The sequence below is a fragment of the Lissotriton helveticus genome, chromosome 2_1 (genome assembly GCF_964261635.1).
Source record: "Lissotriton helveticus chromosome 2_1, aLisHel1.1, whole genome shotgun sequence".
Lineage (NCBI taxonomy): Eukaryota > Metazoa > Chordata > Amphibia > Caudata > Salamandridae > Lissotriton > Lissotriton helveticus.
The window spans coordinates 1,495,166,962-1,495,239,050 of NC_136059.1; positions in this window are offsets into that span (position 1 = coordinate 1,495,166,962).

Consider the following 72,089-nt stretch of genomic DNA (forward strand, 5'->3'; position numbering starts at 1 on the left):
TCAATATATGTGCTCCAGTGGATTTTGAGAAATTAACGTTTAAAAAAAGATATATATCTGTAGCAGCGGACCGGGCAGCGCTCCAGGACGCGTACTTTTCGCGCAACGGAGCTTTGTGAAGCGAAGCTGATTGGTTCTCTGGCGTCTGTCAACATTCCAAAAAGTCCGTAGCTGCCGCCATCTTGTCTCTCGGTAGGATCGAGAGACAAGAGGAGGCCAAAACAAAGGGGCAAATAACCATAAGGGGGCATAGTAGATCTTCCCTGACCCCCTAGGTTTAATGTGGAGGCTTTAAAACGGCCCCGCGGGGCAAAAAAAAATAATTTTTTTTTTGTTTTTTTGCGTGGGTAGCGCCCGGTCCGGGAACCGGGAAGCTTTCTGGGCAGCGTACTGCAATGAAAAATGAATGATAGACTTTTATTTTTTAAGGATTGTTTATTGTGTTTAATAATTTATTAAACTTTCTAACGCGGCGCGTCATATGACGCATTACGCGACAACGCAGGTCCAGAATATAGTGAAAATGTCTCCACCAACCAGCGGACGGCACACAACCCCTTTCAGCAGGCTAAATAGTTCTGTTAAATGACAACAGAAGGGACAGGCAACAAGAACCATCAGTCAAAGAGGGGAGGGCAAGTTCTTCTCTACCGGGTCACGTTGGAGCGCTACCGGAACTGATCGAATTGGTAGTCTACAGTGTTTCTGGATGTTTCAGACTGAAGCTGGCGTTAGCATGAGAGCACCACCATTTCGTAGCTCCGTCGTGGCCATTCCACGAGCAATCATGCTAGGCGCTCCCCACCAGAAGCCTGCGGGAGTCGGGGGCCCCCCAAGACTTTTGTAGAATCTTCAAGGATGAGGGGACGCTTTCGAGAATGGAGCCCAAGCTCTAGCAGACAAGCGTCCGAGTTCCAAGGTGTCGCAGGCCCATTTTAGTGGACCACGCCCAAATCTGAAGAGATGGCCGCCATTTTGAGAGTCCTGTGGCAGCCGCCTATCGCTGCACCGCAAGAGCGGGAGCAACTCAAGTACATGGTGAGCGAGACGCTGTAGTCGAAAGAGCGGGCGGTAAACAGCTGAATAGCGGAAGAGGCACAGTGTAGCAAAAGCGGGCTGAATGGCAAATGAAATGGAAAAGGGGTGCCCCACTACAGCGTGTCTTTAGGTGAAACGGATTGTGGGACAAGGTGAAGAATGGAAGAGTCACCAAAAGGAAAAAAGTTCCGCTTGACCCCGGGAGCCGGCCACCTATGTCGGGGGCGATCTCAGGCCACACCAGGGCAACACGACTTGGGGAGGGGGCCGGAGCCAAGCGCCCCCTCCGAGTCCGCGACATGACACCGTCCCTCGGGGGCCTCCGTCAAGCGGTTCAGGGTGGCACCGCATCACAACAGCCCCTACTTACTTTAAGAATAGTGAAGATGAAGCAATTGCAAATAGGCTTCAGACAATGTTACAAGCACTCCTCAAAACTTTGAACTTTCAGAGTGCATGAGTTGGGACAGCGAGGGGTGATTTGGTTTCTCGGACTGTTTTTCTGGTCTCTCACCACTGGCATACTTTAACGTTTTCTTGTTTCTAGGACATTAATAGGTTTTATCATTACGTTATGTTATCGTTTCTTTGTTTGTTGTTTAATAAAAGTTCATGTTCATCAGTGGCCTACTGATTTTCGTTTTCCTATTTTTTTCTTTCCAGGTTGTTTCATGGTAAAGTTTCTGTTAACAGGATACAGTGATCACTTCGTTATTATTGCATATGTCCTTTTCACTAGGGGTGCTCTCTGGTCGGGCCAGATGACGTATCTCTAGTAAATGGTCCGGGTGAAAAAGGTGCATCAATCAGTGGGGAGTAGATAGGCATGACAGATTACAACGGGGGAGAAAGGTCCGCATTACGTACCCTTTCACTACTTGCAAAGATTTTCCTACGTTTATATGCAAACAGGGAATACCTCCAAAAATAACTAATTCCCAAACAGTCAATGTTCGGACAATCAATCAATCAATGAGGAATGAAATAGGTACGACGTGTTAAAGGCTTGCGTTACCTACCCTTCACTATCTGCAAAGGGAGAGAGAATATTCCTATTCTTCCTCGTTTGCAGGTAGAGAAGATCCTTAAGAGAATTAACTTCGAACAATTCAATGCTCGATTGAAACAATCAACAAGGGGTACTGTGAACACAAATGAACGCCGCTTATGTACATACGCATTGCTATTTTCAACAGGTTGTTCCTAATGTTTCTATTTTAGCGAGGTCAAAAAGAGATCCCATTAGTGGCCTACTGATTTTGCTCGATTCCTTTTGTTTTTTTACACGATTTTTCGCTATCTGCAAAGACTAAACAGAGTATTGCGACTCTGTGCTTGTTTGTAAATAGAGAATGAACCAAAGAGAACAATCAATCAAATGGAGAGAGAAGCAGGCACGACGTATTACAAAGGGGGCAAAGGGCTGCGTTAACTACCCTTCACTATCTGCAAAGAGAGAGTACTCCTAATAGAAATGAGGGGTGGGGGGCAGTATTCAAAGCAGATCAGTGTGCATAAACACGAAAATGTTTTTACTTACCACGTACTTGACATTCGACAGCTTATGATATTTGCTATTAAAAAACCGTTGAAATTCACTGAAAAAACCATAGGTTATAGACTATATATAGTTAGGAATTAGCATTTACAAAACCTTGAAAATGCACTGAAAAAACCATAGGTTATAGACCATATATAGTTAGGAATTAGCATTTAAAAAACCTTATTTTACTCACACAAAACCATTGAAATTCCATATATAGTTAGTTGCACTAACTATATATCGCGCACCCGCAATCCACTGCTGATCATGTCACATATTACATCATTCATGACATGGTCAGTGACATCACTGATGACATCACTGATGACATCTCAAATGACATCACTGATGACATCACTGATGACATCTCATTTGACATCATTCTTGTGCTAATACGATAAACCTCTTCAGACTCTAATATAACCTTAGATACACTCAGTGTATACAGACACTCACACACTGCCACTCATCCATGGAGTTACTCACACACCCAGTCAGTCATGCAAAGAAACAATCTCACCTCCATTTCTTCAACTATACAGTTAAACACACCTTACTTATTGAAACATATACTAACACATATTTACTCTCTTATACAATCCCTGATACAAGTTCACAATGATCGATACAACCACTCACTCATTCAGTGGCTCTCATGCACAGTTATTTATATATGCCAACTCTCACATGTACTGTGTTTTACATATGTACTTACTATGACATGTAGCATTAAGATATCCATTCACTCATCAATACACTCATGCACACAGTCAACTGCCCATGTAGCTGTTTCCACATGCACTCTTGAACTCATACACCTAGTGAATAAACTGCTCACACATCTATGCATAGAGTCTCACACCTTCCAGCCACCCCCACACAAACTCAATCTCCCATAGAAATACTTGGGCAACCAATTAATAACACATATAGCCTCTCGTATAGCTAATGATCAACACATGCAGCAGTTTACAGAACAACAGACATAATGATGCACAAATTAAGACAGTTTAGTCACTAACCCATGCATTCAGTGAGACACATTTAATCACTCACTCATACAGTCAGTCATGCACCTACTAAATCCTTCATCCAGACACTTATACATCCACTCAAGACATATTTTAACTTTACAGAAAAATACAGTCACTGGATGTTGTCATCAGTGATGTCATCAGTGATGTCATTTGAGATGTCATCAGTGATGTCATCAGTGATGTCACTGACCATGTCATGAATGATGTAATATGTGACATGATCAGCAGTGGATTGCGGGTGCGCGATATATAGTTAGTGCAACTAACTATATATGGAATTTCAATGGTTTTGTGTGAGTAAAATAAGGTTTTTTAAATGCTAATTCCTAACTATATATGGTCTATAACCTATGGTTTTTTCAGTGAATTTTCAAGGTTTTGTAAATGCTAATTCCTAACTATATATAGTCTATAACCTATGGTTTTTTCAGTGAATATACATATATGTGTGTGTATTTGTATGTTTCTATTATGTGTTATGGCACTAGCAAAAGGTAGAGACGCATGTTTGCATGTTTTCTATAATATGGTGAGACGTATTTATTTATTTATTGAAGTTTTGTATAGCGCTAGCTGGACCCAGAGGTATCAGAGCGCTTCACAGCAAATATACATAAAACAACAACAAGCAGGAAATAGAGTCCGTGCAACAGTAACTTGAGCGGAGTAAGGGATGGTGATCTGGCGAGAATCAAATTGTTCAAGGTTCCGCTAGAAAGCTGACTACCATTGTCCCGTATGAGGGTCATCTTAGGCACCAGAGTGTTCAAGGAAGAAGGCTTTGAGTAGCGATTTGAATTGCGGGAAGGAGGCAGTCATTCTGATATGAGGGGGGATGGAGTTCCAGATTCTGGGGGCATTCCCCGCAAAGGATTTATTAGATGTTTTTCGCTTCTGTGATTTCAGAGGGATGAGTAAAAGTGTGCTGGAGCTTCTGAGGTTCCTGGACTGACCCGCCCTTTTGAGTTTAGAAGCCAGGTATTCCAGTTTGCCTGTATGTAGGGCTTTATGAGTGAGGCAGGCTGTGCGGAAGTTGGCTCTTTGGACAATCGGGAGCCATTTCAGTTCTTTGAGTGCTGGGGAGATGTGGTCAAATTTCTTTGTTCTTGTGACCATTCTTGCTGCTGCGTTGAGGGTGGAGGTGAGTGGTTCCAGGTGCGTCTTGGCCGTTCCCGTCAGCACTGCGATGCCATAGTCTATTCTGGAAAGCACAAGTGCCTGGGTGGCCTGTTTCAGGTCTTTGGGGGGGAGGAAGGGTTTGATCTTGTGTAGAAGTTTCAGGTTCAGGAATGCGCTTTTGGCGGTATTAGAGATGTGTTTGTTCATGTCCAGTTTGGAGTCGAGGGTGATTCCTAAGGATTTTGCGGAGTTTGTTGGTGTCAGAGAGACATTGAGACCATTTAAGGCTTTGAGCCATTCCACTATTTGTGGGTTTTCATCTTTGTTCGATATTAGGAGAACTTTTGTTTTTTCTTCATTCAGTTTGAGGTGGTTGGCTGTGAGCCACTGTTGGACCTTCATGAGTGTCGCATTTAATCTGTGAATGTCTGCTATCGAGGTGGTTTTCAAATATAGTTGGGTGTCATCTGCGTAGAGGTGGAATGGGATGTTGGAGTTCCTTAGGAGTGAAGTGAGGGGTTCCATGTAGATGTTGAAGAGTTGTGGAGAGAGTACTGACCCTTGGGGGACTCCTCTGCTGACGGGGAGGGGGTCAGATTCGAAGCCGTTGATCTTTATTTTTTGGGTGCGGTTGTTCAGAAAAGAGGAGAACCATTTTAAGACTGTCTTTTCAGTAACATTGCAAAGATTGCTGTTTTGCATTTCTGGAGTTCTCTTGGTTCTTTCTGGACTTCCCTTCACTGTTTTTGCACCTCTGTTGCTTCCTTTTTCATTTATTTTGTCTATTCCTGTACCCGTATTATCTCTTTGCATAGTTATGCTGATTTGTTCTGCACTTTTCTTCTTTCTTTTAGCACCTCTTTTGTTTCTTTGTGCAACCCTCTAATGTCGATCTGCACCAGGATTTCCTCTTTCTCTAACTTTCTTATCTGTTTGTGCAGCTTTCTTATCTCTTTTTGATGTCTCTTATGTCTTTCAGCATCTTTTACCTCTTTCGGTACCTCTCTGATCAATTTGAGCAGCTCTCTTGGTTCTTTCTCTATATATTTTATTTGTTTTTGCACTTCTGTTACATTTTTCGGTACTGCCTTGATCTTTTCTGCACCTCTGTTGCTTCTATAAGCACTCCTCTTGTCTCTTTCACTATTGTTCTTTCTTCTTTGTGCACCTCTGTTGCTTGTGTGTGCACCTTTCTAGCCTCTTTCTGCATTCGCCTTGCCCCTTTTGTGCACCTTTTTACTCATTTTTTGCAGTTCTCCTGTTTTTATTAACTGTTATTTTCTGTCTTTCTGCACTTGTGTAGTGTGTTTTTGTAATTTTCTTGCTTCTTTTTGTACTTTTCTTGCTTGTATGTCTTTTTCTTTTGTCTCTTCCTGTGCTCTCTTTTGGCCCGTTCTGCATTTCCCAAATTTTTCAGTAGCTGTGTTGTTGTTTGTGTATTTCTTATTACTGTTTCTAAACCTTTCTTTTTTCTGTCCCTTTCTATCTCTGTCAGCACATTTTCTTCTCTTTCAGCATTTGTCTTGCTTGTTTCTATACTTTTCTTTTTTTATGTGTCATACATACAATAGAAATGTAGTTGTAATTACTAGTTATAAATATCGAAAACAATTAATTTAAAATTGTTAATTGATGTAACAAACGATTCAAACTATTGATTTTAACAAAATTATTTTGTTTTGATTATAAATTGAAGATGGCAAGAACACATAAAAAGAAAGAGAATAAATAAAACAAGTACCTAAAGAAAAATAAAAAGAGTACACTTGAAAAAAACAAAATGTTACAAGTCTGTTCTGGTAAGAGTACTAAATCATTTATTAAAACACTTATAGGAGAGATTAATGAAAGACAATAGTAATAAAAGCAAAAAGGAAATTTTTAGAACAAAGCGCAAGCAAATAGAGATTTAATGGAAAAAACATTCAGTTTTGGAAAAAGAACCCTAGTTACAAAAAAACAAAAAGTTTAAACAGATATAATTCAAAATGTGTTAAAAGATTGTAAAAACTATAAAAGAAGATCAGCAGTGTATAAGAAGCAACACATTGAGATTGTAGTAGATACTGCTTTTGAATTGAAACGAAAATTATCTATAATAGTATTAAAGTGAATGAGAACATTGGATAAACCAATGCTGTTTATGAAGGACAAAAGAAAAAGACATATTAATAGAAGTAACTTTTGTAAAACTTTCACTGGTGAATAGAAGCACGCTTCTAGTACTGAGCCTTTCTTTAATAAAGAAAGCTATTTTCAACAGAACACATTAGATTATGCAGCTGATACTAGTGGTCAATGTTATGAGATGAAAGATGGTTGTCCCATTCCAAAAGAAAAGATGGCTCCAAGGAATGCAGAAGAAGTAATAGCTGAAGAAGTTCAAGGTAGGAGTACACAAGCTCCAGTATATAAGTGGGATTTTTATAGTATTTGCAGTATTCAACAGGAATCTATTGATATATTATGAAGAGTTATACAAGAATATGCCCAAAAAAGTTTTAAACAGAAGATTAAGATGTTACAAGGACCAGATCCACATAAAGTAAGAAAATATACTAACTTGCAGAGTCATTCTCAGGCTTGTATTTCAAGAAAAGTGTGTCAAAGAACTTTCCATCATTTAAGAATGTTAGCAGTACACCACTCAGAAATGCTGAAGTTAGAAAGGCGACTCTACTATGTAAACATTCCGGCATTATGTTTAAGTGAAATAAACACAGCATTTTTGCATGGTTCAGTATCAAATGTACAAAAGGTTTGTGATTATATACAGTTTTGTTTTTAATGGTTCACAAGACGAGTGTATAGAAAGTGAGAGCTTGATAAGTGAAGGTGTTAAAGAACAGGTGGAAGATATTAGTATTGATGGAATGCAGAGGAAATTACAAAGTTTAAGACAGTTTCATCTGAAAAAACTAACTATGTTTGTATTTGTTGTCAACGTACTCACTATAGCAATAGTGTTTGGATCTATTGACCTCTGCCAGTTTATATTCAAAGTCAAGAGGAATCATTTGGATAAGTCTAGGTCTTGCTGCTACACAAAATAGACTATTGAAAACATTACAAGAAATTGAATACTTAGCACTGACTGAACCAGAAAATACAGATAGTTTTAAAACTAATATGGTGAATACATACTATCCCAAAAGGAGTCCACATCTTGAAAACCTATGCCTGTATGAAATACTGCAACATTACAGCTTTGAAAGAAAAGTTACATAAGAAATAAAAGAAAAATATGCAGTAATTGGATGTGACGGATGTTTGGTAAAACATGCCAAATGAAATCTTTTTTTACCACAGAAAACTGAGTTGTGGAAGTCCAGATAGGAGGGAATTTTTCTATTTAGCACATCTTCAACTCTTCAAGCCTTGGAGTAGTGAAACGGAATTACTTGGAGATTTCGACTTCTATGAAGCTTCTATTAATGCAAGCAAAGATAGTATTCAGTGCACAATGTTTCCTATATATATATATATTACCTACTGGCGGTCGCCAGTAGGTAGTTATAGTTAGGATTGTTTTCCATAGGAAATCCGCAACATTCTATTGGGAATAACTTTGGCGCCGGTGGACGAATCTTCGCGAATTTCTCAAAGAAGATGGCCCGCTTTGCTCTGCTCCTTCCCTGAAAGTTTGGGGGGGATTTGTCAAGTAGGGTTCGAGATAAAAGGGGGGTCCCAAAACGTGTTTTTCCCATGTTAATTTCCATAGGGCGGTTGGACTCACTTTTAGCCCGAACGGCTAAATGGATTTCCACCAAACTTGGCAAAATTGTAGGGACTGGTAGCCCGATGTGCCTTTGCTATGTCTCAAGATATGTGCTCGAGTGGATTTTGAGTAATTTAGGTTAAAAAAAATATATATTTCTATAAGCGCGCCCCGGTACGCGCACCGGGGCGCGTACCAGCGCGCTACGCGAGTACGCGAGCGGAAAGCTGATTGGCTCTTGGGTGTCTGTCAACATTCCAAACAGTCCGGAGCGGCCACGATCTTGTGTCTCGGTAGGATCGAGACACAAGAGGTGGCAAAAACAAAGGGGGAAATGACCAAAAGGGACAGGGTAGACCCCCCCTGACCCCCTAGGTTTGATGTGGGGGCCATAAAAGGGCCCGCAGGGCAAAGAAAAAAATCCTTTTTTCCGATTTGCGCGGGGGGAGCGCCCGGTACGCGCACCAGGGAGCGTACCGGGGAGTGTACCATGGGGAAAAAAGAATGACAGATTTTTTAAAAAATGTAGCATTTTTTTTATAAATTGGAGGTAGTTCTAAAAAGAACTGTTTTTTATTCTTTTTGTTGTTTTATAATTTTTTTATAGTTTTTTGGAACATTTTTTACTTTTTTTGGCTTTTATGAACAATTTTATATTTTTTTTGTAATTTTTATAGGGACAAACAAAAAACAGGGAATTGTAATCGGCTCAACTGGAGCAAAAAAAAACAGGAAAAAATTAAGGTTTCTGTAGGCACTTGTGGTTGTCTCCAGAACAGTGGATGAGTTTAATACTTTGCTCTCCATAGGTAATTGTTTTTCCACAAAATACACAAACTATTTTGAATTCTCCAAACTTGGGTTGGATGTTTGGGACCATCTCCCTTGTCTCTGGACCAGATGGAGTGGGATGTTAACTTTAGGAGATGCTGGAAGAAGATTGGGGAGGGTTTCTGGTCATTTCTCTGACCTCTGCCGCAGCATAGTTGTTTGGATGCCGGCGTTGCATGTGGCGAATCATGGTGTTGTTGCCAAAATAGTATTTTTTGGCAGGGTTCCCCCTGGAAAGTACCGTGCCACAGATCAGACAAGTAACCTTTGGCACATTTACTTTCTTGAGGTCCTTTGGGATTTAAAAAAACTCCCAGACAATGTGATCCTTTGGATTATAGGGGGGTAGTATGTTCAGGCAGGAACTGCCTCTCCTCCTCATCCTCCTCCTCCTCCTCTTCTTCTTCACCACCAATGTGGTGTTGTGGTGGTCCTTGTGGTGGTGGTGGTGGTGGGGCAGATGCTCCTGCTGCTGCTACTACTGAAGCCTTTTCTCAATGAATAGAAACAGATCTTCCTCACTCAAAGAACAAAGTGAGAATGAGGAAAAAAGGAGGGGGCTTTCATCATTTGGAAAACAAAGCTGTTCTGAACCAATGAAAAGTGTTATTTTCAGGTCACATGACCCGGGCTTTCATCATTTGGAAACCAAAACTGTTCTGAACCAATGAAAAGTGTTATTTTCAGGTCACATCACCGGACGCGCTTACGGTACGCGCCCGGGGGCGCGCCCGGGGGCGCGTAGCGTAAGCGCGTCGGGGCGCTTACGTTGCGCGATCGTATGCGCTCGGGCGTTTCCGGGTGCGCTTACGCCGTGCGTCATAAGACGCATCTTGCGGCTACGCGATACGTGTCTTTTGACGCACGGCGTCGCGGCTACGCGATACGTCACAATGTTGTTTTCGTTCGCGGCAATAGGGCTAACGGGACACTCACCGGTACGCGCACCGGGGCGCTCTGCTACTGCACTTACAGGTGCGCTCACCGGTACGCGCACCGGGAGCGCTCCAGGGCAAAAAAAAAAAAAAAAAAAACAGGGAAAAATATACATAAAAAAATAGTATTACATAAATATACAATATAAAATTCATTATAAAAAATATTATATTTCATAGCTATAGAGATTTGCTATTAAAAAACCTTTGAAATTCACTGAAAAAAACATAGGTTTGAGGCCCTATATATAGTTAGGAATTAGCATTTAAAAAACCTATGAAATTCACTGAAAAAAGCATAGGTTTCACACCAGTTATAGTTAGGAATTAGTATTTAAAAAACCTATTAAATTCACTGAAAAAAGCATAGGTTTCACACCAGTTATAGTTAGCTGGAAATTTTACTCGCATAAAACCATTGAAATTCCCACGTTGTAGTTAGTTGGACTCACTATAACTTGCGCGTGCAATGCACTGCTGATGACGTCACATATTAAATCACTCATGACATGGTCAGTGACATCACTCATGACATCACTGATGACACCATCCTTGTGACAGAGTGACAGACCTCCTTTCACTGTAATGTAACCTTTGAAACACATATTCAAAAATAGAAAGTAACATTTTCAAAAAAATGGAGATACCCATACCAGTTACAACAACCAATTCAGTAATTCCACCATGTATATACACAGCCACTCATACACCAACAGTTTTATATAGTCACTCATACATATACTCACTCATCATATATAGTGATACACCTATATATCCTGTTACACAACAACAGTCTTCCAAAAGTTACTCATACACATACTCACACATGCAAATAAACTATTGAACATCCATTTATTTGCATATACAGCTATACACACACTACCACCTTACTTCTAAGGAAACTTACACATATTTACTCTCTTAAACAATCACTTATAGAAACACATACTTATTTAAACAGGAACTCTTACAATCTCTTACTCTCACATATACTCACTTATATACATCAATATTCACACATACTAGAATAAAACATATTTAGTTACTGATAAAGACACAAGTGAGACAGTCATTCACTCACTAACACACACATATACACACTCATTCACCCATACAGTCCTGCACATATGCTGTCTTCAAAACACATACAGAGAGTCAGTGATTCATGCATCTATGTGCTAAGTAATACCCCCACCAAACTATACACTCATACTGATACTAAAAAAACATCTAATAACCCATATACATACACATGTAGCTACTCACCAACCCATGCAACCACTTATACACAAAGTGAAACACCAATACATATATTTAAATATTTAAACATTACTCACTAATATATGTATTCACTAAGATACACTTAATAAGCCAGTTAACCAATCATTTTTTTTTAAAACATCCAAGTAAACACTTATTTTAACAATTATTCTTCCATCAACTTTTATATATACATATATAAAACATATTTATTTTTCAGAAAGACACACATTCACTGGATGGTGTCATCAGTGATGTCATGAGTGATGTCACTGACCATGTCATGAGTGATGTAATATGTGACGTCATCAGCAGTGCATTGCACGCGCAAGTTATAGTGAGTCCAACTAACTATAACGGGGGAATTTCAATGGTTTTATGCAAGTAAAATTTCCAGCTAACTATAACTGGTGTGAAACCTATGGTTTTTTCAGTGAATATATATATATATATATATATATATATATACACACATGTTAAATGATGAGATTGAACAAGAAAGTACTATTGCAGCGGAAATAGCCAAGAAAGTTCTAAAGATAGCCAAAGTTCTGGTCCACTAAGTCAAGATCCATGGGACAACCAATAATCGACAATAAAGATCAATAGCCATGAATGAATAGAAACTGCAATGCAACAAGCACAACAGGATATTATTCAGTTGGAAAAGTTAGAAAAACAACTAAATATTGAACAGAAAGAAATATATATACAAGTGAAAGAACAGATACAACTGAAACAAAGAATGCCAATGTTCATCATTTAAACCTATTCTAATGAACATCAGTTGTCACGCTAGAACAGGAAAATATTTCTTAATTAAAGTTTTGACAACTACAAAATCACATTTATCTTGCGTTGTAACAGCTACAACTGAATTAGCATGACACAACATTAAAGGAATTACTTTAAATCGATTACTTATGCTATGCAATAAATTGGAATATCAGAAGCTATCGGGAGAAGCTTGTCATGAAGTCAGAGGAGTACTGAAGAAAATTACAACTTTTAATCATTGATGGGGTGAGCATGGTCTCAAATGCAATGCTTGCCTTTGTATATTTAACAATGCAACATATTTTAAAAACAAATTACGATGTTCTGTTTGGAGGAAAACATTTAATTGTATTCAGAGATCTACTCCAACTTACTCCTGTTAAAGGACAACCTGTTTTCAAAACACTTGCCTATGAAGACACTCAGAAAGCTTTGGGAAGTATTGGAAATGTGAACATTTGGTAACATTTTGAATCTAAAGAATATGCGACAAGCAAGTGATGAAGATTATGGAAATTTTCTTCAAGACATAAGAATTGGTGTTTTGACGAAACATGGTAAACAATCTCTAGAAAGTCGGCTACTAAGGAACTTGTTTACAACTGGAAATAGAGCGGGTTGGAGTAATGTACAATATGCTTGTAGAAAAGAAGTCTATAGTTTGCCTAATGTCTACACTGTGCAAGAGTGTTCTACATTAAATCCAGAACTAAAACTGGCAAAACAAGAAATAGTCGAAATTGAAGCAATTAATTAAATTGAACACCAAGAAATGACTATCCTTCTTACAGAGAAACTATAGGCTAAATGACAATAATTGGAAAAGTCTGTATCTAAAACTGCAGGCTTAGAAAAGACTTTACATGTATTATTAAACTGGCTGGTAATTTTACGGCGTAATTTGAATGTAGAAGAAGTTGTTTAGTAAGTAATTTTTCATTATAAAATTTGATCAGATTAAGGAGGTAAGACAGATTGGGTGTTGTATTGTATATTTTTTGCTTGTAAAAGATTTGTATGTTTGCAGAAAAGTTTCCTCTGTCTTTAACTATTCAAAAATCTCAAGGATTAAGTATAGACACTGTTTTTGTAAATATCGGAAGTACAGTGTTCAAAGAGGGAATGCATATGTTGCATTGTCTCGAGTAAGAACGTTGTCTGGTTTGTATTTGATGGATTTTGATGAGAAAATGATTAGTGCTGATGCAAATTGTCTAAGAGTACATTGATTTAACCATTTTCCTGCGGGGGTAATTCCCCCAAAGTTTGGGGGCTTAGTGCGGCACCGCGGTGCTCATGACGAGATCAGCAGGTCATGAGTCACGGTGGAACTGTGCTGGAGCTGGTCTCATCACAACCCTGCGGACTGATTTATTTGCCCTCACAGGCGGGGAAGTAATCGCGCGTGGGTGGAGCGGCGCCATTATGACGAGACCAGCTCATCATGAGCACAGCTCCACCATGACTCATGTCGAGGTGGTCTCATCACGAACACCAAAGAGGTTAAGAAGACTTGATGCTCCTGATTTAGGTGAATATCCCATATATGATAAACTTGTGTGTCCAAAACTGAAATATGTTAAAGATGCAATTGAAAACAAATGAATAGAAATTTGAACGCATAAGGAAAAAGAAAATAGAAAGTTTTGATTAAATTGTAGGATACCAGTTAAAATAGTTCAGATATCATCTGTTATGCTAATGTGATTCTGAATGTTGTGTTTTATTTCTAAGATCTTCATCATGAAATCATGGAAAATCGGGGCACAATTCACAAAAGAAATCTGAGACAAATTCCTAACTTTATGACTTTTGGTATTCACAAAGGACATTTAGGTGTAGTAAAATAAGGAATCCTAACTTGACTACTCCTAAATGCCATTTGTGAATACAGAAAGTTAAGATTTTGTCTCAGTTAAACTTAAGTTTTGGTCTTAAGTTAACCATCACCATTGCGTCCCTTTCAATTAAGGGGCGACCCTCTGGGCGCAGTTGAGAACGATTGATCGCATACGTGTTCTTCTCAATATAATAAAGATGAACAAATTTTACTTTTCAATCACACAGTTACATCCGTGTTTGTTTGTAATTGCAGTCTTTATTCTATCCTTTTCAAGTGTTAGATTGTATTGTTGTACTTCACATACAATTTCAATTCATATATTTCAAATTTCGCAAAATTCCAACATCCCAATGCATTTCGTGCCTTGTGGCACTTCGTCAGGGGAATCTGTAAATAAATCACATTATGAGAACCCGCTTTCAGATTAATCAATGAAAAAACAAGTTTAAACGTTTATCTCACTCATGAAAAGAGGTTCTATCTTGATTAAACTCTTATATATCTACTGTTTACATTTCAACCTTAGAAAATTGATAGTGCAACTGTGCAATACATAAACAATCCATGGGTTGCCAAAAACTCTAATTGATAACGAAATAAAACATGACGCGGATACTTGTAAAAAGTGTACACTATTTAGAGCTCGCAAGTTAAAAGCAAGTGGTGACCATGAAGAACACTCCCCTCGTGTTCGAGCTAGTGAAAACTTTATCGCTTAACAGCGCACAGTTTAAAATCATAGCGCGGGTCGTAAACTATTATATTACCGCATGCCAGTCGTGCTGCCGAGTGTTTAATACACGAAGTAGCAGTGTATGTAAACTCTTAGAAGATCAAGAAGTATGGCTCTGCACCATTGACGTGAAAACACTATATACCTCCATTCCACATGACCTAGGCATCGAAGCAGTAGAATCCATGCTATTACAATCTACATTGGATCATGATTTTCAAGTGTTTTTGATACAACTACTGAACTTTTCTCTATATCAAAGTTATTTCAAATGGAAAGGAGAACATTACTTACAATTGAGTGGTACCTCAATGGGTAATTGTATGGCTCCTAGTTATGTTAATATTTTCATGAGTAATTTTGAAACAAATCACATTTTGAATAGAGAAGAATGGAAAGAATACGCACGTATTTATTTACGGTTCATTGATGATATTTTTGTGTTATGGCAGGGTCCACATGATGTTCTTATACAAGAACTGGAAGATCTCAATAACATTAACGATCACATACAATTCACATATCAGATTGACAAATCTACGTTAGCTTATCTGGATGTCTTATTGAAAATTGAACAGAATCAAATCATCACTACACTCAATAAGAAAACTACAGACCGGAATAACCTGCTACACTATCGCAGCTTTCATCAAACATCTTTGAAAAACAATCTTCCACTGTCGCAACTATATCGAACTAAAAGAATTGTATCAGATCCAGAAGAATCTGAAAGACAAGTGAAACAAATGCTGGAAAGATTCCAAGAACGATGTTATCCTGCAGAAATTCTACAGAAAGCAGAAGAGAAATGTTCCATGAAAACACGGAGGCATCTCCTTCAACCAGCTCACAAAGTAGATTCCAAAAGAATGGTAGTGGTTTCAAAATATTCTACAAAGAGTCATGTTTTTAAAAAAATTCTACTGAGACACTGGCAAATTCGAGCTTGTGAGCCAGACTTTAAAGGCATCTTTGAAGAAAACCCCAGATTTGCATTCACTAGAAGTCGTAACATTTTAGACATACTTAAAAGTCCGGATAAGATCAAACTGAACACTCAATTCAAAGGCACACAACCCTGCTTGAACTGCAATAATTGCAATGCAATCATCAAGGGTACTATAATTAACCACCCTCGAAGTGGAAAAGCTTTAGCACTAAAAGTGTCAGCTACTTCAAAAAATTCAAAAAATTTAGTTTATCTACTAAAGTGCCCCTGTGGCCTTGTATACGTTGGAAAAACAATCAGAAAGATCAAAACCAGACTCTTTGAACACAAGAGCAGTATCAGGAGAAAAGATGAGAAATCGATAGTAGCACCACACTTTAATGAAAATCGGCACAACGCTTCACAACTGAAATTTCTAGTCTTAGAAACACTTGATGCTGACGAACACGTTGATCTAAATCGGAAACTGCTACAAAAAGAAAATGAATGGATATTCAAATTGGACTCCTTGAAGCCCTATGGGCTGAACGACCGTATGGAATTCTCATGTTACCTGTGATTAAGAACAACATGAGGAATTGAGACTGATAATAGAAAATGATGATAGTGATTTATTTATTTTAATTGACGTTTTTTATATGTTGGTTCATATATTTGCATCAGAATGTTGCACATTTGTGCTCACTAGAGTCCATTTAATATGTCAACATTTATCAATAATCCACAGAATTAGTGCACATTTATTCTTTGCAACACACACTATGGTAAACATATCGATTCAATACTTCATTCAACTTCACCTTTCTAATATGGCCGCTATCGTTTAGTTTAGTTTCACAATGACTTATGCCCCATCATCTATTTCCACTATATTAGAATCACACGCATTTGAAATGGTGGTACACTAACATGGCGCCACGGCGTTTCAGACAGCTATTTGGACGTTAAGCGACTGCTTCGCGATTCAATCGGTAAGAGTTTACATACACTGCTACTTCATGTATTAAACACTCGGCAGCACGACTGGCATGCGGTAATATAATAGTTTACGACCCGCTCTATAATTTTAAACTATGCACTGTTAAGCGATAAAGTTTTCACTAGCTCGAACACGAGGGGAGTGTTCTTCATGGTCACCACTTGCTTTTAACTTGCGAGCTCTAATAAGTGTACACTTTTTACAAGTATCCGCGTCATGTTTTATTTCGTTATCAATTAGAGTTTTTGGCAACCCATGGATTGTTTATGTATTGCACAGTTGCACTATCAATTTTCTTTTCTTTTTTTTTTTTTTTTTTTTTTTATTATTGAGCAAAATTCAAACAAAAAGATTCAATAATACAAATTCATTGAGTATACAGGAGATATTACAATGAGAAAACAGCATTAAGAGAAAAATAAGCAGGAAGGAAGAAAAATAAAAAATTACATACAAATTCGTGATTATAACATCTAGAAGAACATACTATAAAATAGCTAAATAAATTATATGTAAGTTAAGTCATACAAAAAAAATACACCAATCAGGTCGGGGGATCTACAACCGGAGGCCTCACATTAGTATACCAGCTAGAAATTGGGGCCCAGATCTGTTCTCCAAGAAGTCTAGCTTTTTTGCCTCATGTTCCATAGATTGCGATCTCCTGTTTATAGGTGGCCAGAAATCGACTAAACCACATCTGAAACGTAGGAGGCTCAGGGTCCTTCCAACGGGCAGCGAGAATAATACGGAAGATTGCAGTGCATAGGAAGATGGTTCTTTGTTCATCAATGCTATGGCCAAGGGATTCGTCATGACCCATCAAATAGAGGGTTTCTGAATCTCGTACATCTCGCCCAAATATCTGGGTCCAGAATCCCATAATCATTGCCTTTAATAAATCCAGCTTGGGACATTTGGCGAACATGTGGATTAAATTCGCTTGAGGTTGTCTACATCTTGGGCAGTTGTCATCAGCCCGTAATCCCCAAGAGAAAAGTTTAGCAGGTGTATAGTACAGATTGTATATAACTCTGTAGTATTGAGCTTTGAGATTAGAGGCAATGAACAATTTTGATGAGAGGGCCAGGAAGAGGTCAATATCGATATTAGGATTAGCTAACCTTACAGCCCACGCTTGTTCAACCCGCTCTAAATCATCAGGGGATTTTTCCATCAGTATCTGATATAAATTACCTATACTAGTGGAGCGTTTCCCAATGATTGAGAAAAAATAGATACTATGTAGTTTGATTCTGGGGATGCAATTACGGATAGATGTAAACACCTGATAGTATTTGAGAAGGTCAGTAGCTGGAATAGAATACTTCTGTTGTAACCACTCAAATGAGGGAGAAGTTTCTTGACCAAAAAAGTCTGCAACTGTGTTAATACCTAAGATTTCCCACCTCCGAGAAATACCATCGTTTAGGGAGGCCGAAAGAATCGAACTACGCCATAAAGGAGTGTATTTTGTAAATTTTGGGATAGTTAATTGTTTAGATACCGATTTCCAAACATTTCATGCGTCCTTAACTACCTTTAACTTAATTTTTTTATAGTAAGATGGTTCAACCTGCCTTAGAAATAGTCCATGACACCTGGTCCCAAGGCTCAGCTCATAAATAGAAGGGATATAAGATGCAAAGGTTGTTGTGGTGGTGTCTTTATGATTTAATAAAGGACCCATCTGTTGTATAAGTGTTGCCCATAGATATAGAGTTAGGCTAGGGATAGCTATCCCCCCCTATCTTGGGGTAAAGTCAAAAGTGGTAAGGCTCTTCTGATCTTTCCAAAGTTCCAAATGAATTTAGACATGGAAGAGTCGAGGGTCTTAATAAAACTACCTCCAGCCAATAGCGGAATAGCCCGGAACAAATAAAGTATCTTTGGGAAGACAGTCATTTTTAGATAATTAGCTCTTCCAATTATAGAGAGATGTAGATTATCTACTCTCCTAAGATCATCATTTATTTTATTAATCAGGGGAGTATAATTTAAATGGTTGATTTCATTCACCTCGGAGGACATAGTAACCCCCAAATAGGTAGCCTGTTTCACTTTATAGGGGCTCTCAAATAAAGTGTTTGTTGTGCAAAGGACCATTGTTTTGTCCATATTAAGGGAATAACCTGAGAAGGAGCCAAAGATCTGGGTGACTGACTCAATTTCCTGAATTGCGTCAGCAGGATTGGTAGTTAAAACAGCCAGATCATCGGCATACGCCAATATTTTGGTTGAAAACAGACCCACCTTAACAGGTTGTATAAAGGGCGAAAAAAGCAGTTTTAAAATTAGGGGATTAATATAGAGGGAAAATAATATCGGGGAGCAGGGGCAGCCTTGCCTCGTGCCTCTTTGTATCTCAATAAACTCCGACTCAGAACCGCAGATGGAAAGTTTAGCCTTTGGGTCAACATATAAGGCTTTTATGGCTTTGATGAACTTGTGCCCAAAGTTATTAAGTTTCAAGATGTTCCACAAAAATTGCAATGACACACGGTCAAATGCCTTCTCGGCATCGAGGAGTATCAACGACATCTCTCCCCCCGTGGCGCCCATGATGTCAAATAGGGTAATAACTCTCCGGGTATGATCGGTGGTACCCTTCCCGGGAATAAAGCCATGCTGCCACAGGGAGACAAGATGCTCGACCACCCCACTCAGCCGGTTGGCTAGGACCTTGGCATATAGTTTTGAGTCGGAGTTTATAAGAGATATGGGCCGGTAAGAAGATGGAAACTGTGGCGGCTTGCCTTTTTTGGGAAAAATCACTATATTGATGTGTTTCCAGGATTCAGGGGGTGTTGCATGATATTGAACCCCAAGAAACAGATCCCGTAAATATGGAAGTATTTGTTTACCTAGAACTTTATAGAGGTCCAAAGGAATTTTGTCAGGACCTGCAGCCTTGCCATTTGCGAGATCAGATAGGGCAAGCTCCAATTCCGTGAGAGAGATTTCTCTTTCAAGATCTTCTTTGATTGATGCCTCAATCAAGGGATTGGGTTCTATAGCTGGGATCCAAGTATCAAGAACATTTTTTGTATCTCTACAAGAATATAAATCCTCACTTTGGTATAAATTCTGGTAATACTTCCGGAAAGCCCCTACAATATCTTGTGAGGTGGTGTATTGCTGACCCTCATACTCAATCATCTTTATCTTGATATGAGATTGTTTTCGGCGTGTTCGGAGGGCTAGTTGCCTACCTACATTTTCTCCTGATTCGTATATGTGGTTTTTATTAGCTTGAAATGTTTCAGCAGCTTTTCAAGTTAAAGAGCTATTAATTTCAGTCTTTAATACTAGTATTTTTTTAAGTGTATCAGAGGATGAGTCACCTTGCTGAATCTGGGTAACATGATGGGCCTCAAGACTAGATAATTCCAGTTTAAGCTTCAAATTGATACTATCCTCTATCTTTTTAGACTTAGCCACATATGATATAGTTTCGCCCCTTAGTGCTGCTTTAAAGCAGTCCCAGACAATCAATCTGGGTGCACTAAATTGATTACAATCGAAGAATGCCTGAGCCCAGGAGGTTATATGAGTTACAAATTCAGGGTTAACAAGAAGATTACTATCAAAGGACCTTAGAAAATTGCACTATCAATTTTCTAAGGTTGAAATGTAAACAGTAGATATATAAGAGTTTAATCAAGATAGAACCTCTTTTCATGAGTGAGATAAACGTTTAAGCTTGTTTTTTCATTTATTAATCTGAAAGCGGGTCCTCATAATGTGATTTATTTACAGATTCCCTTGACGAAGTGCCACAAGGCACGAAATGCATTGGGATGTTGGAATTTTGCGAAATTTTATTGTATGTGAAGTACAACAATACAATTTAACACTTGAAAAGGATGGAATAAAAACTTCAATTACAAACAAACACGGATGTAACTGTGTGATTGAGAAGTAAAATTTGTTCATCTTTATTATATTGAGAAGAACGCGTATGCGATCAATCGTTCTCAGCTGCGCCCAGAGGGTCGCCCCTTAATTGAAAGGGACGCAATGGTGATGATTTGATTTTGACACCTCAAAAATGACGAGGTGATACCTTTGTGGCACGCTACAACAGATTAAAATTTAACTAAACGCCTGTGCACAGTCAACCAATTTGTTCATTTGGTCTTAAGTTAACCAAAACTTAAGTTTTACTGAGACAGAATCTTAACTTTACGACTTTCCCAAAGGGCATTTAGGTGTAGTAAAATTAGGAATCCTAACTATACTACTCCTAAATGCCATTTGTGAATACCGAAAGTCGAAAATGTTTGGATTTTGTCTCAGATTACTTTTGTGAATCTGGACTTTTGTTCTTTACTGCATCGTGTATTTCAACTGTTGGTAACTGACAGAAGTAAAATTCATACTCCTTCTGGCATTCGGCATCTTTTGGATATTTGTACTGGTTCTTTGACATTTTCTTTCAATATACAACAAGATGCACAAGAATTCTAATCCTTATACTTGGAGTATTAGAACATGAAGGTATACTGATTGAAATCTTTTTTGTATTATTGTATCGATGGGATCATAAATGTGAAGAGTGTTCATTTACTTTTACCACTGAAATACAAACAGAACGATTCATATACTTGAGAGTACCAGACTGCTAATCAGTACCTTTTAACACATTGATAAAACCAGCTAATCAGGACATGAGATGTTAACATTGTAGATCAGAGGTGTTGCCTACATTACATATAGAAAGATTTGGAACATATATAATTTTAATGCTACAACTTTGTAGAGCAAATGTAAGAAAATTGAAAATTAAAATTAAAAATGTAATGCAAGTCAAATATCTATTTCAGGAAGAACTTTTACAGTAGTCGCTATTATTTTCCATGATGGACCTACTACATCGTTTGGACACTATACTACTTATTTAAAGTGTAATAAAGGATCAAAACATTGCAATGATGCCCACTTTGAATTCAAACCTAGATTGCCTTATGAATTACCAAGTTCATATTTGTTATTTTTGGAAGCCAACGTTTCGAGTACTTCATTTGGCCTATTGGGGAGGTGTGAACAGTAAGTAGACAGTACTGGAAACTATTAGTATTTGTAATTAGTGTTTGGAATATCATTTGCACTAATTGAAATTTCATTTGGAAAATGATGATTAACCCCTTCAGCGCGGCACGAATTTTCGCGCTGTGCTGAAGGTTCTAATGAGCCTATGGGCTCATGACGGAACGGTTTCGTCATGAGCACAGCTCAAACGACGCTCATGACGGAACCGTTCCGTCATGAGCATGGAAGGGGTTAAAAGAAAATACTTTATATATTTGTTGTCTATATTGTACCAGATGTAAATGAGAGTCAACAGTTTGGGAAATGTATTTGAAAAAAATAATAGTTAATGTAGATGAAGGAAGTAATTAACAAAAGTGTAGATAAGAAAAACACATAGCTACATAAATGGATGATGAGGCTCTACGCTGTTTTTTGTTTTCTACCATGTGGAAGCGGAAAACATCAAAAATGGGAATTTCATGTTGAGTTCTGAAAAATATATTATAATTTCTGTAATATATTATCATTAAAGAACAGTGCTTCTTCATCTTCATAGTAGTTGCTGTTGAAGTTTCAAAAGAGTTGTAATGCTGTTTAGGAGAAATAGTTCTACTGAGTAATGTATCTAAATGACTTAAAATGTAAGAATACATACTAAAATATGCACGATAACATGAAAAAATGTTTAAAGTTTAAGTATTTGTTCTTTGCTTCTAATTTAAATAATGTTGAACGTTTACACTATTTGCACACTATCATCATGTTGCTGATGTAATCAGCCAGACAGTCATCCTTTCACGCAAACACTACCTATGCACCTATCCAATCACCCAGGCAGTACCCCTGTACTCATACATTTACTCAGGCACTACTCTTGCACTTAACATTTCACTCTGCTAGAACTCATGCACTTATCCATTCTCTCAGGTACTAGACATGTACTCCTGTAATCATCCAGGAATTACTTCTGCAGAAATCCTTTGCAGTTATGCAATCACCCAGGCAGTACCTCTGCACTTATAGAATCACCCATGCACTGCCCATGTACTCATGCAAATCACTCAGGAACTATTCCTGCACTCAAGCATTCAGTGAGGCACTCCCATGCATTTGTGCAATTAAGGAGTCACTACCTATACACATTTCTAATCACTCTGAAATAAACCATATATTCATGCAATGACCCAGGCACTACCCTTCCACTCAAACATTTCCTCAAGCACTACCCATGCACTCATCCATTCACTCAGGCACTACATGTGTGCTTATGCAATCACCCTTACACTCATACTTTCACTCACTAGTTCTCATACACTCATCTAATCACTCAGGCAGTACCCCTGCACTCAATCACCCAGGCACTACCCTTGCACTCATCCATTCACCCAGACACTACCCATGCACTCATGCAATCTCCTAGGCAGAACCCCTCCACTCCTGCAGGAACTACTTTTGCACTCAATTATTTATTCAGGCACTACCCTTGTGCTTATCCTTTCACTCAGGCAGGACCCATACACTCGTCCAATCACTCAGGCACTACCCAGGCTCTCATTCAATCACCCAGACACTAACCTTGCACTCATCCGTTCACTCAGGCACTACCCATGCTCTCATGCAATCTCCCAGGCAGTACTTCTGCACTCATGCAATCACCCAGGCACTGGCCATGCACTCATGCAATTAAGGACCCATACACAGATCCAATCAGGCATTATCCATGGAGTCATGCATTCACCCAGGCACTACTCTTGCACACAACCATTGACTCAAGGACTATCTATCCACTCATCCATTCACTCAGGCACTACATATGCACTCACCCAATCACAAAGGCACTAGAGTTGGACTAATCCATTCTGTCAAGATCTACCCATGCACAATTCTAGGCCCTCAAGCCCTACCCATGCACTCATGCAATGACCCAAGCATTAGCTTTGCACTCATACTTTCACTCAGGTATTTCCCATGCACTAATACAATCACCCAGGTACTACCCATGCACTCATGCAATCACCCAGGCAGAACCCCTCCACTCCTGCAGGAACTACTTTTGCACTCAATGATTCATTCAGGCACTACCCTTGTGCTTATCCTTTCACTCAGACAGGACCCATGCACTCGTCCAATCACTCAGGTACTACCCAGGCACTCATTCAATCACCCAGACACTACCCTTGCACTCATCCATTCACTCAGGCACTACCCATGCTCTCATGCAATCTCCCAGGCAATACTTCTGCACTCATGCAATCACCCAGGCATTACTCCTGCACTCATGCAATCACTCAATCACTATTCTGGCACTCAGGAACTATCGATGCACTCATCCAGTGGCCCAGACATTGCCCTTGTACTCACTCAGGCAGTGCCCATGCACTCATCCGATCCCTCGGGTAATAAACATGCACTCATTCAATAACCCAGGCACTACCCATGCACTCATCCATTCACTCAGGCACTATCCATGCAATCTTGCAATCTCCCAGGCAGTACCCTTCCACTAATGCAATCACCTAGGTAGTATTTTTGCACATATGCAATTACCCGGGCACTACCCATACACTCATGTACTCAGACACTACTCTTGCACTTATTTATTCATTCAGGCACTACCCATGTATGTATCAATTCTCTCAGGCACTACCCATGCACTCATCCAATGACCCAATGACCAGGTATTACCCTTGTACGCATCCTTTTACTCAGGCAGTACCCATGCACTCATCCAATCACTCAGGCACTTCCGCTGCACTCATCCATTCACTACGGCACTACCCGTGCCCTCATGCAATCTCCCAGGCAGTACCCCTCCACTCATCCTCTGGGGGTCCCCAGGGTCAAGGAGGGCTCCTTCAGGGGGGCCTACTGCCCATGAGGGCCACCAGCCCATTGATAATGCCTAGGGGAGGTAGCGGTCACCGAAGCAGCTAGGAGGGCAGAAGCCTCCATACGGTATTTTTTATAAAAACAGCCAGAGGAGGTGGTGGTCCCCAAGTCTTGGGGGCCCCATGAGGCCCCCACCCATTGTTTAAAAATCCTTGGGCAGCCTGGGGGGACAGGAGCTCCCATGCATTTTTCAGAAAAAGCCCCAGGGAGGTGGTGGTCCCGGGGGGGGCGGTGGCCCTATGGGCCCCTGCTTAATAATTGACCATTGCCCCCAGGACCTGGCCCAGCCAGGGGCTAAATGAAACAAAGCATGGGAGACCCCGCTTCATTTTTTTGTTGTTGTAATTTTTGGCAGGATTCGCGGACACTGCGCTAGTCCGCCCCATAGTATCTTTAAAACAAATGCTTTATGAGGCCCTCAGGGTCACTGGGTGATCCCTTGAGTAGGTCTAGGGGGTCAGGGTGTTTCTACCCTGCCCCTTTTTTCTTCTTTTTTTCACTCTTTTCTTGTGACTTAGTTCAACCGATTCACAAGATGGCTGCTAACACTTCATAGTTTGAAGTGTTGGCAGCCAATCAGAAGTCAGCTTGTGATCAGAAGGGTTCTCTGATCCACCGGAATCACCGGATATTAATATTTATTTAAGTATGAACTTCTCGGGAACAACTGAATGCCGAACTCAGCGCTCTACTCAAGAAACCATCAGCCGACCCCACCGACCTCAAGAACTACCGCCCCATCTCGCTGCTCCCGTTCCCGGCTAAAGTCATCGAGAAGACCGTCAACAAGCAACTGGCCGCCTTCCTCGAGACGAACGGCTCCCTCGACCTCTCGCAGTCTAGCTTCCGGGCCAACCACAGCACCGAGACCGCCTTGATCGCAGCTACAGATGACATCCGAGCCCTGCTTGACAACGGAGAAACAGTGGCCCTCATCCTCCTGGACCTCTCCGCGGCCTTCGACACTGTCTGCCACCGTACCCTAGTACAATTGCAAGGAGACAGTGGTCCAAAGCAGTTCAAAGATAAAAAACCTTAGATAATAAGACAAGCCTTGATGAGCTGCTTATGTATTTATCCAAGTCCAGCCGGACATGGAATTTATTTTAACAATGAAGAAATATTTATAGATCACATTACAGAAATTTTAAAGAGCACAATCCTGTGCCTTACAGCAGAACAGAAAAATTAAAGAGATGAGAGTAGGTGTGAAGGAGGAAAGGTTTACAGGCAAGAGAAAAGAAGAGCAAAACTGGACACTTTCAGATAGATAGTACAAGTGTTTTGCCAGAGTAGTGTACACAGCACGAGATACACATTGGTTTATACTGTATAACTACTGTAAAAGGTTGACGTTTCGATCCCGCACTCTGAAATACAATGGGATCATCATCAGGACTTTGTACAATTATATTGCCTGTTTAAAATAATCATACGCCTGTGGGAGAACAGGAGAAAAGAAGAAAGTTTTTGGTTTTCAGTATATTTACAAGAGAGAAGGAAGGAGAGTCAGCAACACTCCACAATTGCAAGAAGACTTTACTCGGAATCGCAGTGCATTTGTGAAAGGTTTGCAGTGAAAATACATTCATGCTCACGGTGTCACAGTTTGGTTGTTAAATAGATGATTAAAACGGTTTAAAAAGCGACGCAGTGAGGTCTGGGCCGTGCATGCACGGATTTCAAAGGTTTTTTTTGCCGATTTAAGGTGAAAAAGTGATATGGCGGATACGGAGTGTACTTGTGTGTCTAATTGGTGAGGATGGTGAGAACTCTAATTCAAACATGCCTGTGAAGTGTGGACAGCGCTCTCATTAAGGGTATGCCTGTGATGTGAACAAAGCGTCCGCTTTGCAAGCATTGAGGTAACCTCTTAGACAGACTGTGCGCGTGGCAGAACTTACTTCCCAATCCGTGAGTGGGCCCTGTAAGTTCTACAAGATGTCAGCGCGCGAGCTTGTTAGGCAGGGGTTGGGTAGGTCGGCAGGCAGGGTTCCTTGCCGAGTGTTGGCTTTCCGCGTTGGGATGCGCCGGAAAAGGAAGTTCGTCTTCCAGTGTGGTGTACTGTAAGACTGAGGAGCAAGAAATCCGAAAGTCAGTGATTCTTGCGTGGGGAGGTGGATAAGAGAGGGCTGGCGTTCGGCAGACCGTTATACATACCAGAGGTACGCCAGTTGGCAGATAATTGAGTTTAGTGGGCGGTCCCTGGGCGATGCATGTATCCGCTGTGGGAGAAAGAATTATAACCGGTGTAAGGAAAGCGGTCTGCCAGCAAGGGATTTGGGGGAAAGCCGGCGGCGGCAGCCCGAGGCTTACCTTCAGACAGGAACGATGTCCTCGTGGGTGCGGCTGTCAGGCGCAGTCAGTCCGGGGATGACGTAACTGCTGGGACAACTAGTAGTGCCTAGGGGGTGGGCGGAGTTCCGTCTCCGGGGGGCGGAGACACTGGGGGTGAGGTAAAGTGATGGCGTGGCTGTGAATTACACGGTGGCCATATTGGAGAGGGGTCTAAGACTGAGGCGGAGTGGTGCACGTGAGGTGATTGTGAAGTGACTCTAGATAAAGTGATTGTAAAACAAGTCAAGAGTAAACAGTTTACATTCATGAGCGAACAAACTGGTAAATAAGGACTGTTGGTGTAGGCAAGTTACAACAAGGTTGTCCAGTCCTCACTCCGGTTCAGACCAGTACGGATGGTGTCAAATTGTATAATGCTTTTCAGTTCCTCCTTATTCAGAAGTTGCGCCGAGTTACCTCCCCGTCGGGGCAATTTCACCACTTTTAAAATTGTCCATCTGATGTTGTCCTCTGTGTGATTTGCTTCGGAGAAATGTTCCACCAGTGGTGCATTAGCTGTCTTACATCTGATCCGACTCCTGTGCTGGGAGATTCTGGTCTTGGCCTTCTGAGTGGTCTGGCCGATGTACATTTTGGGGCATGGGCAAAGAATCGCATAAATAACGTTACTAGTATTACAATTAGTGAGGCATTTCATTGAAACAGTAGTGCCATTGTGTGTAAAATCACGTGCTTCAATTGTGTATTCACATACATTGCAGGCCCCACATTTGACATGCCCAATCACAGGGGGGAGTGCCCATGCTGATTCAATAATTGATGTGGGTGAGTGATCTGGGAGGGAGCAGTTACGTCATCCCCGGACTGACTGCGCCTGACAGCCGCACCCACGAGGACATCGTTCCTGTCTGAAGGTAAGCCTCGGGCTGCCGCCGCCGGCTTTCCCCAATATCCCTTGCTGGCAGACCGCTTTCCTTACACCGGTTATAATTCTTTCTCCCACAGCGGATCCATGCATCGCCCAGGGACCGCCCACTAAACTCAATTATCTGCCAACTGGCGTACCTCTTGGTATGTATAACGGTCTGCCGAACGCCAGCTCTCTCTTATCCACCTCCCCACGCAAGAATCACTGACTTTCGGATTTCTTGCTCCTCAGTCTTACAGTACACCACACTGGAAGACGAACTTCCTTTTCCGGCGCATCCCAACGCGGAAAGCCAACACTCGGCAAGGAACCCTGCCTGCCGACCTACCCAACCCCTGCCTAACAAGCTCGCGCGCTGACATCTTGTAGAACTTACAGGGCCCACTCACGGATTGGGAAGTAAGTTCTGCCACGCGCACAGTCTGTCTAAGAGGTTACCTCAATGCTTGCAAAGCGGACGCTTTGTTCACATCACAGGCATACCCTTAATGAGAGCGCTGTCCACACTTCACAGGCATGTTTGAATTAGAGTTCTCACCATCCTCACCAATTAGACACACAAGTACACTCCGTATCCGCCATATCACTTTTTCACCTTAAATCGGCAAAAAAAAACTTTGAAATCCGTGCATGCACGGCCCAGACCTCACTGCGTCGCTTTTTAAACCGTTTTAATCATCTATTTAACAACCAAACTGTGACACCGTGAGCATGAATGTATTTTCACTGCAAACCTTTCACAAATGCACTGCGATTCCGAGTAAAGTCTTCTTGCAATTGTGGAGTGTTGCTGACTCTCCTTCCTTCTCTCTTGTAAATATACTGAAAACCAAAAACGTTCTTCTTTTCTCCTGTTCTCCCACAGGCGTATGATTATTTTAAACAGGCAATATAATTGTACAAAGTCCTGATGATGATCCCATTGTATTTCAGAGTGCGGGATCGAAACGTCGACCTTTTACAGTAGTTATACAGTATAAACCAATGTGTATCTCGTGCTGTGTACACTACTCTGGCAAAACACTTGTACTATCTATCTGAAAGTGTCCAGTTTTGCTCTTCTTTTCTCTTGCCTGTAAACCTTTCCTCCTTCACACTTACTCCCATCTCTTTAATTTTTCTGTTCTGCTGTAAGGCACAGGATTGTGCTCTTTAAAATTTCTGTAATGTGATCTATAAATATTTCTTCATTGTTAAAATAAATTCCATGTCCGGCTGGACTTGGATAAATACATAAGCAGCTCATCAAGGCTTGTCTTATTATCTAATGTTTTTTATCTTTGAACTGCTTTGGACCACTGTCTCCTTGCAATTGTCTAAAACCCTTGGTCCACAGCCAATTATAGGGTACCCCTTGTTTTCGAAAAAACCGTACCCTAGTACAGCGCCTCAGTAACGTCGGAATCCAGGAGAAGGCACTGGAGTGGATCACCTCCTTCCTCGCCGGAAGGACACAGAGAGTCCGCCTCCCTCCGTTCAGATCGGAAGCCACCAAAGTCATCTGCGGCGCCCCTCAAGGCTCCTCGCTCAGTCCAACACTCTTCAACGTCTACATGAGCCCCCTCACAGCCATCGCACGCCAGCACAACCTGAACATCATCTCCTACGCCGACGACACCCAGCTGATCCTCTCCCTCACTAACGACCCCGCCACCGCCAGAGCCAACCTGCACGAAGGGATGACAGACGTAGCCAAATGGATGTCGAACAGCCGCCTGAAACTGAACTCAGACAAGACGGAAGTCCTCATCCTGGGATCCTCACCCTCCGCCTGGGACGACTCCTGGTGGCCCCCCGCCCTGGGCAGCGCACCCAAACCAACTGACCACGCACGCAACCTGGGCTTCATCCTGGACTCCTCCCTCTCCATGACCAGACAAGTCAACGCCGTCTCCTCGTCGTGCTTCAACATCCTGCGCATGCTACGCAAGATCTTCGGATGGATCCCCACCGAGACCAGGAAGACGGTCACCCAGGCCCTCGTCACCAGCCGTCTGGACTACGGCAACTCCCTCTACGCCGGAACCACCGCCAAACTCCAGAAAAGACTCCAGCGGATCCAGAACACCTCAGCACGACTCATCCCGGACATCCCCCGCCGCAGCAACATCTCCGGACACCTGAGAGACCTGCACTGGCTCCCGGTCAACAAGAGAATCACCTTCCGGCTCCTCACCCACGCACACAAAGCCCTACACAACCAAGGACCAGGATACCTCAACAGCCGCCTCAACTTCTACGCTCCCAAACGCCAGCTTCGATCGACCAGCCACGCCCTCGCCGCCGTCCCCCGCATCCGAAGAGCCACCATTGGAGGAAGGTCCTTCTCCTACCTGGCCGCCAAGACTTGGAACTCCCTTCCGATCCACCTCCGCCTGACCCAGGACCACCTCGCCTTCAGGAAGCAGCTCAAGACCTGGCTGTTCGAGCAGTAGCGGATCCCCTCCACCCCAGCGCCTTGAGACCCTCCGGGTGAGTAGTGCGCTATACAACTGATCTGATTGATTGATTGATTGATTGATTTACACCATTTAAAGCAGAGTGCAGTCTGGACCAAGAGCTACCTTTCTGCCAAATTTGCTGTAATTCCGTTCAGCAGTTCAGGCTGCAGCAGCAACAAACGTTATCTTTCAAAATTAACATGGAGAAAACGCATTTTGGGACCCCGCCTTGACGAATCACCCCGAAACATTCATGACAGGAGCTGACCTGAGCAGGGCATTAGTTTTGAAACTTTTGAGAAGATTTGTCAAACGTCACCAAAGATAATGGCAAAAAGAAAAAACGCTGTTTGAATAGGAACAAGGTCCTATACATAACTACCTACTGGTGACGGCCAGTAGTTAATATATTTATAGATATATGCACACACTATCCTGGCATATACTTACATGTTAATTGTAACAGCATGCATGATAAAGGCATATGCGTAGTTATTGCATATAAAGATATGTGTGGTAAATGCATGCATGGTAAAGGCATTTGCGTGGTAATTGTTGCATGGTAAAGGTATTACATGGTTATGACCGCGTTGCAATGGATGTTTCCCTTTTCAGGGTCTTTCTTACTATATGCACAGTTTAGTTCTCATCTTAGTAGGTCAGCTAATCTGACATTGAGTATAAACATTGTTTGCATCTGAATTCAGATATCGAGGTGTGTGAAATAAATTTGTGAGGAATTGCCAGAGTTAAACTGCTTAAAAATGTACCTCTGGATGTTTTAAATGTCTGGTAAAAACTCTCAGTGGTCAACTAGTTAGAAATTGTATATTAGAAAATGTTACAGCCTACATTCATCTGTAATAATACAATTATACAATGATAACTTTTCTGGGGTACATCAGCCAATATCCAAAAACAGTCACTATGCAGAGACACAATCTCCCTACAAACTATTCGCTCATCTATTCACTCCTTCTTAAATTCCTTCTCTCCGACTGGTACCTGGAGCTCTGCCTTTCCCTTGTACATGCCACCTGACTGTTCAGTGAGTCACTGCTTTCCAGTTTGCCCATGTGCAAGACTGGGTGCGCTATTAAGCCTGTTGAATGATTAATTATTGGTATATTTTACTATTTATTTGTTCAAGGACAAAACTGAAGCTCAAACTGCTAACAACTTATATAACACCAGTCTTATACTTGATAGAGGACTAATATACCTTGTGCAAATTATGTGGCCGATAGAGCATTATCGGATGAATCAAAGTTCACAACTGAGGCTGTTCAGCAAATCAATGCATTCAAATAATGAGAAACTCATTAGGCACAACTTCTCTTGCACTCCCGTGCTAACAACAAACTGATTTTTAATCTGGCTTCTACAGTTCCACACTTTGATGGGTCAGCACCCATTACTGCCCAGTCTACTGCTACAGCTCTTCTATCATGATCCGTTGTTCACACATATGATAGAGCTGGACATGCAACATGGACACTCTCTGTAGGAGAGTAAGGTCTGCTTCCTCTGGTTACCCCCACTTTTTGCTGTAATTCTCTGGTTTTTCGACTTTAGACTGGCTGTGGCCCTGCTAATCAGGACCACAGCCTAGCGTTTCTCTCTCTAAATTGCAACCATGTACTTTAGGTACATACCAGATTGGGTATTGGGTCACCTTTGTGAGTTCCTGTATAGTGTACCATAGGTACACAGGGCATAGGTGCATCCAAGGCCTACCAGGTGCTGCAGCATGTATTATGCCACCCCTGTGCTAGCACTCCAAACTGACACCACAGGTCTGTTCACACTTCCTGGGTAAGGTGGTGTAATCAACCCTTACTTTGAAATAGTATACCTATTTCTACCTATATATATAGACACATATACACCTTTAAGCCACTCCTATGGTAGGCCTCAACAATCCTGGAGGCAGAGTACTTTGTTTTATGTGAGAGGGTGCCCTAGCATGAGCTGAGCCCTTCTGCAGCTTTCGGAACCATCTCCTTAAAGCTAGTCTATGATATAGCCATACCATATACTCTTAAGTGCATTATAATCCTCGCGGTTAATGCTAACTTTGGTTTGGGTTTATCAAAACATGTTGTGTAAGGTGTGAAACACTTTTGAATACTACCCCCCTGCCCGTCCTGGCGGCGGGGGTAGCCTTCCACCCTTCTAGAGAGAGAAGACATGTAGTTACTGTGAAACCCAGTAAAAGTCAAACAGAGCCCCAGCATCACAAAATGGATGCTGCTGCCACAGACACGAGTCTGACCTCCTGCTGCTGGACGAAACTCCTGCAGGGGAGGCTTGGACAATAGGCTTCCTCTCCAGGGAGGTGCTAGCACCTCCCCAGGCAGGCTTTAGTGTATTAGGGCAGGGAGGGCTGCATTCAGTGAATGCTTTCCAGACACTTCCTTGGGCACACAAGGTGCTCCAAGCATAGTCCAGTCCAAACCGGTTGCTGGGGCAATCAGCCCCAGCTCTGGTGTCAGACTGGACAAAGGAAAGGGGGTGTAACCACCCCCTCTTCTGGTCCATGCATAGGAGGGACCTTTGAGGTAGTCCAGCCCACAATCTTAGTATAAGTATAGGAGCTGTGTCCCTAGGACTTTAGATTACCTTGGACGAAACTTTGATACAGAAATCCTGGACCTTCGACATTCCATTTCGACTGGAAGATGGAAGACATCTCCCTTGTGGTCAAAGAGTGACCACCCTGTTCAAACAGGCACCAACAGCAACTTTGCCGGTCTGCATTTTCGAGGCTCCCACCAGATCATGAAGAATCTGCAACACAGGACACAGATTTTTAGACATTTCTGATTCCAACCCACAGCATACCTGAGACACGTGGTGGACACAAGAGACGTGGGACCGGAACTGCTGGACATCCTGCATTTGGCTAACTGCATCGACTCCTGAGGTATCTCGCAGTTGTGCATTGGAGTACAAGAAGTCCCAGCCCCGGGCACCATTTGCACTGAAGCACAGGCCCCCACACTCCACGAGTGTCCTGTGGGCCCCGCTATTGCATTTGAGCTTGATGCGTCTTCCCGGTTACTTGCCCATTGGCTAGTGAGTCCCCTGAAGACTTTTCTTTACAACAAACTTGTTTTCTTGATTGCTCCAGGCTTGCTCCAGTTTCCCTGCAAAGAGAAACACCACAGACCTTGATTGTCAGCAACAGATCCAATCTTGACATCCTGTGTGGGTTGCGGTTGCCAAGGCTTGTTGGGTCCAATCCGGATACCGACACTGCAGTCACCTAGATCCTTTATGAGACAGCTCAAATCCAGTGCCTGGTCATCGTTGATGCCTCCTGGACCTCGTGGCTGAAGAGACAAGCTTCACTTCTTCACCTGAAATCACCCGACATCACCTGGTTCCTTCCTGGTTCCTTTCTGGTCACTGGCAAGTGACCCAGACTCTGTCCCTTCTGCTTTCAGGTTCTTCAGATCTTCGATCCACCCTTGGATCCACCCGGACACTTTTCCTCTGGTAGCTTGCAGCACTTCTTTGCAGCTCTCTATTGAAAACAACAACAAAACCCGACACGAAAAGGCACCTATGCACCCGGCTTACCTGGGTGAGGTAACATGAATACTCCGGTCCTCCCATGGGTCTTGACTCTCGTTTAAAAGGGTTCCATCCTAGTCCATCCGGAAGTGTCCTTAAATTGTACTTTTGTAACTTCTTCGTGTCCCATAGAAAGTCAATGGTAACCCGCAGCTGTGTTTAGACACTGAACGCGTCTCCCGTGGGCCTCCTACTTCCTAACCTTTGGTTATTTAGAGTTGCCCCAGTGATTCCACAGGCCCCAGGCCTCCTTTCTATTCCACACGTGGTTCTTATACCACTATTTTAGTATATGATTTGTGAGGCCCCTATGGCATACTGTATATTGTGCAACTTATCGTATGCTAATTGAGATTCTTGTAATGTACTTTGACCTCTGTCCTCATAAAGAGTGCAGAGGGGTTGTGTTTAGATTAAATACATATATATTTGATATATACCTTGTGTGGTGTCCTTTCATTTGGTACTCAAGGGATTATAATTGGTAAAACAACTTGCTTAATACGCTCTCTGAAGCCTTAGCCTGATGACTGCTGGTCCATGCTACCACTAGGATAACTTTCTATAATGTTGACTTTACAACCACCATCAATAAGGGTCGATTAGACTGGTGCGAGGTGCCCACTAGAACTAGTGGCCATCATATGCCAGGCTAACTTCTCACACTCTCCTTGATACTTTCTTAGATTGAGAGTGGATACAGATAGTCATGAGCAGAAGCGTAACTCAGGCCCAAGCATCCCCTGCAGTGTTGTGGGGGCCCAAATTTCCAAGGGGACCCCCCTCAGCACAGTACTCTGGCGGGAGATCTGATTGAGTCCGGAGGGGGCCCCTTAACATGCCTTGCAGTGAGGACCCTCGAATTTCGTTATGCCAGTGGTCATGATGCATAACCTCTCACTGACGATGAGCCTCACACAGACTGCCCCTGGCTCTCCTCTTAGGAAGACGGCTGTTTCTGAACCCTTGCCTGACGGTTTGGGGCACACTCTTGTGTTTAGCTGCTTCTTGACCACAGCACCGTTCCTCCGCACAGCACACGACCTGCTCTAGTTCTCAGGCTGCAGTTTAGCCCTTGAGCAGACACTGCACTGAGGCTGTGACAACCTGTGTCCCCCCACCAGACTTGCTTTTCCTTTATTGTGGTGGCTTTGCTGACCGCACACAGTGTTTTCCCGGCCGCAGTCTTGTGACCGTGTTGCTTTGGTGCCGACATTAACTACCATAATTCTGCTCTAAATCTGCGCCATCGTGTCTTCCACGACTGACCTCCCTAAAAAACACTACAACTATTTCCTAAGATGGCCGCCAAGTAGAAGCCCTCCCTAAATTTCTTTCACCATGAGCCACATACACCTCTGGAAGTGAAGATCCAACCACTCGCCTTCCAACGAGTCTCTCAACTGTTGCTCACCCCAGCTCTTTGCCTGTCCTCCTGGGGAGGTTTTACTTTGCCTCCTCCTCCGTCTGGTCTGGAGCCAAATCCAACTCATGAGGCCATGATACAGATCTTTGGTCTGGAATCTGCCCTCCGAGGCTACTTAGAAGCCCCCAAGCTCAGAAATAGTGATGCGCTCCAGTGATCACTAAGGCTGACCAAGTGAGCATAGCTGTTAATCAGGCAGTTTAACTAGCTCAGTTGCAATATTCAAACTTCACAGCAACAACTAAGTCTATTAAACATTTACTGTGGGAGTACACCTGATAATAATCATCACCCTCATGAAGTCTATCCCCATTAACCATCCGAATACCAAGGCCTATGTTAATTAGATTCCTGGCAATCAATCACATGTATCTCTCATCCAAATACCATTGCTGCTCTACTTGAACTCTAAAGTTACTCATATTACAATTTTGATGTTCATGTATTTCGATTCTCCGCTCTGTTTATTTTAATGACTCAGTACCTCTCTTCCCCCTAGCATTGGCTCTTCTCTCTCCCTAAATAATCACCACACTGTATTCTCCCTAAATACTCACCAAACTGTATTCACATCCGACTTTTCCTGAATATCTTATCCTTTCTCCCTTCTGCTTTCCCCCTTGCCCAACAAGTATCCAAATCTGTCCAGGTTTAGCAATATTTATGTTCTCCCATTGTAAAAGTCTGAAGTAATTGTTTACTAACTAGTCACCCCACTATATTCACCTCCTACTTTTCCTGTCTTATATTTTTTCCTCCTTCTGCTTTTCCCCCTTCTCTAATAAGTGTTCCGAATCTGTCCAAGTTTTGCAATATTTATGTTCTCTCATTATAACATACTTTAAAAAAAATAATCGTTTTTATTAACATCACAATCCAATATTAACCACTAGCAGGTCGTTTAGGTTAAGGCCCCTATCCCAGGCCACCCCTCATCCCCCTGTATCGTTTCCATGGTCCCCAGATCTTCTTCCAATTTTTGGGGCATCCCCTACTTTTATAGATGGTATCCTCCACTCTCTGACATTCTTTTAAAAAACACTGGCGGGAACGGGTATGGCGTATTCTGCAAAATATACAGGAGACGAGGCAGCGCCAGCATCTTAAACATTGCGGCACATCCCATTAGGGAAAGAGGCAGCATGCGCCAATGGCCTATGTCCGTAAGAAGGCGTGTCAACTGGGGCTCCAAGTTTCTAGATAAGAACTCCGTTTTGTGTCTGGTAATGTACACCCCCAGGTATCTGAAGCCGTCCACCGCTATCACCGCAGGGCACCTGGTCGGTATCCATGGAGGAGTACCTGAGAGCAGAAAGATAACTGATTTTGCCCAATTGAGTTTATAGCCCGAGTAGTTACCAAAGAGCTCAAAGAGGTGAAGTACCTGCACCATCGACTGGTAGAGCCAACCATATAAAGCACAATGTCATCGGTGTAGAAGCTAATGCGCTCCTCCCAGTCCTCATTCAGTGCTATGCCCCATAACGACCAGTCCCTCCTCATCCAGTGAGCCAGTGGCTCCAGCGCCAGGGCGAACAAGAGGGGGGACAGAGGGCATCCCTGCCTCGTGCCCCGTCGGAGATAAAAGGCTCTGGACACCGATCCATTAACTCGTACGCTCGCTAGTGGCTGCTCATACAGGAGGCGCACCCAACTGCAAAAAATCGGACCGAGGCCCAGTCTCTACAGGATCATGAATAGGTAAGTTAAGTTCAGTTAAGTTCAGGCATTTATAAAGCGCACTACTCACCCAGAGGGTCTCAAGGCGCTAGAGGGAGGGGTTCACTGTTTGTCGAATATCCATGTTTTCAGTTCTTTTCTGAAGGAGGTGTGATTCTGAGTAAGGCGGAGGTGGGTGGGGAGTGAGTTCCAGGTCTTGGCAGCCAGGAAGGAGAAGGATCTGCCACCCATGGTGGTTTTTCGGATGCGCGGGACTGCGGCGAGGGCTTGATTGGATGATCTTAGTTGGCGGGTGGGATGGTAGTAGGACAGTCGGGTGTTGAGGCATTCGGGTCCTAGATTATAAAGGGCCTTGTGTGCGTGGGTAGGAAGGCGGAAAGTAATTCTTTTGTTGACGGGAAGCCAGTGGAGGTTTTTTAAGTGACCGGTGATGTGCTCTTGGCGCGGGATGTATAATATGAGTCTCGCTGATGCGTTTTGGATGCACTGGAGCTTTTTCAGCAATTTTGTTGTAATTCCGGCGTAGAGTGTGTTGCCATAGTCCAGTCGGCTCGTGACCAGTGCATGGGTGACAGTTTTTCTCGTTTCGAGGGGGATCCAGCGGAAGATCTTTTTGAGAATGCGAAGGACGTTAAAGCAGGAGGACGATACGGCGTTGACTTGTCTGGACATTGAGAGAGAGGAGTCTAGAATGAAGCCAAGGTTACGTGCATGGTCTGTGGGTGAGGGCGCTGATCCCAAAGCGGAAGGCCACCAGGAGTCGTCCCAAGCTGAGGGGGAGGATCCTAGGATGAGCACCTCTGTTTTGTCTGAGTTGAGTTTTAAGCGGTTCTGTTTCATCCATTCGGCTACTTCTTTCATACCTTCGTGAAGGTTGTTTTTGGCGGTGTTGGGGTCTTTGGTGAGGGAAAGGATTAGCTGGGTGTCGTCGGCGTAGGAGATGATGTTGAGGTTGTGTTGACGTGCGATGGAGGCGAGGGGACTCATGTAGACGTTGAAGAGGGTGGGACTGAGTGAGGAGCCTTGAGGTACGCCGCAGATGACTTCGGTGGGCTCTGAGTAGAAAGGGGGGAGTCAGACTCTCTGGGTTCTCCCGGCTAGGAACGAGATGATCCAGTCCAAGGCTTTACCTTGAATGCCGATGTTGTTGAGGCGTTGTATGAGGGTGTTATGACAGACAGTGTCGAAGGCGGCGGAGAGGTCGAGTAGAATGAGGGCCACTGTTTCACCGTTGTCCAGGAGTGCTCGGATGTCGTCGGTCGCCGCAATGAGGGCGGTTTCGGTGCTGTGTTTGGCTCGAAAGCCGTTCTGTGAGGGATCCAGGGAGTTGTTGGATTCAAGAAAGGCTGCGAGTTGGCTATTGACGGCTTTCTCGATGACTTTGGCCGGGAAAGGGAGGAGGGAAATGGGTCGGTAGTTTTTCAGTTCTGAGGGGTCAGCTGTTGGTTTTTTCAGAAGGGCGCTGAGTTCGGTATGTTTCCATATTTCTGGAAAGGTGGCGGAGTTGAAGGAGCAGTTGATGACGTCGCGGAGATGGGGGGCGATGATGGAGTCAGCTTTGTTGAAGATGTAGTGGGGACAGGGGTCAGAAGGTGAGCCAGAGTGGATTGAGTTCATGAGGCGAATGGTGTCTTCAATGGTGACTGGGTTCCAAGAGTTAAGGTAGTTAGTTGGAAGGGTGGGATCTGAAGGGGGTGGGATGAGTTGTTCATTGGGAGTATTCTTGAAGCTGTTGTGGATGTCGGCAATTTTGTTGTAGAAGAAGGAGGATAACGCATCGCAGAGGTCTTGGGAGTTAGTGATGTCGTTGGATGCTGCGGGAGGGTTGGTGAATTCTTTGACGATATTGAAGAGTTCCTTGCTGTTATGAGAATTGTTGTCGAGACGGTCCTTAAATGCTGATTTCTTGGCGGATCGAATCAGTTGGTGGTGTTTGCGGGTGGCTGTCTTGAGGGAGGTCATGTTGCCTGAGGTTGGTTCTTTTCTCCAATTCTTCTCCAGGGTGCGGCATGTCTTCTTGGATTTTTTAAGGTCATCATTGAACCAGGGAGCCTTCTTGCTGGATGATTTCAACTGGTGTTTTTTCAGGGGTGCTAGTTCGTCTGCACTGTGGGTAATCCACTGCCTGAGGTTGGTGGCCGCTTGGTCTGGGTCCGTTGCAGGGGTGGGAGTATTTAGGCTGAGTGATGTGAGTAGTTGGTCGGTGGTGATTTTGTTCCATTTTCTTCGGGGAATGGGTTGTGGACGGTTGTGGGTCAGGGTTGTTTTGTAGCTGAAGTGAACACAGCTGTGATCCGTCCAGTGGAGAGCTGTAGTGAGATCGAAGGAGATGTGTTTGCTGGAGGTGAAAATAGGGTCGAGCGTGTGTCTGGCTGTGTGAGTGGGGGTGTTAACAAGTTGTTTGAGTCCGAGATTGGCCATGTTGTCCAGAAGGGTGGTGGTGTTGTTGTGGAGAATGTTATCAAGGTGGTAGTTGAGGTCTCCTAGAAGAATGTAGTTCTCTGAGGCGAGGGCGTGCGGGGTGATGAAGTCAGTGATGATGTCGCTGAATTGAGATCGGGAGCCTGGGGGTCTGTAAATGGGGGTTCCTCTAAGTGTGGTCCTGGGGTCGGTGTGGATCTGAAAGTGGAGGTGTTCGGCGGATGCAAGATTGTCGTCAGAGCAGGTTGTAATTTTGATGGTGTTTCTATGGACGATGGTGATGCCTCCTCCAGTTTGATCGGTGCGGTCTTTCCGAATGATCTTGTAAGAGTCCGGTATGGCTATGGCGATGTCAGGGGCAGAGGATGCATTCATCCATGTTTCAGTGAGGAAAGCGATGTCAGGTGACGCGGTGTCGATTAGGTCCCAGAGTTCGGTTGCATGTCTGTGGACCGAGCGGGTGTTCAGTAGGATGCATTTCAAGTCGTTGGGTTCGGAGCTGAGTGTGGAGGAAGAGTGTTTGGTGAGGGTCCTGAAGCAGTTGAACTTACAGGAGAGGCAAGAGAATGGGCCGTGGGTACGTCCTGGGGTTGCTGCGCAGCAAAGTGGGGTGCGTCCGGGGTTGAGGGCGAGGAGAGTAGCGGCATCATAAGTTACTCTGGGGGGTTGGGAGTGGCATAGAGCAGGGGGACGGGCGCTGGGCGCGGTCCAGGCGCGGACGGGCTTAGACAGGCTTACCTTTGGCGCACCTTCGGCGCGACTGGGGCGCGATCGCTGCGCGTGAACGCTGCGCGTACAAGCATCTGTCATATATGGATAGTGTAGGGGGAGGGGCGAGGTAGGGTCAGCTGGGAGGCGGGGCAGAGGTCAGGGCAGGGAGGGACAGCAACAAAGCACAAAATGGCAGCTGGTCAGTAAATGAACCTGAAATGGAGGTACAGCCTGAAACGCGACGCTATGCACAAAATAAACACATGTGTGCAAGCACAAGACAATCCTCCTGGCTGCGCGTTTTAAACAGTGGCACAACGCTAATTAATTACTGTGCACTAAATGGTTCCAGAGCGTCTAGATTATTTCAAGCGCTACGAGTATTAATTAATTAATGCAGACGAGCGGCTGAAATGTAATAGAGCTCGTGGGCGCTGCGAGGTCAGTACGGTAAAGGCGCGCTGCGTTTACACAGCTGATGGAAAGGATATGCTTCTGGGCGCTGCGAAGTCTCTACAGTGATGGCGCGCAGGCAGTCAGGGCAGTGCAGAGACAGGAGGGGCGATGCGGGTGAGCGTAAGCAAATCGGCAATTAAGAGCAGCGAAAAATGCAGGTGAGCACTACGATACCAAATGTGTTCAGTGCTGGGAGCTGCGAGGGGAGCGACCGTAGCTGAGGGAGTCAGGGTGGTACGGCCATTCAATGCTGTCGAACGCCATTGAGGCGTTCAGCGCCATCAATTCTGCCTGTGTGTCCCCCACGCCCTCAGTCATATGCAGCACGCCATAAAGGCAATGCAAATTATGCCTGGTGTTTCTGTGCGGCATGAAACCCAACTGGTCGACATGTATCAGATCTGGCAGGACCGGGAGCAATCTGTCTGCCAGGACCTTGGCCAACATGTTCGCCTCAGCATTGATGAGCGAGATTGGTCGGGAGGAGGAGCAACAATCGGCCAGTTTGCCGTCCTTGTGGATGACCACAATCGTGGCCTCTCTCTGGTCAGGCGGTAACGTACCCACTTGGCACGCTTCTAAGTACATCTGGAGGAGAGGACCTGGGATGACGTTCGCCTGTCTCTTGAAAATCTCAATCGGGAGCCCGTTGGGACCCTGTGCCTTCCCGGACTGTAGGGACTTGTGCCCCACCCCTATCACCTCTCCAGTCAAAGCCGTCTCCAAGCTATCCCTCTGCGACTGGAACAGAGTGGGAAGCACAAAATCGCGGAGGAATTCCTCAGTCTTGCGTCGTCCTTGTACATACCGGGGTGTAGTCCCTTTTGAAGTATGATGCGAACACGTCCGCAATGTCCGTATTGGTGGACACTAGGGATCCCGACTTATCCTGCACCACAGCCACCCAGGAGAGCTCCCTATCTCTGCGTTCAAGCCATGCCAGGAGCTTCAGGGCTTTATCTCCAACATCATAGATCCAGTGTTGTGTAGCCAGGGAATAGGCTCGCGCCTCACCCCCCGCTAGGGCCCTAAGCTCTTTCTGCTTAACAGAGCATGATAACTGTCTATTGAGGATGCAACATCTGCCCTACTTTCAAGATTAGTTATCTCATCTTCAAGCATCCTAATCTGTATGAATTCCTCCTTCTTTTTGGCCCCGATGAAGGCCTGTGCCTGCCCTCTCAAGATGGTCTTGTACGCCTCCCAGAGTGTGATATGTGATGCTACTGATCCCCGATTTTCTTCAAAATACAGCTGAGAGCCCTCCATGAGTTTGTCTCCTATTTTATCATCCCGCAGGTGCCACGGATCTATCCATGGGAACGCTGCCCTGTTGACAACTGGCCCCTTCAAAAGAACACTCACCAGGGAGTGGTGAGAGAGACCCCTGGCTATTATATGGGGTTCCGAATATGCACCCAATTTATCAGTGCACACCAGCAGGTAATCCAATCTGGAGAAGGACCCATGCCTGGCCGAGTAGAACGTGTACTGTCTCAAAGAGGGGTGAGGCACCTGCCATAAGTCCCAAGGCCCTAGGCTTCCAGAAATCCTTGCAGTCCCTGCTCCCCCTTAAATCCCTGACCCCGCCCGATCTATCCAGGTCAGCATTCATAACAGCATTCATTTCTCCAACCACCAGGAGTGTCCCCAGGGGAAGATTTGTCAGAAAGGAGCCCAATCGTTCGTAGGTCTTGGAGTGGAGGCCCGGCGGGACATAGCAGGAGCAGAATACAGCCATCCATCTCTCCCACCCACCCGCCACCATGCAGCCCGAGTCGTTAGTCCACCCACCAGAGATCACCATAGGGAAGGACTTACGCATTAAGATACCCACACCCCTGGACCCAGAGGTGAATCCCGAGTGGGCAGCCATCTTGTACTCAAAGCGGTCTAACGCTTTACATCTGTTGCCGCGCAGGTGCGTCTCCTGCAGGAGAACCACATCAGGGTAGTGTCGCTTCAGTAAAGTCTGTTTAATCTTATTGCCCAAGCCATTGACATTCCAGGTCCAAATCTTAACCCACCCTGAATTAGTGTCTCCCCAACTCCACAAATAAACCCTGCTGCCCTTTATTGTGCCACTGTCAACTTCCCCCGCCAAAGGACTGACCAAGTAATGAGCATAATAAACCTGTCCCTAAGAAACAGCCCCCCTCCCCTCCCACCCACACGTTTCCCCAACACCCCAATCCCCCAACTCCCCCCTCCCTGCCGCCCTGCCTGGTGGGCCTCTAAACACCCACCAATAAAACTTGCAGAGAGCCTGTCACCCTGATACCACAACTAGAACCATGTAAGAGGAAACGTGGGAGCGCTGACCTAAGAAAGATGCATACGGTCCATGACGGATCACACCTCCCCTCTTGATATACAACCCCCAGCGTCCCACCTTCAACAGTGTACCCCATCCCCTGGCCATCATCCAGTCCGGAACCAGGTCAGTGGGCAGACTCAGTCAATGTCTCTCAGCAGGTTCACGGAGGGAGTAAATCCTTGACCCCCCTACCACCAGGGAGCTAAACAACCGGGCCACCCATCCCTTCAACCAAAAGTCAAAGTCCGATCAGAGCCATAGAGTGAGCTCAGCAAACCTTCACCATACCAGAGTCACTCTGCCTGCTGTCGTTCGCCATCACTGGAAACTTGCAATGCCTCCCGACCCACCTCCCAGTCACCTCGGTTCACCTGCGTTTCTTGCCGCTTCCCCTGCCGACCAACAGTGCCGCCAGCCTTCCATCCAGTTGGCGGCGTACGTCGGTGTGTCAGAGAAGAAGGCTTTTTCTCCATCTAGAACCTTGAGCCGTGCAGGGAACAACATCATGTACTTGACACCTTTATCTCGAAGCGCCCTCTTTACCCCATCAAAGGAGCACTGTTGTCGCTGCACCTAGAGCGTGAAGTCCGGAAAAAAGCGAATGATGGCATTGTCAAGGTGTAGGTCCCCGTGGACACGTGCTGCCTGCATTATGGCATCTCGGTCCCTGTAGTTGAGGATGCGGCAATGATTGTGCATGGAGGTGCTCCTGGCCTAGGCTTGCCTCCCAAGGCCCTGTGCGCCCGCTCAACACAAAAGAAGTTTGAGACGTTTGTGCTTCAGGTGATGCAAAATAAGGTCCTCTACAAAGCAGTCCGTCGCGGGCCCCTCCAAATCCTCCGACACCCCCACTATGCGAATGTTGTTTCACCGAGACCGGCCTTCCTGGTCCTCCAGACGGGCTAGAATGTTGGCCTGGTTCTTGGTGAGCACGGCAACCTGTTCCTCCAATTGCTTCGTCTTTGCCTGGAGCCCACCTATGCCGGTCTCCACCGCTGCAACCTTTTCTGACATTTTACAGAAGTCCGCCTGCAGGATGTTCACCTCCTCTGTCACGGAATCCAGTTTTAGCTCCATGGTGGCACGAAAATCTTTGATGGCCCTCATTATGTCCTTCAGGGAAGGGTTTGGGCCCCCACTGCCATGGTCGTCACCTTGGCCGCCACCCGTTGCACTCCGCTCCAGGGTCATCGCCACCGTGTACCTTTCTATCGGGTTAGTTTGACCCGGTGCTCTATTCCGATCCATTATGGGCCCGGCTCCCTGGACACCGACTGGCCAGGAAGCCCCTCTTGCAACTGTTTTCTCTTCCTCTGGGACCCGCCGAACTAGGTGTACTGCGCGGGGCCTCCAAGTCTCTGCCCCCCTTCCCCCACATATAGGTTCGTTGCTGCAGCTGGCTCTCAGAGCCTTCAATCGCTCCTGCCCTGTAGCGGCGCTCAGTCCTGGTCAAGCGGGACGGCACCGGATACTCAAGCGGGGAGACTTTCTATGGGCTGCGGGCTCCAGGCCCAATGTCAGTGTCCAGACGCCGTGAAGACCGCGCTCCAGCAGAAATCGTCCCCGTCAGGCCAATGAGAAGGAGCCCTTCCCACTGCTGTGTACTTACGCTGCCCTGGACCTCCCACCTACACCATGCACCATCAACCGCCCAGGTTGCAGGGCACTCAGCCTTCACGAGGCAGCCGACATCCGCCGGCCGTAGCTCGCTGTTCAACGCGGGTTCACCCCCACACCAAGCGCCACTTGCATCAATTCTCCTTACAATTCTTGATCTGCACCCAGGCTCTTCACAGAGGCGACAATGCCGGGGGCCACTCCACTGGGGTGCAGTTCTCCTGTCCAAGAGGCCGGATTTGCCTCACGATTGCAGGGGAGCCACCGCTCAGAGCACTCGCCATCTTAGGGTTAACCCGGCCTATCTCCTCCGTTCCCCCGTTTACCTCCTGGGATGCTCAAGGCTGCTGAAAATCACCATCGCGGACAACTGACCCGCTCCCACAGCCATGGGTGCCCTCCATGGTCGCTGCGGTGTGCGGATAATGCTGGATTTTCAGGGGAATAATTAGGTCTCTAGCGCAGCACTCGTACTACGCCTTCATCTTCCCCGGCTGCAGGTCACGCCCCCTCATTATAACATACTTAAGTAATTGTTTAATTAATATTCACCCCCTGTATTCACCCCCTACTTTTCCTGTACCTTTTATCCTTCCTCCTTCTGCTTCCTCCCTGCCCTTAACAAGCATCTGAATCTGTCCTGGTTGTGCAATATTTATTTCTATCATCGCAACATTCTTATTAATATGTATTAATTGTGTACTACTTTGACTAACTCATCTCTCCTATCCCCTAACATTGACTCTCTATCCCTCTCTATCTACCCACCAGTTTTTTTACTCCTTCTCTTCTCATCTTTTCTCCTCTTTTTCTCCCCAGTCTCCGATCATGTCCCCCAAATCCCCTCCTCACTCCCCTTGTCCCTGCTATCTCAGAAATTGCCCCAACTCATGGAAAAACTCATACCCGTCTAAGCTATCCAAACAATTTTAAACATAAATTATTGATACGTCACCCTGAAACATTATTATTTGACACCTGCCACAGCCTCTCCTCTCCTATGAAAACTAACTTCATTTTCGACTCTAATCGCCCCTCCAAATGGAAAAACACTTTCCTTCTCCACCTTACAATCTCTAAATCTAGGAAAACTCCTTATGGATTCATATTGTCTACGTCCCCATTATTGGCCTTTCCCTGTGAAATCGACATTTCCATATTTAAAACTGGTAATATCCTCATTCAAGCCTCTGAATACCACCTCAACATCTTTGATAACCATTTCAGTACCTTGTCCTACCAACTCTCAAAACCAGTTCGCAACCATTCTTCAACTCAAAAGCCCGATTTCCTTAAGTCTCCTCACACCCCCCAGGTTCTGACCATCTCTCCCCTACTCATCACAACCACACATACCGTCATGCCAATTCTTACTATCTAACGGCCGAGCCCCTATTATCCTTTCTCTCTACTTCTAACCTTACTCCCCGTTACCGGCCCATACACCTGGGATATCCTACCAATCCAACATCTCTCACTTCCACTCTCTGTTTTCCTCTCCTTCCACGCGGTCTGACTGAGTGACTGATCTAACTTCCTCCACACAGAATTCCTTGTCCAATTACCTAAACTCTGTTCAGACTCCCTACCTCGGCCTCACTCCCCCTCGGCACAGATTTTCTTCCCCCGTCAACTCGGAGCCCGCCACCTCCCCCCTCCTTTGCAACTGATTTCACCCCCCTACGCACAGTTGATTTCTTTCCCATGTCAACTTAGAGCCCACATCACCCTCCTCCTTCATTGCAACTGATTCCCCCCTCAATCTTATAGCACAGAAACTAACTAACATTGAATGCAATCTCTCAACCAGGAGTACTGAACTCACTCGACACAGAGAGGTTTACAACGCCCTCAAACTTCAAGACCTTCCCCAATCACTCTGACTCCTTTTGTTCTTACTCCCTAAACATCTCCCAGCAAAACCGATGGAGAACCACACCCCTTCACAGTCAAACACATAGACCACTCCGTGATGTGATCTAACTCTCCTCCTCTGACCTAATTAACCTATGTAACTCCTACCTACCTAAATCTTTGATGACTGATCCTCCACTCCCTTACACCAACATCCCTGTGATAGTGGGTACTAACAGAACCCTTTCCTCACCCATCTCCCCGAGACCCCAAACTCAACTTACCATTATCCACTCTTACAAACCTACCAATGACAACATAAATCCCCTTTTCTGCATGCTTGTTAACTGCCGATTGGCAGTCCGACATGCAACGCAAATATCAGAAACCATCCTCTCTGAGGTTATTGACATCGCCATCCATACTGAAACCTGGCTCAATGACCTCTCACTGGCTATTCTTGACTTATTCATTGCCCCGGTTACTCCATCATTAGGAAAGACAGACCCGACAGAAAAGTGGGTGGATTCGCTATTATTTATAAAAACAAACTTCAGCTCACCCTTGTCAAGAACACGGACCACCTAACCTTTGAATACCTTGGCGCTGAACTCACTTTGCAGAACTCTTCCTTGATTCGACGTCATAATATTTGCCCCCCTCCAGGTGAACATCTTCTCTTCGCTGATGAATTATCTGACCTTCTTACACAATCCTCACTTTCCAACTCGAAAAATCTCTTATGAGATTTTAACATCCACTGGAATAATGCGGAGGATCACACAGTCATGCATCTCTTCAACCTTCTAGATATGAACGACCTTAAGTAACTATGCCACCTTCCTACCCACACCAAAGGGGTCACTCTCAACGGCATAATTTCCAACAGTGACTTGGCCTCCCTTTCTAACATCATCCCCATCGACTGACCTGAGCATCACCTCATTCTGTTTAAGATCACAACGAATGCCCTGACCCCCTACAAAAATTATCAAAACCATGAAATGGACCAGAAACCTTAATCAAATCCCCCCGGGCGAATTTGTTTCTAAACTCCAAGCTCAACTTCTTTCCACCCCCTCACCCAAAACGCTGATGAGCTCACTGAACACTTCAATAACACTGTTAAGGACGGCCTGGACCAAATAGCCCCTCTCAAGCTGAAACAAAGCAAAATTCAATCTAAATTGTGCTCCAATTTAGATCTCAATAACAAACGACGATCACTAAGACTGGCTGAAAGAACTTGGAGACAACACCACTCTCATCTCGCCCTCGTCAGATCCGAGAGATCAACCTATAAGAAACACATTTTCAATGAGGAGGCAACCTTCTTTGGAGCTCAACTTGATCATGCCAAAAATAGGCCCAGAAAATTGTTTAACATTGTCAGGAAACAATCATCTTCTACCCACCCAGAGCTGATGGCTTCAACTAAGAGATACAAGGAAATTGCTATCTTCCTGGTGGATAAAATTGCCCAAATAGATAAATCCTTCCATCTAATTCAGGTCCTGCCCAACATGCCGTAGATGTAAGCATGAGCGCTAAATCCGCTCCGATCGCGGATTTTGCGAATTTTCGGTAAATTCGCGATCCGCGAACTCTCGCGAATTTGCCGAAAATTCGCAATCCGCGAGCGGCGGATTCCGGGGGCAAAAGTTCAACCATTCCTGGTCTGTTGTAACTAATTTACGATGGCGCCGGCAAGCTGCCAGCGCCATCCTAAGATAGCTACTAAATTGGCTTCAACAGGAAGCTCTAATAGATAAGATAAAGCAGGTCATCGAGCGCCTGCTTTATTTAATCTATTAGAGCTTCCTGTTGAAGCTAATTTTGTAACTATCTTAGGATGGCGCTGGCAGCTTGCCGGCGCCATCGTAAATTAATTACTACAGACCAGGAATGGAATTATACCGTTGTGGAGGCTGGGCAGGTGTGCCTTCTTCCCAAATATACCGTCAAAAATCAGCTGTGACGCTGGACAAAGGCCTTTGCATCTTTGACCTTCACGAGCGCAATCCCCGTGCTGTTATGTGGCCAGGGGCTTCTGTCTCTACATCTGCTGCTCTGATCAGTCTCTGACCTTGTATACACACAAGAGCCATGTGCACTCGCATGGAAGCGCCGTCCGTTTGGCCCCGCCCACACACTCGCGGTGTGCACCGTCTTCCCGCCATTTACCCACTATGATGGGCAGATCACTCAAGGGACCCCTGCGCCCTTCGGCGCGATTGCATAGTACCACACACCTGGCCGCTGTAGACAACTCTCTGCCACTTTAAGCAGCTGTAGTGTAGTAAAAGCACTATACATTTACCCAACGAGGTAGCACTTACTGATCATCCAGTAGAAAGTACTCCAGTTGAGTAGAGGTATGGCACAAAACGGTGGCGTCTTCTTGAATAAATACGAAGGGCAGGGTTCAATCTGGCACGATGGTCCACTCCTGGCATGGAAGCCACGCCCCCAAATCCGCCGATCCGCCAAATCCGCGGATTTTGCGGATCCACGATCCGTGAATCCGCAAATTCGTGAATCGTGGATCCGCAAAATCCGCCCATGCTTACGTAGATGCTGCCATAGACTTACCTCCCCTGTCGACATCGCCACTACCACCTAATCCTTCCACTCTCCTACCCGTTCAATCTTCCTCTGATGACATCCTTTCAAACTTACAGCTGAAAAATAATGCCTCAGGGCATTATTTCCATCCTGTGACTAAACATGAAGTCTTTAACATCATTGCTAAACTAAAGCTGACTTCACACAACAAAGACCCTCTCCCTTCTAACCTTGTCCAGGATCTAAACACATAATTGACCCCTACTGGACTACTATCATTAATACCTCCCTTACCACGGGATGTGTCCCCGACTCCCTCCAACTCGGACAGATCACTCCCATTCTTAAAAACCTCACTGCTGACCCTAATGACCCTAACAATCTCCTCCCTATCTCTAACCTCCCACTTCTTTCTAAAGCCCTGGAAAAATGTGAACTGCTTCAATTGGACAATCACATAAGCAATTTCAACTTACTTGACTCCTTGCAATCCGGCTTCAGGAAAGGCTGCAGTACTGAAACCGCCATGTTTAACACAGTGGATGATATCCACTGTTCCCTCAACAATGGTGAGACCTGCCTACTTATACTCCTCGACCTCTCTGCTCCCTTTGATACTGTTATCCATTCTTCCTTACTTAATTCGCTTAAAGCTCGCTTTGGCCTTAATGGTACGGTCCTCAAATGGTTTGCCTCTTTCCTCCAGTACGGAACTCAACAAATCAAAATCAAAGACTGCCTTTTTAATCCTACACCTGTCCTCCTGGGTGTCCCTCAGGGCTCTATTCCCTTCCCCTCTCTCTTCAACCTCTTTATGGAACCCCTTACCCTCATTCTCAAGCAAGCTGGTATCAACTATCATTGCTACGCTGATGACACCCAACTTTACTATAAGATCAGATCCCCATCTGATGTACTTCATCTTAATACCTTGAATAAGATCCAATCCTGGTTCCACTCCAACCATCTCAAACTGAACCCCTAAAAAACTGAAATAATTCTCTTCTCTCCAAAAAAACAGCCGGCTCCCCATCCAAGGCTGGATCTCAGACCTTAATGGCCTCAATTGTTCCCTCTCCTTATCGAACTCAGTGAAATCACTTGGTTTCACTATTGATAAAAACTTAAATCTAAATGACCAGATAAAAAAGTTGGCTAAAGGAGCTCTTTTCACTCTCCGACATCTCAAGGAAATCAAACCCTTCATTCCATATGACGACTTCAAATGGGCTGTCCAATCACTTGTCCTCTCGAAAATTGACTATGGTAACGCTATTCTCACCGGAACCCCCAAAGTTCACCTAGCCCCCTTAGATCTGTGCTCAACCTAGCTGCCAGGCTCATCACTGACTAAGAGATTTGACCACATCTCCCTAGCCCTGAAAGCTCTTAATTGGCTATCCATTGAAGGAAGATGTTTCTACAAGACAGCATGCATTATGCATAAAGCTCTACACCAACAAACACCTGTACCTTACAAACAAACTCAATAAAGCGGGCTGCTCCCGAATGATGAGAATCACGAATGCACTCCCCTCCTCTCCCCCCCCCTGCTAATACAGAAAACCACCCAATCTCGCTCCTTCTCCGGGAACGCCCCAATCATCTGGAATGCTCTCCCTAGGGACCTGCGCTGTAACCCCTCCTACCTCAGCTTTAGAAAAGACATGAAACATCACCTTCTCAACACCTACTAGGGTCCTTGACACCCCTCTGACCTTACACTCTGCTATTTTGATTTTCCTTTCCTCACCTCCTGGCTCTCACCTTCCTCCACCCTCCAATCTGTTACATATCACACTCTTTTCTCTTACCTCCCCCACTTTTCCCCAACCCCCGTCTCCTACCCAACTCGTCCTATATCTCTCTGTGTATACTCTCTTCACTGCCCTAAATTGTTCTCACCCATTTTTAACTAATTATGCTTTACCTGTTATCATGCCAAAAATGTTATACACCCCAGTACCTAATTTGTTACCTGCACCTGCATTTGTTTTGGTTACCTTGTAAATTCTCTCTTCTTGGCTGACTCTACTCATGTATAGTGTTTTCACTCTGCCCCTTTTTAACTTAATGTTATTATTTTTCATGTATGTGTTTATTTGATGAACAACAAATTTTGTCTTGTACTGCTTCTGATCATGTAAAGTGCTCTGATACCCCCGGGTCTAGTCAACCTTATATAAAACCTTTCAAATAAATAAAAATGAGGCATACCCCATACGCAATCACAGCGTGTGCTTGAGTGTTATCATGTGAAGCTTCCTTTGGTTCGGCTGGCTGTCACCCTAAGGATCTTGAAATGAGACGTGATGTCATTTTTAATATGTACAGAGTCTGATGTACTTGGCTCAGCTTCACCTATAGAATCTACTTTAATGATGGTCCTGGTGAGCTACCAGAAGCTCCTGAGCTACTCATTTTTAGACTCATGTTCTAAAATATTACACCTCAAAGGCATGCCCACGGTTTGGGAGGATTATGACAATGCTAACGTTAGACACTGACCCTGCAGTGGTAAGCAACTACAGGCCTATAACACTGCTTCCTCTTTTCGCCAAGGCACTGGAGAAGTATGTAAATGTGGTCATCACTGACTTCATTGAGGCTACTAACGCTCTTCATCCCAGCCAATCAGGGTTTAGAGCAAATTATAGTACAGAAATGGCCTTATTGGAAGTCACTGAAACTATCAAAGCCACCCTTGATAGAGGAGGCAAGGTAGTATTGATACTGCTGGACCTCTCGGTGATTTTTGATACTGTGCCCAAAGGACGACTCCTACAGAGACTCAGTGAATGTGGCATTGGGGGCACAGTTTTCAGGTGTTTTTCTTTTTTACGGAAGGCCGTCAGCAATCTGTCTGGTCCCCCCCTTTCTCAGGGGAAATTCCACCGCTGAATGTTGGAGTGCCTCAAGGCTCAGTTTTGAGTCCAACTTTATTTAATATTTATATGGCACCGCTGGCACCCCTAGTTGAACAACAAGGGGCAAAAGTTATAACTTATGCCAATGATACCCAGTTGTTCACTTGTGAGAAGGACGAGCCGTTTAATGATAATTCAATTTATCTATACCTGACTAAAATGTTTGACTGGTTCCGAGAAAACCAACTGTCCTGTAATTCCGCAAAAACTGAAATAATCTTCTTTGGACGTACCCCGGCTGATGAATGGCAGAATTGGTGGCCCCAGGATCAGCCTCCACCTTTTTGTCCAGTTACCTGCGTGAAAAACCTTGGAGTCATGCTTGACTAGGATTTTTCCATGAAGTCGCAGGTTCAATCTACGGCTTCGTACCACTGCTCCCCTTGTCCCATAGGAAAACTGTGGTCCAAGCCTTGATTACAACAAGGCTGGATTATGCAAGTGCGTTATACCTGGGCATCCCAAATTATTCATTGGGCCGCCTACAGGTAGTCCAAAATGCGGCCGCCATAACTATTTCTCTGGTAGGGCCCAGGACTCACATGACGACTCATTTAAAAGCTCTGCACTGGCTCTCAGTGAAAAATAGGATTAAAGTTAAGTCTCTTGTACTGGCCTTTAAGACACTTCCATAACAGTTCGGCACAGTACATCAGAAAGGGAATTATACCCTATAACCCAGCCAGGACTTTGAGGTCATCGACCCAACATTTGCTACCGGTTCCTAAATTCATCCGGACTAGAAAGGCAGGACGTTCCTTCCAGGTGGTAGCTGGAAGATTATGGAACGCTCTGCCTCTCTCCCTCAGTCAAGAACAAGAGCTTCTCAGTTTCAGGCACCAACTTAAAACCTGGCTGTTCCATCAGTAATGGGGACTTGTTAGGATGAGATTGCATAATGTTTCTCTTTCAAGGGGGACCTGTTAGCACCGGGCCACTCCCTGGAGTAGCCGTGCGCTTTATAAATTCCCCATAACAATAACATTAACATTTCCTAAGGCACTGTGTCTCAAGATAAGGCACAAAATCACTATACCAAAATATTGTCAACTAAGAAAGAGCTTCACCCAATACGTGAGTTCGAGGATGGAACTAGAAAATATTATGACATGTTATCACGAAATGTAAAAGGTACAACACAGACTAATTGAATTTAGAGACTGAAGGGTTACATGGAAATCAATTGCCCTAAAGAATAAAACAGCATCCCTACTACCACAGGAAAAGAATCATGGGAGATCTCAGGAGATTGGCCCACCCCCAAAAAAAGGGAGTTTATATAGGAAATGTACCAAAAGACAAGCATGGAAAGTGCAGAATCATCATGACGGGAGCAAATGAAATACAGTTTCAACGAATTAGAATAAAGACTTTAGAATCATCATACAGCCTCACCACTCAAGCACTCTCCCACTGTGCGAGTTTTGATTCAGTCCCTATCACCTAGTGTCCTAGGTGTCAGAACAAAGGCGTTGCATAAGAAACAGTGAAGTACTGTGAATGAATGCAATACTGCGTATGGAAACTCAGTCCATGGAGATACAATACAATACTGAGCCCACGCTAGCTCTTCTTCGAGAACAGTATCCATCTGGAATAATCAAACATGACTTGCGTGACTACGTGCAGCAGAAACAGAGCACAAACATAATGAGACATTCATTCTTAACAAGATGGCGTTAAGGCCTAACATAAGCCGGGGACATGCACTTTAACAGTTCATATAAAATCATTTTAAAAGCAAAAGCACCATGTCAGTGTACACAATTGTGGATTGTTTTTCTGCACTCTGTTAATAATGTAATATTTGAATAACATGCAAAAGCTTCCTCAACTATATAAATGCACTGGTAATAGAATGCATGGCCAGCTTTTGACTTCGGCTAGCTCAAGCACAGTCTTTTTTATACTAGATTGAAAGAACAAAACACACAACAACTCTTGTCACAGCTGCTCAACGTCAAACACACAACCAAACTGAAACCACTCACAAAACGGGCACAAACGGTGAAGTCCCAGAAGGTGAAGTCCCAAGAGGAGAAGTCACCTTACAGGGTAAGACAGCGTTCACTCAGCAAATGGTCAAAGCCTTGCACTCTCCCCTCACGAGTGACAGCATCACACTGCACCATTGTTGCCCTCATGAGACCGTCTGCACATGGGCATACCAAACCGAAAAGTGGAGCTTTTTGTGAAAACAGCTTGCAAAATCCCTCCCACTCATGTTGTCCTCTGCCAGACAGATGCAAAGCCATGCCAAGCAGTCAGCTATCCGTTATGGTCTAGAATGTCATTCCAGCACAAGAAGAATGTATTAAATCACAGACACAGCGCTCCAGTCTTCACCGTAACATTCATACACGTGGACTCCATACTGCAGGCGTTACAAATGCCTCTTCCGGTCCTCTAAGACCCGAGGGGCATTTTGGGGCATATTATCAAGGACCAGTGTTAAAATTATCGCTGTTTTATCGGCGGTAAACTGCCGAAAAAAACGGCGATAATGGGCTTGATAATACGCACTTGTTAATTCCCATTGAAGCCCATGTTTTGGTATTAACATAGGCTTTTATGGGAATTAACAAGGGCGTATTATCAAGCCCATTATCGGTCCTTGATAATATGCCCCTGAATTATCAAAACTCGGCGATAAAATTATCGGCGCTTTATCGGCAGACAACTGCTGCTAAAGTGGCGATAAGGGGCTTGATAATATGCCCTTGTGAATTCCGATAGAAACCCAGGTTAGATGTATAATCTGGGTTTCTATTGGAATTCTATAGAGCATATTATCAAGCCCCAAATCGCCACTTTAGCGGCAGTTTCCTGCCGATAAAGCGGCGGTAATTTTATCGCCGATTCTTGATAATTTGCCCCAGAGGGCCTAATGATGAGTTAAGGGTTACACGTGTTCACTGTACGCACAGGTGTTTGCCCAGCGAAAGGGACTCTGAAGTGTGCATTAATTATCGTGCCTTGCTGCTTTTCCAATAGCAGATTTCAAAGGTGAAACTTGCCAACATTTATTTGGGAGAAAAAAAAAAAAAAACACGTGGCAAAATAAGCCAAATTCCCCGTTATGCCTCGTTTTGGAGTGACAAGTGGAAAAGGAGGTATTTACCATACACAGCACATAACTCACCTCGAGGTAAAGGACTAACTTCCACACATCTTTCTAAATTCTGACCCATTTGTAATCAGGCACTCTTTAGCACAAGCGTTTACCTAAGGAACTGTTATTACCCAAGCAGTATTTGGCTTTAGCAGCCTTTAGACCCTGGGATTGAATTCTTCAGATATGCATGCTGCTGGCAGATAGTTCCAAAGGCAGTCTGAGGTGAAAAAAATGATCAGTGTTCCATGAATTAAACGTTCATTCGATAACTTCCCAAAGTCTAAGTCTATGAGCCCCTCCCTCCAAGCACCCACGGCCACACACACAAAATACACTCTCATCAAAGTACAGAACCTGCCTTTTGAAATCAAATTAGTCGCTGATACTGACTCTTCGACCAAATCGTTTTCGGAAGTTGACTGCTGCTCTGGTCAGAAATGTAGAAATCGCGTAGCACTGTGGGACGGATGGGTGGACTTCCCTCACTGAAGATGTTATCTCAAGGACACCGGGCAAGGACTGTTTCCCCCAGTGGCTAGGCCTGGTGCCCTGAGTTGTAAGATGATGTTATGTTTCCTAATAAAGGGCATTATTGCATGCATCAACCAGACCCACAGAGGCTTAAACAAACGTGACGCTTTAGTTAAAGCTGTATGCTCGAAGGTCTTGGGTATCCCTCGCCTTTGCTGTTGAACAGTGAAGGATGAAAAGGGTATCAAGCGTGAATAGTGTCCCATAACCTTATAATTGTAGAGGTCTGACATCTTGTATTTATAATTGGCCCCTTAAGCTATACAGACATCCACACTTCTAATGCTGTGTCGCCTACATGCATCCCTAACAACTCAAAGGAGCTCGCCCCAAAGAGGAAAAGGTGGGATCAAAGCATATTTCTGCACCTGAAGCTAATAAGCTGAAGAAGGTGGCTAGAACTGAGTCTTCCATGCAGAAAATGGACGCTACTTGTCAGAGACTGGAATGTTTTCTTGAGTCTCACTTACAGCCAGAACTACGAATGTACCTGCTACTTCTGTTGCTTCTCCTCTGTTTTTCATTGGTCAACGCATTGCACAAATATGTGACAATAGTTGGACCACTAAGAGCAGTAGTTTCAAGTTTCAAGACGTACTTTATTCGGTTAAAAAGGCAATAACCATAAAAGCAACAGATAAAAAGAGATACATTTACAGTGTTGAATAGTACAGCTGTTTGTAAAGGGAGAAGTTTATGTAATACATAGTATATACAGTATTAGATTTCATTTAGACAAATTGATTTCCGATATTTAAAAACCTGTTTAAAAAACTCAGATAATGAAGCAACAGTAAAAACATTGTCCATTTTTTGCAATTCTAAAAACGCTGGGCGACATCTATACAGGTTCATCTCTTTTAGGATAGGGACAATTGGTTTCCTAAGGGGCAGAGTATAAAATGTACAAAAGAATAAAACATGTATATTGGATTGTACAGATAATTCATCACAAGGGCATACAGGCAATTCATTGGACCATGAGTTCATTTCAGGGAAAGTAAATAATCTAAAAACAATATTAAATCTGAAACGTGTTAAGAGGAATCTATCATAATTAGGCATATGTAGGGTTAGGTATGGCTGTAATTTATCTCTGGTTAAAATTAACTGATATGAAGAAACAGTCTTTTTCTTAGTTTCTTCAAGCAGTCTTTTTTCTCTCAGACACTCCATACACAGTTTTTTCAATGTTTTTCTAGGAATGTGTACCATAGTAGACGGATCATCGTAGTATTGTAAGTGGTCTATTACCATCAGGAATGTTCTGATGTAATTTAACCATTCAAGTCCATTTACTTTTCCAAGTTTTAGCACATCCTGTAATATGGCACGATTTAATACACATTCATTTACAGTCCAAACTCTGTGCCACAGAAGAATGGTCTGTATTCTAATTATGTCTGAAATGTACGGCGACCCCAGCTCTGCATGGCAAATAAAAGTCGCTGTACTTTCTGGTATTGACAGGATATGCCGTAAGAATTTATTTTCAACTGTTTGGAGTGCTTTTATGTTGGAGTAACCCCAGAGCCCTGCTCCATACAGTGCCACCGATACACACGTTGCATTATAAATAGTTACAATTTCCCTGATCGTTTTTTCCCCCCATTTTGTTATGAAACTCTTCAGTGCCATTATTGTCTTAGAGAACAGGAGCGTTCTTGCCTTCACCGCACTAGACCAAGAACCAGTCTCGTGGAACAAGATTCCAAGATAAGGGAAGGTGGATGTTCTTTCTAGAAGGGCGTTATTTATATACATCGTTTTATTTGCTTTTTAATGCGTGTGCCACAATTCATTGAGAAAGTCTTGCTACAGTTTATTTTTAGGTCAAGGCTGAGCATAAACTTATTAAAAGATGTTATCAGTTTTTGCAGGGCCATGGGGGTACGGGCCATTAAGACAGCGTCGTCTGCATACAAGAGTGCAGGGACAAATCTTTTTCCAATCTTAGGCATATCCCCACACTCTTGCAACAGACGACTTTCAAGGCCATTTATGTAGATAAGGAATAAAAAGGGGCCAAAACGCACCCCTAGCGTACACCGCGCCCTATTCCAAAAGGCCTACTACATTCCCCCCCTTTTCCATAACGTACAATAGCAGTGGCTACTGAATATAACTCCCTTAAAAATTGAATTATCTGCTTTTCTACGCCCAGCCTTGACATCAGGTCCCATAATTTAGAATGAGACACACAATCGAAAGCCGATGTAAGATCAACAAATGTAAAATACAGACGCTCCTTTTTTATCATAATATATTTCTGCTGGATCATAAATAAATTTAGACCCTGCTCCGTTGTTCCTATACCCTTTTGAAATCCGAATTGTAGGTCGCTTATTACCCCAAACTCCTCTGCCCAGTTTTGTAATTTAGCTAAAATGACTCTACCAAGGATCTTTATTGATGAGTCAAGAAGGGATATTGGCCTATAACAGGCACAGTTTTGTCTGTCTCCCTTCTTGTAAATAGGTACATTAATTGATGTAAACCAAGATAGACTCAGTCCCCTTACTAGGGCTGCATTAAAAAGTTGTACAAGCATCGGGTCCCAGATTTCACTATTGGCCTTGTACAAATCTGCCGGGATCCCATCTGGGCCAGCCGCCTTACTGCCCTTTGTGGCTTCCAGACTTGTTGGGACCTCGGGTAAAGTTACCATCAATTTATGTGCCTCCTCTCCTAACTCATCTACCGAGTTTAAACCTATATCTTGGAGCTCATCTATGGACATGTAAAGAGTGGAAAAGTGTGCAACCCATTCCTCCTCATTAATTGCGATTTCCAATCGAGCTTTAGTATTTTCATAAGGTAGGGGGGCATTTACCACCCTCCAGAAGGCAGATATATCTTTAGTGTGTGAGGCTGCACATAATTCTTCCCATACCACCCTTTTAATGGCATTCTTCCTATCTTTTAGTGCCTGATTATAACTTTTCCTTAGGTTTCTTATCTGAGCAATATCTCGTGGCACCTTATGTATTGCATGTTTAAGTTCTGTAAGGGCCTTGGTACAATTCCTGTCAAACCATCTTGTGCCATTCTTGGACCCATTTTTTGACGCTAATTTAAAATACTCTTTGATAGTGGATGCAATGATATTAAAGTGCTCTATTATGCTTTCACTATCAGAATCTTCGTCCAGACAAGTTTTAAAACTATCGGCACAAGTATTTACCAACTTTTTAAAAAATTCTTCCGGTACCACCTTACTCCACTTGAGAGTATACCCATTCTGCCTCCCTAGCGCCACATCTGGTGCATCCTGCGCTAGGGTCAAATTGTTTCGTCGTGCCACAAAAAGGTTCTCAATCTCGAGTATTTGAGGTAAGTGGTCACTCATTGGTGTGTCCAAAATCTTAAAACTACCTATCTTGTGACCGTAACCATTTGAGCAGAGGCTAATGTCAATGGTAGTGGATGCTCCCCTCCCAATAAAAGTTGATACAAAAGGTGTTGGTTGCTGAGTCATTTCATTTACAAAACCCAAGTCATAATCAAACAATAATTCATTCAATAAGTCCCCAGTTTGAGTATGTTTAAAATGGGAGAGGTTAATGTCCTGCTCTAACATTAAACCACAAATACCATTTTGTACTTTTGTGCGTAATGGACAATTAAAATCACCACCTCCATAAAATCATTACTTCCTTTTCCTTGCTGTCTATTTCACATTGTAAATCATTGGCTAACATTTTCAGAATATCCCGAGACATATTACCTGGGATATTATTATAGAAATTTATAATTACAAGACACAGTCCAATTTTGGTATCTATCACTAATTTATGGTAAAAATCACATTTAGAATAAAAACGTACCTTCTCGTACATTAGACCATTTGAGAGGTACGTGATTAGACCACCCTTAGGTCTCCCATATGCGCCACCTACTGCTGGGGTACAGAATGTTTTCTAGCCATTTACATGTATCGGATCTATAGCCCAGGTTTCTTGAAAGGCCATAATGTCCAGGCCATTTGTAACAGTCTCCCAGGAGGGATTGGTAATTTTTGGTTTCAAACCTGCCACATTCCAAAACATCATGGTACATATGTCTTTATTTAGGTCCATACCACCATTATCTATTTCCCTCCCCTCATTTACAGATGTATTGTTTCTGGGGGTATTAATATGTGCAATGGTTTGCTTTCCATTATTCCTGGTATCTACTCCATTACATTTTTTATTCTCCTTCCCCAAGGTATTAATCACATTTGTGGAATCATTTTTATTCGGTGTTTTTTTTTCACTTTCCTTCCTTGTACTGATATCAAGGGGTGACTGATTTCCACTACTATCCATTGGCTTACTAAGGGTGGATAGGGATAAGGGGGACTGTAGGGTCTCATTGTGTTCTGGATGTCAGTCCACTGCCTCCAATTCGCTAAACCGATTGACGCAGGGGATGGTAAACGGAACATATTGTGGATCCATCCATTCTGCATGTCGGTATCGGTCGGCGTAATGTGATCTCCCCACCCTTCGCTGAATTGAAGTCCAGCCATCGTTTACACCCTCTACCCATGTATTTTGAGTTGGATCCCCAAGCATTTCATGACCCCGCCCTCGCCAAGGATGATTTGAACCCCTCATCCAGCTCCATCTATTATCCGAGGGCTGAGCTGGCATGTAGAAAAAAGAAAGTGGTCTTGCCACAATTGTGACTCCATTATTTCTCTTTGCCCCCAGACAAATATGATCCACTGTTCTAGGATCTTAAAAGGTTACCACCACACAATCTCCTTGAATTCTCTTTTTGGTTTTTCCCACCCAAGGAACCCTCTGCACCATTAAGACATTACTAGTTATGGTTGGTGGAAGGGGATGATTGGAATTTAACCAGTGAAACACCTTATTTTTAAGTGTCCAAAATGATTCCGTGGCCTGGGCAGCCAGTTCAGGAACCCCAGTTAGGATTACCACGTATGGGCATGCATCTGGTGGTAAATTGATCCCTCTACGTTTTTCAATCCTATCTTGTAGAAGTTTATCAGGACTGTGGGTGGGGACATTTAAGGTGTCTGGTTTGTTTGTGTTAACCTCAGTAGTTAGAGTAGATTTAACTGAATTTTTACTTGTCACAGGAGGGCAAGGGTTTAGCAGTGGTGTTTTGGGAGCTGGTTTTTTTACAGGCAGGGTTAAGTGGGCTACTTTTTTAGTCTGGGTCGAACGCAAAGCTTCTAAATCCTTATGTAGGACATTTAGTTGGGTTTCTATTACCAAGAGCTTATTTTCCAGAGGGAGTCAACAAGGATTTAATAAGAGTTTTTAGTGTCGATATAAACAGATCTTCCCTATCTATACTGATGGCTGTACTATTGGGTGTAGTGCTGTTATTAAAAATATCAGCCAGAGTGTCATCTAAGATGGAATCATCAATTGTCAAGGGCATTGTCATAGGGCCAACAACTTCTTTCCCTGTGTCCACTAAGAGCAGTACTGATAACTATTAGTGCAAGAACTGTAAACCCTTTATCCAGCTCCTTCACTCCACTAACTGATCTCAGTGGTTTAGACAGGCAGGGAGAGATAACTAATGGTCTAAACCTAATTAATCCCCACAGGAGCTCTGAGAATATCTCACAAAGAGAATATAACCAAGGGAGGGATATAACTAATCGGATTTGTGGGAGGTCACACTGATCCAGGGCAAGATTTGACTCCATCACGAGGGCAAGATCTTACTCCCATGGTAAATACATCTTGTATCCTATCAAACATCTCTCACCCTCTCCAATGAGAGAGGGATAAAACCCTAGTGAAGGCTAAAACCCAAATGAGTACATGAGAACTAAGTAAAGAAGTAATAGGAGGTAGACAAAGACCCAGACACTATATTTGCCACCAGACGCTTGCCCATGTGTTCTTGCGCTGGTAAATGTTCCAGAGGTGATACAGTCAGGTTGAGGCAATAGAACAACTCATGGTGATGGCGTTACACTGGCTGGCTAAGTTCACAAGAGGGGTACCACAGTTACATATTCATATCTTAATGGCAAGAACCCAAAACCCATAGACAAACATAATGGGGAATTGAATTGTGGTCATCCGACATAGCCCTGTCTTTGTGGAGCACATGTTAAATCAACTTCCATTGGTACCATCACTAAGTTCTCAGATTTTTGCCCTACTTATATCCTACTTTTACAAATCCCAACTGTTCCTACAGCAGTGAGAAAGGTCCAGCCCCCGCAACCCGCCAAACCTGCTAAAGTTAAAACCCCAGGAAAAACACCTGAAAATCAATCTTGGGGAAATGATTCTTCCACCGACCTTCCACGTATTAACTTACCTCCGAAATGTGCTCTGTACGTGGCCGTCCTCATAGGGGTCCCTAAGGTGGCGAACAACAGACAAGAATCATACAGGGAACTTAAGAATAAAACGATGCATTGGCTGAATACCCACAGACCCTTGCCAAGAGACATCCAAAGTAACATTTTGTTTGTTAGAAGGGTGGGGTGGGTGGGCTGGAAACCAAAAAATGTGGAGGGGGATTGTGTAATCATAAACTTTGAGGATTACAGGGCAGTTAACCATGTGTGTAGTATGTATCATACTAGTCCTGATACAACCATCAAAACACTGAGGCTGGGATATTTTTACCAACCGGCTAATGTACCCGGCGCTACTAATTTCAGGACTTATGACCTATGGTGCCAGCAAGAGGATTCCCGGAATCATGTAGAGAGAACTAGGGGTGGAAGGGTTAGGGATGAAGTGTTGGGTTTCCCAGGTGACAATAGATACAACTTGCTAGACCAAGTAGATTGACTCTTTTGCCTCTCAGTCCCCTAATGGTGCCTATTATGGATGACAATAAAAGGGTGGAAGGTTTGGTGTTTACCAGGGAAGATTACTCGAGGGTGGTGAACCATGTAATTGACCCCCCCCCCCCTACCACAGAAGCAATAATGTCTCTTTAGGGAAAATCTCATGCAAACGCTAGGGAGCTAGGGGATGGCCAGTGTTCCCTCGTGATTGATAATCCCACACCCTCAGCTCAAAAACAGACTGCCCTCCCACCCTTAGATCAGCAATTAGCTGGCCCTGGGGTTTCTGGACACGCTGGGCCTGGACAGGAGGAAAGTTTGGGAAATAGGCAGATATTAGCAAAGGGGTCCCATTAAATCTTATCCTGGAATATAGCAGGTTTTACACCTAATCTGGAAATCCCGGATTGGTGCACGTTTGTAGATTTACATGGGATCTGCTTATTCCAGGAAACGTGGGCAGTAAAACCCACTCATAGATTGGGTTATGTATCTTTTGTGGAACCTGCAGTAAAAGGCCCGGGAGGTAGACTATCGGGGGGGTTGTGTATATGGGTGGGTATTCACCTCGGATTCACGCTGAAAAGGCTAGAAACAAACAGTCCTGATCTGACGTGCATTTTGATGTTACATAAAGAAACACCAAAACTGGCTCTTATCAATATTTACTTATGGCCAGCCCGACCGGGGGGAACCTCTACCACTCTAGATAAACTGACTCCCATATTGCATTCGCTTGGGGGTGATGTTGTCTTACTGATTGGAGGAGACTTCAATTGTCATTTCGAACCTTTGCAAGGGGTTCCTCCAATCACAAATGAAGAAGACGAAACCTGGTCTATGCCTATCCTGTGAAAAACTGGACAGCTCTTTCTCTCCAGTTGACTTCCCTCACCTATACGTTATCTGTTAGAGCCTGTAATGGGCGACTTTTGCGTGATATTCCAGCCCAGCCAATTTACAGAGGAATGGGGCATGCTTCTGTAATAGATTATTTTATGGTCAGCCTGGCTTTGTGGCCCAAAATCTTGGATTTTAGAGTCCCTTTTCGGATCGAAAGCGATCATAATCCGTTGACTATTGAGATGGACTTTCAACTGTCCATCGAGGATATTGCTAAGACGATTATTCCAAGTAGTGATCTGAGAATAGTGCAGGGTGGGAGGAAAGTTCGATGGGCAACTGTGAAAATGTCCGTTGATAATATGGCATAAATGTATCAGAATGTAATCCCCTTGCTTGAAAGGGTAAACTTTAGCATTATCAATCCTTTGGATGACGATAAGGGCGACCTTACAGGCATACATAGGGAAATGGTTACAATACTGAAGGACACCTTCTACAAGACAGGTACCTCCAAGCCGAAACCTTGTGGAGATGGAAACCCCTGGTTTAATAAGTGCTGTAGGGACATGAAAGGCACACTAAAATTGGCCCTAAAGCAAGGCAATAAAATGGGTGTTACAGAAGCTAGGCAGTAGGCAGGCATATAAGAAATTTTTTAAGAAATGCAAAATCCGAATGGGAAGCAGAGCGTTGGTCTGCCATTACATCTGCACTTGAGGCAAAGGATTCAAGGTCATTTTGGAATTTTTTCCACACTGGGAAATCAGGGGGCAGGACTACAATCGACCCAAACATTTCTGAAGAAGAATGGTCTTTCTATTTTAAAGAGCTCTATTCTCTCCCTCCTACACTTATAAGTGAGCCCCCACCGAGCCTATTGGCCAAGGACCCAATGTGGTCAATACCACCATTCACGCTGGCTGAGGTACAACTGGCTATTTCAAGCATCCAATCGAACAAAGCTCCGGGATTGAATAGGATCCCAGGTGATCTTTATAGAGAGGAACCAATAGTTTGGGCTGCATATCTTTTAGTATTATTTAATGCGATACTGCAGGGCTCACCACTCCCAAGTACCTGGCTAGGGGCAGAAATAATCCCTATTTATAAGAAGGACTCCCCGCTTGAACCTTCTAATTATAGGTCCATCAGCCTTATTGATGTGACTCAAAAAATTTATGCCAGGCTCCTTTTACAGCGCTTAAAGGAATGGACCAATGAAAACAACATCTTGACTCCGCTTCAGGCGGGATTTAGGGCCAAAACAGCGACAACTGACCAACTATTCCGGCTGCAAGACCTTTATTGGAAGCATGTGGCCTTGGAAGGGGGTAGTCTATACCTCACGTTTGTGGACTTAAAGTCTGCATTCGATATGGTGGACCGGAACCAGTTATGGTCCATTTTACTAGCAATGGGGGCTCCACCATATTTATGTCATCAATTTAAGATTTTACATGATGCCACTTTTGCCAGAGTTCGTTTTGGCAAGCAAGGCCAATTAACTGGACCTTTTCCGATTGAGAAAGGTGTTAGACAGGGGTGTGTGCTTGCCCCATCCCTGTTTTCCCTCTTCCTCAATGGGCTTATTGATGATCTCCTTGCCACTAACGACATTGACTCCCCCAAACTAGCCGCCCAAATATTCCCCGCGTTAATGTTTGCGGACGACACCCTGTTGCTTTCAAAATCCCCAATGGGTATGCAGCAAGTGTTGATCCAGTTTGTTAAATTCTGTAAGCGTAGGAACTTGGTGGTCAACATCAATAAGACCAAGTACATGGTTTTTAATGCCAGTACTATTAACTGCCCCATCCAATGATGGAAGGCAGACCATTAGAAAGGGTCCCAATCTTTGACTACCTAGGTTTAACCCTGAATGACAAAATGGGGTGGGGTCCCCAAATAGCCAAGGCCAATTTAAGACTAACCCAGGCAGCTGGGGGAATTTTAAAAGTGCAAAAGAATTGTATTCATAAAATAATAAACGCCCCCCTCGAAATCTTTAGAGACCAAGCCAGGGCATCATCTCTTTATGGGGCGGAACTCTGGGGTCACATCTCAGCAAGAGACCTATCCACCACAGAAAATAATTGTATAAGGCAGTTATTGAACCTGCCAAGAAGTACTCCTCTGGTCTCGCTCAGATTGGACTTGAACATCTGTCCAATTGCAGAAGTCATTGCTGCACGGCCCCTACTTTATTGGAGGTGGCTGTGGAGTACTCCTGAGCTGGTCCGCTATAAGGAGGAACTTAAAGTGGTTATGGCCACATTAGGATCTGGTGGAATACCTTGGTTATCCTTCGTGAGACGAACACTTATCCTGATTGGGCTCGAGGACCTCTGGATAAACCCTGAGGTCTCTTGCCCGGCCATTTCTAAAAAAACATGATACATGTTGTAAAAGATTTTAATCTAAAAAATCACTTTTGCTCAGTAAAAACCTCAAGCTTAACTGAAATTTTCTTGGATGTTAAGTCATTCTATAGCTTTGAGCAGGAGATTGATGTCATACAACCCGCTCTGGCGAAGAAGCTTTACCTACAATTTAGATACGGCACTTTGCCTTTTTACTCCAACATCGACAGGTGGACAGGGGGTCCGGCACGTTCTTGTCCCGGGTGCCGGAGTGAGGAAGAAACCCCCGTACATGTTATCCTTTTCTGTCCAGCTTACGTGAGCACTAGGAAGAAATGGTTAATCCAGCTGTGTAAAAATGTGGGTGTTAATCAATATTTGGCTTTCTTCAGGATTTTAAAAACTGATACTAAACCAGTGATAGTGTTTGCAGTAGCCAAATTTCTGGTTTCTATGTGGTCAATTAGAAGGAATCTGATAGCTGAAACTGTTACACATTTATATGAAGTATCACTGGAATAGGAGACAGTAGATCAGTATCCTGTTAGTATAATAATTACAGATTTTACTGATTTTATGAGTTTTAAACATTATTCAAATTTTAGACTTTTAGAGAAAACGTTTGGCAATTGATTACATACTTGTGATTATATGAATGAATTGTATTAATTGCTAAAGTATTGGATAGAATGGTTTTATGTGCTTTTATGGTAAATAAAACCGCAATAAAGCTTCTTTGAATTGAATATTTGCCACCAGATGCTTGCCCATGTGTTCTTGCGCTGGTAAATGTTCCAGAGGTGATACAGTCAGGTTGAGGCAATGGAACAACTCCTGGCGATGGCGTTACACTGGCTGGCTAAGTTCACAAGAGGGGTACCACAGTTACATATTCATATATTAATGGCAAGAACCCAAAACACATAGACAAACATAATGGGGAATTGCATAATGGTCAACCGACATAGCCCTGTCTTTGTGGAGCACATGTTAAATCAACTTCCATTGGTACCATCACTAAGTTCTCAGATTTTTGCCCTACTTATATCATACTTTTACAAATCCCATCCTGCTGTGAGGAGGGGGGCATAGATAGATTCGAACGCCAGTCCTACTTGCAAAGAAATGCACAGATGAGAAGTGGGGAGATCCCCTTAGTGATAGATATACTCCATTGGCGAGCTTGGAGGACTGGGATTGACTCACCTCAAAGGCTAAAATGGACAATAGTGAGTATAAGGTAGGGCCAATGATAGATAGTGAGAAAAGAGAAAGGCGGGTTGATACTCTAAGGTTAGCTACCTGGCAAGATTCAAGAACAAAAAAGATACTTCATATTAGCTGAGGGAGGTAAACAAATACGATGTACTATGACTCCAGGAGACGTGGGCTTAGTCATCCTAGACAACTACTGCTCCTACCAAACCCCAGCTTTACCAGCTGGCTCAGGTTGAGCAAGAAGTGGCACCTTGACCCTTTTAGCTAATACTACTAACATTACATTGTGAAATTTTTAGATACCTCACCTTATTTTCTTGTCTTGATATAAGAAGAGAATATGATCTCCAAAATAATTGTAATGATTTTTTATAAAAACTGTTTTGATGGGGACATGTCATTAGTGGTCGATGCCTTGGAACAGGCAATTGGTAAAACATTTTTGTGTTTTGGGATTATTTATATAGCGCAACTGTTACTCCTAAGAGTGTCTTGGCGCTGTTGCTGAAAGCGTGACAGAGAGGGAAGAAGAAAGGAACTAGTATTAGTACTAATTAGTAATCATAACCCCCTGGCCATTATCTGGATGTGGATCTTCTAGGCCAACAGCTGTCCATGGATGTATGTCGTTACAACGCATGCTTTTTCCACGCATGCCTTTACAACGCAGGTTTTACAACGCAAGTCGTTACAACGGCTTGCGTTGGGGGCGCTGGATAGTGAATAGTTTAATTTACTATTCCAACTCCAGTCCCCGTGGATAGTAGGGAAGGTGTTGGATAGTAAATTAACCTATCCTACAGCGCCCCCAGCGCAATTCATTGTAACGAATTGCGTTGTAAAAGTTGCGTGGTAAAGGTAGTGCGTTGTAAAAGTTGTGTTGTAAATGCTGTTTACCGCTGTCCATAGGTGGGAGACTGGTCTGTGGGAGAACAGACTGTATCTGTGATAACATCACCCACTTTAAGAATGTTACTATGGAAAGGCCCTAAACAGGCATTGGTGATATGGAATCTGAAGCTTGCTAATACTATGAAGCCCATAGCTGATGCCGTGGAGGCAACATTCAGGAGTTCTTACCAGAGGTTAACGCTAGATTATATCCTTGTCACAACTACCCACAGTGGGAGAGTTGCTAACATTCAGAAAAAGTTCTTGGTAATTAGTGATCATGTTGCTCTTGCTTGGACGGAAGACCTGTCTAGACATAATTCCAAAACCCCTGTTACGAAGGAAAAATTGTTACTTCTTAAAATGGGACAAAGTTGTCAAAGAGAACATTCTCCCTATGATATTGCACCACAAGCAATCAATTAATGGCCAGGCTAGATCCATGTTTGAATCCTTGTCAGGTTAAAGTGCATTTTGTTTCTTCACTAGACAAGAATAAACTTTATCTGACAAGGCCTTTTCCACCTAAACATCTCCTCTGATTGTTGGTTCAACAGTCTGTTTACTAAAGCTTTATCGAATCTTCGTGAAGCCCTACACACTGTCCCATGAGATGTCCATCTGATTTGGTGCCTAAGGGCTAACCATAAGGCGGTCACAGAGAATAGATAAAAACTCTAAGGGAGGCAGCTTTGTTGGAGTTAAGGAGAGGCTCAGAGACAAAGGATAGTAGAGGTTTCTGGAAAGGGGTAAATGCACCCTTTCTCCAGGAAGTTGCAGGACCATATGTTGACTCCCACATTGAGGAAACACACCTTCAAGATATTTGTCAGAGTTATCTGGATACCGCTACACCTAACAGCTCCCCAACTGAGAAGGATAAGCACATCCCTTTAAAGTTTGCGTTGGACGAGATTTCCTGGACTTTGTAACAAACCAGTTCTCTAAAAGCCCCTGGTCCCGACGGGGTCCCCCGACACCTGTTTGAATCCTTCAGATCTATGGATCCATTTCTTGACAAATGTGTTTAACACTGTTTCCACAGTGGGTCCCCCAAAGCATGGAAACACTCCACCATTATCCCAATCTATAAAAAGGGGGATAGTGGAGACCCTAAAATCTACAGACCAATATCACTGATTGATAGTACAGCCAAGCTGATGGGTCGTCTGCCAACTCTTATTTAGATTGTAGGAAGGAGCAGAGGAGATCAATGTTTTTCTATGGTTCAATATGGTTTGAAAAAAGGTAAAGGGACCATCGATTGACATCTCAACCTGAGTATGGTGGTTGCTAAATACAAAATCGCAAAAAAAGGCCAGTTTTACATGACATTCATTGACATATCAGCCACATTTGACTGTGTGGCTCATAGCAAGCTATGGGATATCATGAAGACAATTGGAACTGATAATGTAAATATTAATTTTAATAGGCAGCTCTATGTAGAGGCCACAGTTAGTGTCAGGTTCGGCAGAGCCAAGGAATGCACAAAGCTATTTTGCATCAAGCCTTAAGTGAGACAAGGATGTGTGATCACTCCATTCTTGTTTTCTCTGTACACCATAGGGTGGAGAATGCCTTAGAAAATTCACCAAGGATGTTCTGTATATTGAAGGTGTCTATCTACTGATTTTCCTCTATGCAGACAATGCAGTGTTCACGATGCAAACTCATAGAGCACTGCAAAGCCTTATAGAGAAATTTGCCAGGTTTATGACTTCCCTGGATTTGTGTGTTAATTAGTCGAAATCATATCTACTAACCACAGGCTCACCACTAAGGAAGTGTCCAACTTTTTATCTTTCCCAATGCAGAGTTGAGTTGGTTGACTCTCCTCTATACCTTGGGGGTCTTAACCAATGGGAATTCATCATGGAAGAATATGGCGAACAACCGAGACCTGCATTTGGGAGAGATATTTTTCAGCCATCTTTACATTTTCAATCAAGGTGGGGAATAAACCCTGTACCAAAAAGTTACATATTTATCCCTCAAAAGCTAAGGTGGCAGCCACCTGTGGGGTGGCATTGGGGGGCATAACAAATATACATCCCTTACAATATATAGAAGATGCCTTTTTAAAAGACTGTTCTAGTTGCCTTGAAGCTGTGTTAGAATAGATATTGTTTATGCTTACGCAGTGCTCTGTGTAAGTTGGCATTTACTGTGCCACTTTCTATTTGGGCACTATCTTAGGCTGTTCAAAACTGATCGCCTGATTCCCAGTGATGCTACCCTCTGAGTTGTGTTTCTTCTGTTAGGTTTGTTTTGGTAATGAGCACATTGTTCATGTCAGCAGATAGCTTTCTCACTAGATAGAAACCCTCTCCCCCCTTATCTGGTGGCAAGCGCCTTGTGTGAGAAGTTGGCCTGGTATATGATGTTCACTATTCTGGTGGGCACCTTGCACCATTCCAAACGACCCTTATTGATGGTGGTTGTAAAGTCAACCTTATAGAAAGCTATCCTAGTGGTAACTACTGTGGAGAGCAGCCTTCAGGCTAAGACTTTAGAGGCGAGTTAAGCAAGTTGTTTTACCATTTATAATCTTTTGAGTACCAAATGAAAGCACCACACACAAGGTATATATCAAATATATATGAATTTATTCTAAACACAATCCCTCTGGACTCTTTATGAGGTCCGAGGTAAAAGTACAATAAAAGCAACTTAATTAGCATACGATAAGTTGCACAGTATACGTTATGCCCTAGGGGCCTCAAAAACTATATACTAAAATAGTGGTATAAGAACCACGTGAGAAATAGAAAGCAGACCTAGGGCCTGTGGAATCACTGGGGCTGCCTAGAACCACCAACGTTTAGGATGTAGGAGTCTCACGGGAGACGCGTGCAGGGTCTAAACACAGCCGCGGGTTACCATTGACTTTCTATGAAGAATGAACAATTTACAATTTTAAATATTAAGGGTACAAGGAGGTGAACTGCGATGGAACCCTTTTAGACTAGGACACTTGGAGAGTCAATACCCATGGGAGCACTGGAGTACTCGTGTTACCTCACCCAGGGAAACAGGGTGCATAGGTGTCTTTTCGTGTCAGGTTTCGTCGTCGATTCCAATGGAGAGCTCAGAAGAAGTGCTGCAGGTGACCAGAGGAAAAGTGTCCAGGTGAATCCAAGGGTGGATCGGAGATGTGAAGAACCTGAAAGCAGAAGGGACAGAGTCTGGGTCACTAGCCAGTGACCAGGATGGCGATGGGAAGCTGCCAGCCAATGTCGGGTGATTTCAGGCGAAAAGGTGAAGCTTGTCTCTTCATCCATGAGGTCCAGAAGGTGTCAACGAAGACCAGGAGCTGGATTTGAGCTGCCCACAAAGGATATAGTTGACTGCAGTCTCTGTATCCAGATTGGACCCAACAAGCCTTGGCAAAAGCGATCCACGCAAGATATCGAGAATGGCTTGGGTGCAGACCAGCACGGTCTTGGGAACTTTTCCTTTGGAGAGAAGTTGGGGCAAGCCTGGAGCAACCAGGAAAGCAAAATAAATCAAATATTGGTCTTCTTGAGGGCTCACTAGCCAACAGACTAGGAACCACGTAGACGCTTCAAGCTGAAATGCACAAAGCGGACCCACGGGACACTCGTGGAGTGTGGGCCTCTGAGCTTTGGTGCAAAAGATGCTCGGGGCTGGGGCTTCAAGCACCCCAATGCACTACTTTGGGATTCCTCGGGAAGTAGGTGCAGGTTGAAAAATGCAGGGTGTCTACGAGTTCCAGTCCCATGCCTCTCGTGTCCACCACAAGTCTCAGCTGTGCTAGGAGCGCAGGTCAGTGTCAGAGATGTCTGGAAGTCCATGTCCTGAGTCACAGATTCTTCGAGATTCAGCAGGAGCCTCAAAAATGCAGACTGGCAAAGATGCAGTTGGTGCGTGTTTGAACAGGGTGTTTACTCCTTGACCACAAGGGAGATTTCGTCCATCTTCCAGTCGATATGGAATGTCGAAGGTCCAATATATATGTTGCAGAGTTTCATCCAGGGTAATCTAAAGTCCTAGGGACTGGGGTTCTATACTTATAGTAAGTTTAGGGGTTAGACTATCTCTAAGGTCCCTCCTATGGGTGGACCTGGGGAGGGGGTGGTTACAGCCCTTCCCCTTTGTCCAGTTTCACTCCAAAGTTGGGGCTGAGTGCCCCAGCAACCGATTTGAACTGGGAAATGCATGGAGCACCTTGTGTGCCCCAGGCAGTGTCCGAAAAGCATTCACTGAATGCAACCCACCCTGCCCCAATACACTAAGCCTGTCTGGGGAGGTGCTAGCTCCTCCCTGGACAAGAAACATATTATCGAGGCCTCCCTTGCCAGAGTTTCATCCAGCAGCAGGAGGGCAGACTCGTGTCTGTGGCAGCAGCATCCATTTTGTGATACTGGGGCTCTGTTTAACTTTAACTGGGTTTACCAGTAACTACATGTCTTCTCCGT